General features: G+C 46.8%; 2 protein-coding genes, 1 long non-coding RNA gene and 1 pseudogene across 8 annotated transcripts; 2 read left to right on the top strand and 2 right to left on the bottom strand.

Moving 5' to 3' along the window:
• Positions 1-22,160: 22,160 nt before the first annotated feature.
• Positions 22,161-31,359, bottom strand: LOC103347588 (ral-GDS-related protein). Of its 2 annotated transcripts, none has more exons than XM_051839462.2 (13): positions 30,889-31,359; positions 30,451-30,513; positions 28,944-29,137; positions 27,549-27,742; positions 27,142-27,410; positions 26,301-26,513; positions 25,865-25,968; positions 25,103-25,172; positions 23,781-23,855; positions 23,297-23,371; positions 23,122-23,154; positions 22,665-22,786; positions 22,161-22,447 (listed from the first exon to the last, which is right to left on the bottom strand). In XM_051839462.2, the coding sequence occupies exons 1-13, from the start codon at positions 31,024-31,026 to the stop codon at positions 22,384-22,386; spliced, it is 1,614 nt and encodes a 537-aa protein (XP_051695422.2). In that variant the 5' UTR covers positions 31,027-31,359; the 3' UTR covers positions 22,161-22,383. The 2 variants fall into 2 exon arrangements, with proteins under 2 accessions (XP_051695422.2, XP_069931846.1); XM_070075745.1 differs by having other exon boundaries at positions 23,122-23,151.
• On the top strand, positions 27,876-30,561 carry LOC138850041 (uncharacterized). Its single transcript, XR_011389405.1, has 3 exons — positions 27,876-28,057; positions 28,964-29,014; positions 30,399-30,561. It is a non-coding gene; the product is annotated as an uncharacterized lncRNA (long non-coding RNA).
• Positions 31,360-33,358: 1,999 nt separating the features above from the next.
• On the bottom strand, positions 33,359-64,524 carry LOC100342421 (olfactory receptor 2M2). 5 transcript variants are annotated; one of them, XM_070075746.1, is made up of 3 exons: positions 64,095-64,524; positions 39,521-39,731; positions 33,359-35,008 (listed from the first exon to the last, which is right to left on the bottom strand). In XM_070075746.1, exon 3 carries the CDS (start codon positions 34,984-34,986, stop codon positions 34,039-34,041), a length of 948 nt encoding a protein of 315 aa, XP_069931847.1. In that variant the 5' UTR covers positions 34,987-35,008; positions 39,521-39,731; positions 64,095-64,524; the 3' UTR covers positions 33,359-34,038. The 5 variants fall into 5 exon arrangements, 3 of the variants coding, with proteins under 3 accessions (XP_069931847.1, XP_069931848.1, XP_017194971.3); XM_070075747.1 differs by lacking the exon at positions 64,095-64,524 and adding an exon at positions 39,907-40,019; XM_017339482.3 differs by lacking the exon at positions 64,095-64,524 and adding an exon at positions 39,797-39,882.
• LOC108176005 (olfactory receptor 2T27-like) lies at positions 53,605-58,692 on the top strand (annotated as a pseudogene).
• Positions 64,525-71,240: the final 6,716 nt, after the last annotated feature.

Genomic DNA, 71,240 nt, shown 5'->3' with positions numbered 1-71,240 from the left:
AAGGGTTCAGTTCAACAGGAAGATGTAACTATTATAAATATATATGCACCTAATTACAGGGCACCGGTCTATTTAAAAGATTTGTTAAGGGACTTAAAGGGAGACTTGGACTCCAATACAATAGTACTGGGGGACTTCAATACTCCACTCTCAGAAATAGACAGATCAACAGGACGGAAGATCAACAAGGATACAGTAGATTTAAACGACACTATAGCCCAAATGGATCTAACAGATATATACAGAATTTTCAATCCTACAGCTAAAGATTTTACATTCTTCTCAGCAGTACATGGAACCTACTCTAGGATTGACCACATACTAGGCCATAAAGCAAGTCTCAGCAAATTCAAAAGAATTGGAATCATACAATGCAGCTTCTCAGACCATAGAGGAATGAAGTTGGAAATTAGCAATTCAGGAATCCCTAGAGCATATGCAAATGCATGGAGATTGAACAACATGCTCCTGAATGAACACTGGGTCATAGATAAAATCTAAAGAGAAATCAGAAACTTTCTGGAAGTAAATGAAGACAACAACACAACATATCAAAACTTATGGGATACAGCAAAAGCAGTATTGAGAGGCAAGTTTATAACAATAGGTGCCTACATCAAGAAATTGGAAAGGCACCAAATAAATGAGCTTTCAACTCATCTCAAGGATCTAGAAAAACTGCAGCAAACCAGACCCAAATCTAGTAGGAGAAGAGAAATAATTAAAATCAGAGAAGAAATCAACAGGATTGAATCAAGAAAACATTACAAAAAATCAGCCAAACGAGGAGCTGGTTTTTTGAAAAAATAAACAAAATTGACACCACATTGGCCCAACTAACTAAAAAAAGAAGAGAAAAGACCCAAATCAATAAAATCAGAGATGAAAAAGGAAATGTAACAACAGACACCACAGAAACAAAAAGAATCATCAGAAATTACTACAAGGACTTGTATGCCAGCAAACAGGGAAACCTATCAGAAATGGATAGATCCCTGGACAAATGCAACCTACCTAAATTGAACCAGGAAGACATCGAAAACCTAAACAGACCCATAACTGAGACAGAAATTGAAACAGTAATAAAGGCCCTTCCAAGAAAGAAAAGCCCAGGACCAGATGGATTCACTGCTGAATTCTACCAGACATTTAAAGAAGAACTAACTCCAATTCTTCTCAAACTATTCAGTACAATTGAAAAAGAGGGAATCCTGCCAAATTCTTTCTATGAAGCCAGCATCACCTTAATTCCTAAACCTGAAAAAGATGCAGCATTGAAAGAGAATTAGACCAATATCCCTGATGAACATAGATGCAAAAATCCTCAATAAAATTCTTGCCAATAGAATGCAACAACACACAATTATTCTTAGGTGTTTAAATTTAACTGAAAAGTGATCGCTGTTAAATATAAGAATGGGAATAAGAGAGGGAGGAGATGTACAATTTGGGACATGCTCAAGCTGACTTGCCCCAAATGGTAGAGTTAGAAACATACCAGGAGACTCCAATCACTCCCATCAAGGTGGCATGTACCAATGCCATCTCACTAGTCCAAGTGATCAATCTCAGTTCACAATTGATCATAATGAAAGGACTAAGAGTCAAAGGGAGCACATAAACAAGTCTAGTACCTGCTAACACTAACCGATAGAATAAATAAAGGGGAGAGTGATCCAACATGGGAAGTGAGATACTCAGCAGACTCATAGAATGGCAGATGTCCTAAATAGCACTCTGGCCTCAGAATCAGCCCTAAAGGCATTCGGATCTGGCTGAAAAGCCCATGAGAGTATTTCAGGCATGGAAAGCCAAGACACTCTGGAAAAAAAAAACTAAATGAAAGATCTGTGTGAGTGAGATCCCAGTGAAAAGAACAGGTCTTCAAAGAAGGAGGTACCTTTCTCTGAAGGGAGGAGAGAACCTCCACTTTGACTATGACCCTGTCTAAACAAGATAAGAGTCGGAGAACTCAAAAGGCTTCCGTAGCCTTGGAAACTCATGACTGGAGCATAGGGAGATTACTGATGCCATAAACAGGAGTGTCAATTTGTAAAGTCAACAACAGGAGTCACTGTGCACTTACTCCTCATGTAGGATCTCTGTCCTTAATGTGCTGTACATTGAGATTTAATGCTATAACGAGTACTCAAACAGTTTATTTCACTTTGTGTTTCTATGGGGGTGCAAACTGTTGAAATCTTTACTTAATGTATACTAAACTGATCTTCTGTAAAAAAAAAAAAAAAAGAAATTATCAATTCCCAACTTGACTCTCACTGGGATTAAACATGACACTAGGTCTGATCTGATTTCATCATCATTTAAAAAATCATCTATTATTTTTCACTTTATGTTTCTGTGTGCGAGAAAACTGTTGAAATCTTTACTTAATGTATACTAAACTAATCTTCTGTATATTAAGAGAATCGAAAATGAACCTTGATGTGAATGGAAGGGGAGAGGGAGTGGGAGAGGGGAGGGTTGCGGGTGGGAGGGACGGTATGGGTGGGAAGCCATTGTAATCCATAAGCCTTACTTTGGAAATTTATATTCATTAAATAAAAGTTAAAAAAAAGAAAGAGAATTAGACCAATATCCCTGATGAACATAGATGCAAAAATCCTCAATAAAATTCTCGCCAATAGAATACAACAATGCATCAGAAACATCATCCACCCAGACCAAGTGGGATTTATCCCTGGTATGCAGGGATGGTTCAATGTTCACAAATGAATCAATGTGATATACCACATTAACAGACTGCAGAAGAAAAACCATATGATTATCTCAAAAGATGCAGAGAAAGCATTTGATAAAATACAACACCCGTTCATGATGAAAACTCTGAGCAAATTGGGTTTGGAAGGAACATTCCTCAATACAATCAAAGCAATTTATGAAAAACCCATGGCCTACATTCTATTGAATGGGGAAAAGTTGGAAGCATTTCCACTGAGATCTGGTACCAGACATGGATGCCCACTCTCACCACTGCTATTCAATATAGTTCTGGAAGTTTTAGCCAGAGCTATTAGGCAAGAAAAAGAAATTAAAGGGATACAAATTGGGAAGGAAGAACTCAAACTATCCCTCTTTGCAGACGATATGATTCTTTATTTAGGGGGTCAAGGAACTCTACTAAGAGACTATTGGAACTAATAGAAGAGTTAGGTAAAGTAGCAGGGTATAAAATCAATGCACAAAAATCAACAGCCTTTGTATACACAGGCAACGCCACAGCTGAGAAAGAACTTCTAAGATCAATCCCATTCACAATAGCAACAAAAACAATCAAATACCTTGGAATAAACTTAACCAAGGACATTCAAGATCTCTACGATGAGAATTAAAAAACCTTAAAGAAAGAAATAGAAGAGGATACCAAAAAATGGAAAAATCTTCCATGCTCATGGATTGGAAGAATCAACATCATCAAAATGTCCATTCTCCCAAAAGCAATTCATACATTCAATGCAATACCAATGAAAATACCGAAGGCATTCTTCTCAGATCTGGAAAAAATGATGCTGAAATTCATTGGAGACACAGGAGACCTCGAATAGCTAAAGCAATCTTGTACAACAAAAATAAAGCTGGAGGCATCACAATACCAGATTTCAGGACATACTACAGGGCAGTTGTTATCAAAACAGCATGGTACTGGTACAGAAACAGATGGATAGACCAATGGAACAGAATAGAAACACCAGAAATCAACCCAAACATCTACAGCCAACTTATATTTGATCAAGGATCCAAAACTAATTTTTGAAGCAATGAGAATCTATTCAATAAATGGTGCTGGGAAAACTGGATTTCCACGTGCAGAAGCATGAAGCAAGACCCCTACCTTTCACCTTACACAAAAATCCACTCAACATGGATTAAAGACTTAAATCTATGACCTGACACCATCAAATTATTAGAGAACATTGGAGAAACCCTTCAAGATATTGGCACAGGCAAAGAATTTCTGGAAAAGACCCGGGAGGCACAGGCAGTCAAAGCCAAAATCAACTATTGGGATTGCATCAAATTGAGAAGTTTCTGTACTGCAAAAGAAACAGTCAGGAGAGTGAAAAGACAACCGACAGAATGGGAAAAAATATTTGCAAACTATGCAACAGATAAAGGGTTAATAACCAGAATCTACAAAGAGATCAAGAAACTCCACAAAAACAAAACCAACAACCCACTTAAGAGATGGGCCAAGGACCTCAGTAGACATTTTTCAAAAGATGAAATCCAAATAGCCAACAGACACATGAAAAAATGTTCAGGATCACTAGCCATCAGGGAAATGCAAATCAAAACCACAATGAGGTTTCACCTCACCCCAGTTAGAATGGCTTACATAGAGAAATCAACTAACAATAGATGCTGGCCATGATGTGGGATAAAAGGCTTAGTAATCCAATGTTGGTGGGAATGTAAGCTGGTAAATCCACTATGGAAGTCAGTCTGGAGATTCCTCGGAAACCAGAATATAACCCTATCATACAAGCCAGCCATCCCACTCCTTGGAATTTACCCAAAGGAAATTAAATTGGGAAACAAAAAAGCGGTCTGCACATTAATGTTTATTGCAGCTCAATTCACAATAACTAAGACCTGAAACCAACCCAAATGCTCATCAACAGTAGACTGGATAAAGAAATTATGAGACATGTACTCTATAGAATACTATACAGCAGTCAAAAACTTTGAAATCCGGTCATTTACAACAAGATGGAGGAATCTGGAAAACATTATGCTGAGTGTATTAAGCCAGTCCCAAAGGGACAAATATCATATGTCCTCCCTGCTGCAACTTCTCTCTCTCTCTCTCTCTCTCTCTCTCTCTCTCTCTCTCTCTCTCTAACACACACACACACACACACAGACACACATACACACACACATACACACACACTGGGTGAGGCTGAAGCTGAAAGCCAGGAACTCAGTTTGGTCTCCCACAGAGGTGGCAGGAACCCACTACAGGAGCCACTCCTGCTGTATCTCAGGGTCTGCCTTAGGACACTGAAGTGAGAAATCTGAGCTGGTATTTGAACCCAACTGTTCTGATGTAAGAGGTGGGCATTTTAATTTCTCTGCCAAATGCCCACCCTGTGACTACAGATTTCAATGATGAATTTCAAGGGGTAGTACCTTATACAATCACTTTGGTTTAAGCAGCATGGCCTTATAGAAGAGATCAAACTCACTGGCCTAATTCAGAGTAAAGATCCACATGTTCTGCCCAAATATTGCAGGAAAACCAATCATGCTCGTCTTATCCAGATAAATGGCAGTGGATCTGTCCACAAACTTTGCCTCCAACACCTCCAAACCCCAACACCAAAACCAGCAGGAAGGACTAACCTGAGCTTCCCAATGGGCTTCATCCTTCTTGGTGTATCTGAATGGCCCCAGGTAGCGTTGGTTCTCTTCTGGATCGTGATCATCCTGTCCTCGGCAACTTCACCAGCATCTTGCTCTGGTGTGTGGAGTTGTGTACCTTGTCTCTACACCCCCATGTACTTCTTTCTTAGCAATCTTTCCTTCTTGGCTCTCCACTTCATCTGTGCACCACCATCATGCACTGTCCATTCTATCGGAAGCTGGCATTCATGGCCTGGCTTCTGGCCTGATGGAGTCTTTGATCTGATCATTATCACCTTCCAGCTGCCCTTCTGTGCTCACCACCTCCTGCATGGATTTCTGTGTGGGGCTCCTGTCCTCATACTCCTGGTCTGTGGAGACTCCTTCAACAATGAGTGGCAGATGACAATCGCTGCTGTTGTCTTCCCCATGGTGACTGTGGGGTTGATCTTGGTTTCTTATGTCCATATGGCTGAAGCAGAGGGGAAAATGAAGTCAGAGGAGGGCATAAAGAAAGTCATTGCCACCTGTTCCTCCCACCTCCGTGTGGTCCTCATGTTCTATGGGACAATGGCAATGGTGTACACAGACCCTAAGACCAACTTTGCTTTCAAACATGGCAAGTTCTTCCCCTTCTTCTACACTGTGGTCACACCTGTGCTGAGCCCTCTCATCTATACCCTGAGGAACAGAGAGGTGCAGGATGCTCTTCAATGGAAAGGGGATCTGGGTAATGAAGAGTAGATAATTGAGCATTTGAACCAGGAAGCACATTCTCATACTCTCTATAAGAGAGCCTAAAAATATGACTAAGAATGTTGTATTAATTCAAAAACAGTAAGCTATATTATATTGTTACCACAATGATTTTAGATGTCGTCCTGTTAAAAATGCATGCATCACTGTTTGATTCATGATAAATATTCGAATTTTATTTGATGAGAGGAACACTGTTTTTATTTGGAGAGGAACATGATTTTCAGGATTGACTTTTGAAGAATATATATTTTTATTCTTCAAGCAATGTAACTATCATAAGATGAATTTTCTAAAATCAGAAAACAGATCTGGATTGTTTTATTCAAGTCTCAGTAAGGGAAATTGCCCTCGGTTTCTTCTGGTTTATGCTACACATACAATCTCTAATTGTTTTTCTTTTGCTAGCTATTTAGTTTTTTAAAAAAATTGATGAACAGTGATTACACATATTTATGGTATACATGGGGCATTCCAGACATGTAAACATGTGTGATCAAATCAGCATAGTCCACAGGTCCCCCTTTTTGCCATTACTTTGTATTAGGAGACTTGGGGCTCTTCTGTTTGCTCATAAAATGTTTAATGGGTCATTTTAACTACAGTCTCCCCACTGTGCTGTGCAACACTAGGAACTTAATCCTTCCATCTGACTGACTTGGTACCTGATAAGCTAGCTCCCTCTCTCTCCTCCAGCCCCTACCTCTAGGAGCCACCATTTTGTATTCAGATTTTGATATCTTAGCTTCTACATTTGAGGGAGAATGCGTGGTATATGTTGTGTTTGTCTTACTGTGTCTGGCTTACTTCACTCAACATAAGGACTTCCAATTCCATCCATTTTGCTGCAGTGACAGGATTGACTGAAAATATTCCTCTGTGTGCATTTACCACATTGTCTTTATCTGTTCCTCTGATGGCGAACACCTTGGTTGACTCCATATCTTAACTATTGTGAACACTGCTGCAGTAGAAACGGTGGGGTGGGTGTCTCTTTGACACAATGATTCCACATCTTGGATATACCCAGAGGTGGGAATGCTGTATCACACAGCATTTCCATTTTAGTTTTTTTGAGGGATCTCCATACTGCTTTTCATAGTTGCTGTATTAAGTTGCATTCCCACCAACACTGAATAGGAGCTCCTCTTTATATACATCCTTGTCAGAATGTGCTACATTTTTTGTCTTTTTGATGCTAGCTGTTTGAGATATCTCCCTGAGGTATTGATTTACGTTTCTCTCGACGCTTGTGATGTTGAGCATTTTTCACATACTTGTTGGCCATTTGTATTTCTTCTTGTGAGAACTTTCTATTCAGGTCCTTTGTCCATTTTTTAACTGGATTGGTTGATTTTGTTGTTGATGTTTTTTGAGGTCCTTATGGCCTTCTTAGTTTGATATAAAAATGCCAACTTAGGCACAAAGAAGAGACTCTATCTGCACTCGTTGTGTTATATTTTTCACTTCTCTGCAATTTCCAGAAGATCAAGCCACCAAAGAAGGGTGCCTTAAGAAGCCTTTGAATCCAAAGGGAGTGTGCACACTCATTTCTTCCATAGATTCCTAATGTAATTAACATTTAAATTACTCTCTAAGTGTTGAAAAATGTGATATTCAAATATACTTTTTCCACACAGAAGCTAAAGTAAGTTTTAAATTTAATATAAAGTCAGAAAAGTAAACTAAATGTCTCACGGGTTCTCTGTATTATTTTCTTGTTTATGTAACTGTAGAATCAGAACACTGCCTAGATCCAAGTGAGATTTTATAAATGGGTTTCAGTTATTAAAGCATGCTTCTAGAAACTAAGCATAAAAGTTTAGTTGCAAATGTCCATTGAGGTTTAATGAAATTCTAGTAGGCTCCTGTTCTATTACCAATGAATAAATAGTATGATACACTTTTAAGAAATTATGAGGGACTTCAAAAAGATCATGGAAAATGGAATTAAATGATGCTTATTTTGATACAAAAACTTTTGAAATACATGCAAATGAGGAGTTTTCTTCAAAAAGTTCATGATAAATGTGCATTATGGAAGAGGTCTGCATGGATTTCAAAAATTTTTGCACCAAAATAAACTTATGTTTTCATTTTTCCTCCCATTACCTTTTTTTTTTTTTTTTTTTTGGACAGGCAGCGTTAGACAGTGAGAGAGAGAGAGAGAGAGAGAGAGAGAGAGAAAGGTCTTCCTTTTTCCGTTGGTTCACTCTGCAAGTGGCCGCTATGGCTGGCATCTTGCGGCTGGTGCACTGTGCCGATCCGAAGACAGGAGCCAGGTGCTTCCTCCTGGTCTCTCATGCAGGTGCAGGGCCCAAGGACCTGGGCCATCCTCCACTGCCTTCCCGGGCCACAGCAGAGAGCTGGACTGGAAGAGAGGCAAACCAGGACAGAATCCAGCACCCTGACCGGGACTAGAACCTGGGGTGCCGGCACCGCAGATGGAGGATTAGCCTAGTGAGCCGTGGTACCGCACCCCCCCCCATAAACTTTTTCAAGTTCCTTCATACATCCATCCTTTGATTTGTCACAGAGTGGTGGTTGCCAGATGTCAGTATCAAGAATTGGTTAAGGCAGTGTTAAGGAAGCGACACTGATGGCAAAATTCTTGGAAAGCAAGTGGCTCAGTGCTAGAGGCTAAATTAGCTGAGGATGCTGAGAGACCTGTGTACAGCTTGGATGGGTGTATTAATCAGGGCACACGGGAAGGTGACTGGGTCACCACCGCAGGTCAGCAGTACTTTAACATCCCAGGTAGGTTTATTTCTTAGACGTCCAAAGTCAGTGTGGATGCCCTGGTGGGGGGAGCATCCTGGACTTGTGAAGGTGTTGCTCCAGGCTGCTTTCTCCTTAGTGTGTCTCCATTTCCACAGAGGACAACAGGGAGGGGAACCATGGGTTGCACACATCACTTCCTCTCATGTTTCCTGGGTCAAAGCAGAGCAGGTGACTATTTTTAACATCTGGTGGTGGAGGACTCAGAGTTGCCCACATATTCAAGATATTTCAGTCACAAATTAGTTTTGAAAAGCATTTATAATCTTCAGGTCTTTTATGTATGCTACACTGTTTACACAAGACAATTCATGGCATGTTTTTGTCGCGTATTTTTCTGTTTTCTCTCTCTGTAGCCTGAGATACATGTAATTGTTCGTATTTTCTGCTTTATACTTCAGCAACAAACTCTTTTTTATGATTCATTTCATCTTCTATAAACATCGTTTTGAATTACTAATATTTTCTGGCTGGTTTTAGTTGTATAAGAGCACATGCAATTAATTTCAGCCTGCTAAAGAATATTTTCTTAATTATTGCTGACTTTAGTTTTATTGTATCTTCCGTGACTAGCACAGGAATGTGAACCCAGCAGCTAAATATGCATTTGTGGAGTGAATTAATAAACGACTATTGGAACTTCAGCTTCTATAACCAATAAATCAATTGCTTTGTTATGTTACTAGGGATCAACATAAAACAGGCAAACTAAAGCAATTAGCTGGTAGCTCAGTTGACTTTGTGAAGCATGGGGGAAGAATTTTCACTCTCAGGCCTACGCCGCGTGTGGGGACTGCAGTTCATTACCTACAAGGACTGAGGCCTCCGGGACCTGCAGAGAGCTCAGGGCCCTCTGTGCTCCTTTGTTCTTTCCCTCTGGGGAAACAGAACAGTCACATGATTTCTGCCCATCTGCTGAGGTGGACACCACACCTAATATTTAACTGAGGGGGATCTCAGAGTCAGGGAGCTGAGATTAGATCCCAACACAAGGAAGATCTGCAGGGTGCTCCTGGCTAAGAGGGCTTGACATTTCCAGCAGTGCCACTGAACTGATTTCCAGCCCAGGTGAGCCACTGTCACTGCTATGGTGGGGGGGTTAGGAAATGAGAAAGGAACAGTCAGACGAGTGGAATCTCAGGATGTACAACCTGTCTCTGGGCTTGAAGGAGACTTGTGCCAAGTGCCCAGCACTGCATCTAACAGGCTGTGTTCTAAGATGCAGAAATCGCTCCCTCTCCAGACTCAGGCATCCTGCAATGTGCACTTACTGCAGAATTTGTGCTGTGAAGTACACTTAGACACTCACATGTTAGGATACAACTGATATTATGATGAATTTGTTGCAGAAATCTATGCAGACAATTTCATTTTTATATCCCAGCAGTAAATTTCAAAAATACAGCATGTTGCACAAAAGGTCTCCTGACATTTATTCCTCTCATCCAACTGTGCATTTGCTAGTTAGGCTTAGCCTTTCCCCAACATATGGATATTTTAAAACATCACGATGTACAATGATAACGTTGTGTATTGTTATCTTTAAATTTCAAAAATACACAAAATTCCTCTTACTGAAGGCATACAAAGTTAGGTAGTATATTGCTAAAGTTAGGTAGCATATTGTAGAGTTTAATTATTTTCACAAGTTTGAATGTTTTGTTCTCAGAATAGTGGTCAGCTTAATGAAACTATGACCCAATGAGAATTTGCATCTGTGTATTAATGTATTACTTAAATACTGCTAAATTTCATTATCAAAGAGAGAGAGAGATAGAGACAGAGAGAAAGTCAGAGAGAGAGAGAGAGAGAGATACACAGAAAATGGAGAGAGGCAGAGACAAGAGAATGAGAGAGATGTGTTTCCCCACAATCAATTAATCATTATTTGGCCACAGCCACAAGAATAGAAATGTATGGATCCTGCCATAATTGTAGCCAAACTCCAGGATGACACAGCAACCCAATGGCCATGGGATGTGGAAAGCAAGAAATACAAATTTATCATAAATCTATGATGGTGGGATTAGACCTATCTTTATTATTACATTATTGTGTTTCATATATGTCTTCAATGATCTATAACACAAAATATATTAATATAATGAAAATTATAGATATTTATAAATATAAGGCAAGGGCAGGCATTTAGCTCAGCGATTAAGATGTTGGGTGAGACACCCATACGCCATTTTGTGGCACCTGGGTTCAATGCTTCCCACCAGCTACTGACTTCAGCTTTCTACCAATGCAGATCCTGGGAGGCAGCAAGAGACAAATCAAGTAGCGTGGTCCCCACACCCATGTGGGAGATCTGGATTGAATTCCCAACTCCTGTCTGACCTGACCATTCTCAGTCATTGTGGGCATTTGGAAGATTGCACGAATGAATGGGAAGACACACACACACACTCTGTCTCTCATAAATAAAAATATAAAACTCAACACAACTGAACCCATGATATCATTTCCAAGAGAAAATCCAGATGGACAAGTTTTGTACACATGACACTGTTTCTTGCAGAGGTGATCCCCACCAGGCAAAGGTGGATTCAGGTAAGAAAATGCGGTGAAGACCCGGTACAGTCTGACAGGACAGAGTGGACATTCTGTCATTAATTCTGGGTGCTTTGTAGAGCTCAGATCAGAGATAGAGGTAGAACAGAGATAGAGGTAGAACAGAGATGCTGCCCCTGTCCATGACTTGGCTCTCACTTTCTCCCTGCCATGCAGAACTTCTGGGAGCTAACAGAGTCCTTTGGCTCAAGATTTCCTCTTCTATGACATGAAATAATCCTACTCTGGTTCTTGTTAATAAAACAATGCTTTTCTCATATGTAGTAAATCTCATCTGAAAAAGGTGAATCCCTTGTGGCATGTGGCCTCCGTCCACTTGCTCTCTGAGCTTTATAAAGCTTTGTACTTCTCTTCCCTATGTGAGGTGCATGGAGGCCATGGCTAACCCCCTATAAAGTTGCTGTCCTGTAGCAGTCCCTTGTAGTGTTCCTCAAATTCTTGCCTGGATTGCCCACTTTTAAAATCTGATGTTCAAATCTGTAACTCAGTTTCCAGTCATTTAATTTTCTGTGTGCTCACTTCCATTCATATTCTTGGTGGATCTGCAAGCCAGAAACGTAATATGCTAGGATCGTGTTTCTTAACTCAATTTAACGCTACAACTGCCTTCCATCCTTTCTACTTGCCCAGGAAACAAAGCTTTAAAATCATCACACAGATCATCATTCGTCATCGTGACTCATTTCTATTTTTATTTATTTCTTGGTTGAAATTTATGTATTATGCCTAGCTGATAGATGAGGACATCAAGGATTAGATAACAATGCTGGGGTTTTACTTTCCAAGATGTCCGTGTCCAAGCTGACTGTTTTCTGCTGAAAGGTAACAGGAGCCATTATACTTTATCCCTTTAATGAGGACCTTAATCCTCTCAACGAGATTTCTTAACTTGGCATGTTGACCCTGTTTACTTAGATAAGAAAAGTGGCTCAGCATGTTAGAGTGGTTTACTTATTAGTTAATTACATTACTTTATCTAGGGTGAAGAAACATTGTGCCCATCCTAGATTTGCTTTTTTTTTTTTTTTTTTGGATTCATTTATTTATTTTTTAAAGATGTATTTATTTGAAAGGCAGTGACAAAGAGTCAGAGAGAGGAAGAGAGAGAGAGGTCTTCCACCACACTGGTTCACTCCCTAAGTGACCGCATAGGCCCAAGCTCTGCTGATCAAAACCGGGAGCCAGGAGCTTCTTTCCAGTCTCTCACATGGGTTCAGGGGTGAATGGACTTGGGCCATCTTCTACTGCTTTCCCAGGTCATAGCAGAGAGCTGGATAGGAAGTGGAGCAGTTGGGACTATATTGGCACCCTTATGGGATACCTGCCCTAAAGGTGGTGACTTAACCCATTACACCACAGCGCCAGCCCCTATATATTTATTTTCAAAGTCAGAGTTACGGAGAGGAGGAAAGAGAGATTGGGAGAGGCAGGTGAGGAGGGAGAAAGAGAGAGAGAGAGAGGGAGAGGCAAAGAAAGAGAGAGGGAGAGGGATAGAAAGAATATTTTTCATTCAGTGCCTTACTCCCCAGTCTCAATCCAGTGCTAGGGCAGTTCTAACCCAGAAGCTTCATCTGGGTCTCCCACATAGCTGGCATGGGCCCAGGGCCCAGATGCTTCTTCTGTCTTCTACTGATTTTCCCAGGCCATTAGCAGGGAGCTGAATTAGAAGTGGAGCAGCCAAGACACGAACCAGCATCCATATGGGAAGCTGGCGCCGAAGCAGGGGCTTTACCCTCTATGCCACAACACCAGTCACCCAATCTAGTTTTTCACCATTGAAAAACCAGTGTGTCTCCTGTGCACAGTGCTTCCTCAGACTCCAGGGTTTGCTAATGACTTCAGGTTCTCCTTCAGGGTTTACACTGAAAACAATAGGACTTTGATCCTGAGATTACCTGAATTTCATTTTTCCCCACTAACATCACCAAATAATAAAAATATGCCTTGTTGAAGGATTATGTTGTAGATAAGTGAAAGCTAAGGTTTGGATCTAGCATTTCCTATTGCAAGACTTTTGGAGAGCTGCTGTGACTATCACTGCAGAGGTGTGCTGCGAGGAACATGAACCATGTGAGGGAGCTCTGTGAACGCGTCCACTGGGGATGTTGTGATTACAGATCTCAGAGGCAAATTCCAAGGGAGCTGTCTTAAAAATATTGTTTTGACATAAAAACGCAGCCTTAGAAACAGAGATTGTATCTTATGGAACTAAGGTGAAGGGACACATTCCCGAAAGGCCTAGAAAACTAACAATGCTTACTTTCTCTAAACAAATTTAAGCCAAATCTTTCTACAAAATCCATTCATAATATCTCACCTTGCATCCAACCCCAATGCAAAAGCAAGAGGAATGACTAACAAAAGTTTCCCAGTAGGCTTCATCCTTCTTGGGTTCTCTGAATGGCCCCAGGAAGAGTCGGTTCTCTTCTGGATTGTGATCATGCTGTACCTCATGATGATCCTGGGCAACTCCACCATCATCTTGCTCTCGTGCATGGACCCTCGTCTCTACACCCCTATGTACTTCTTTCTTAGCAATCTTTTAGTTGCTCATATTAAAGAGACAGAACTGTTTGAGTGCTCTGACAATGAATTCAAGCTAGATATTTAAAATAATGTAAACAACCTCAAGAAAGTACAGAGGTATTATTCAGAGTTGGAGCAGATCAATTTAACAGAGATTGAAATAATAAAAATATGAAGTAGAAATACCAGGCTGAGAAATACAATAAATTAAAATGAAAATTACACAGACAAGCAGCAGCAGCAAAGGTGAAATTTGTAGCTATCTTTGGACTTGCTCTAATCCATAATCTTGAGGTAATGTCCTAATTGTGTTCTCTTCAGTTTCTCTCATCAACATTTTACAGTTCTCACTGCAGAGACTTTTCATCTTATTGCTCAAGTTTGTTTCCAGGCATTTTACTTTATATTTTTTTAGTCATTGTCTATGTAATAGTTTTCACCATTGGTGTATAGAAATGTTACTGATTTTTATGTGCTGATTTTATGTCCTGTTACAGTTAATTCTTCCTTAAATTTTTGGTAGAATCCTCATGTGAATCCATCTACTCGTGAGTTTTTCCTTACTGAGGAGTTTTTGATTAATGAATCAATGTACTAACTGGTTTTAATACATTCAGAATTTTCTTTTTCCTGGCTTGGTCTTGCTGGAATGTATGTGTCTAGGAATTTCTCTGTTTTCTTCTAGGTTATTTAACTTATTGGCTTATAATTATCCATGATAACCTCTTATCATTTTTTGATTTTTGTACTATCAGCTCTAATATTTCTGATTTTGTTACTTTTTTCTTAGTCTAAATTTTTTTTCCTTTTTCTTAAAGATTTATTTATTTATTTGAAAGTCAGAATTACACAGCGAGAGGAGAGGCAGAGAGACAGAGGTCTTCCATCTGCTGGTTCACTCCCTCGTTGGCCGCAACGTCCGGAGCTGGGCCTATCTGAAGCCCAGAGCCAGGAGCTTCTTCCAGGTCTCCCATGCCGGTGAAGGGGCCCAAGGACTTGGGCCATCTTCTACTGATTTCCCAGGCCATAGCGGAGAGTTGGATTGGAAGTGGAGCAGCCAGGTCTTGAACCAGCACCCATATGGGATGCCAGCACTTCAGGCCAGGGTGTTAACTAGTTGTGCCACAGTGCCTGCCCCTAAATAAAAGTTTTTCCATTTTGTTGGCTTTTGAAATTTTTTTATTTGTTAATTTGAGAGGTAGAGAGGTTGAGAAACAGACAGGTGGAGCTCCTGTCCACTGGTTCCTCCTCAAATGCTGGGGCTGGAGCCAGGGGCTGGAGCTGCATGCAGGTGTCCATTGAATTCCGAGTTACTGAAGCCATCACCACTGTTTCCCAGCATCTGAATTAGCAGGAAGGTAGAGTCTGAAGCCAGAGCTGGGGATGAAATCCAGGCATTCCACTGTGGGATGCAGGCATCTGGATCATTTAGGTTAAACGCTTGCTCCCTGTTGACACTTTTTACATTAACACTTGGGTCTTTTCAGATATATGTGTATTTTCTATTCTCTGTTTCATTTCTTTCTGCTCTATTCTTTATTATTTCCTTCACTCTACCTGTTTTTAGTTATTTTTCTCTATTCTAGTGCCTTGAGACATAAAATTAGCTTATTGATTTAAAATATTTAATGTAGGCATTTATCACCATAAACATCGTTAGTACTGATCTCGTTCCATTCCAAAAGTTTGGGTGTGTTGTGTTTTCATTTTCACTTGTCTCTCTACTTATTTCCTAGTTTACCCCACGAATTATCCCTTTGCAAAATATTCTTGCAACAGTCTGTCGTTCAAGTCCCACATATTTCTGACATTTCCAGCTCTGTTATCACTGATTATTAGGGCCATTCCGTTATGCTCAGAAGATATCCTGGTACGATTTCAGTCTTCCCAACTTGTGAAGCCTTGTTCTGTAGGCTCACATGTGATCTGTTCTGGAGAATGTTCCATGTGTGCTCTGAGAAAAAGCCCATCCTGCTGGTGGCTGGCATGTTCTGTCATATATCTGTCAGGTGCGATCAGTCTGTGGTGTTGTTCAAATACTGTTTCCTTATTGATCTTCTGTCTGTTCTCTCCGTTACTGACTGTGAGGGACTGAAATCTTCTATTATTATTATGCCAGTGTCTATTTCTCCCTTGAGTTCTGTCAGCGTGTGCTTCATATTTGTGGGTTCTCTGATGAGATGTATATATAATTATCATATCTTCCTAATGGGATGATCCTTACTCCTTATTAACGTTCTTTTTTCTCATATGATAACTGTTTACACATTCTATTTTGTGTCCTGGAGACCTTGTGGTGACTTGTAGTCTCTTGTGGTTAGCTTTTGCATTGGGCACATTTTAGCATCCTTCACTTGCAGCTTCAATGTGTTCCCAGGCATAAAGTGAGACACTTGCATACCATGCACACTTGGTACTTGCTTTTTTAATGTCCACTTAGCCACTCTCTGCTATTTTGTTCATGAGTTTAATCCACTTGTATTTAAATAGTTTTTAACAGGGAAGTGCTGTCTTCTGTCATTTTATCGATTGCCTCCTATCTGCCTTACAGCATTTTACCTGTCCTTGCCATTCTAGCTGCCATCCTCTGCAGTTTGCCAGTATTTCTGCAGTGACAACACTTTGATTCCTTACTCATTTTCTTTTGTGTATCTTCTACAGGTGTCTTCTGTCTGGTCACGATGGGGTTATGTAAAATATCGCACACCTTTAAAACATATTTTAGGGGCCAGCGCTGTGGTGCAGTAGGTTAAACCCCACCCCACAGCACAGGCATCCTATATGAGTGCCCGTTCGAGTCTCAGCTGCTCCACTTCCAATCCAGCTCTCTGCTATGGCCTGGGAAAGCAGTGGAAGATGGCCCAAGTTCTCGGACCCCTGTACCCACATGGAAGACCAGGAAGAAGATCCTGGCTCCTGGCTTCGGATCAACTCAGCTCCACCTTTGAGGCCATTTAGGGAGTGAACCAGCAGATGAAAGACTCTCTGTCTCTCTCTCTCTCTCTCTCTCTCTGTAACTCTTTCAAATAAATAAATCTTTAAAAAATATTTTAGACAATAAACTTAATTTCAACAATATTCTGAAATTTTAGTCTTCTACATATCCCCCCACTTTATATGATCAGTGTCACAAATTGCATCTTTTTATAGTTTGTACTAATGAGTATACTTTTATAGTTCTAATCACTTTATGAGTCTATCTTAAAATTCCATGCAAGATTTAAAGGTGATTTATGTATCACTGCAGTATGAGAGGTGCTGTATTGTCTCTACACTTTACTAGACAGCTTTCTATTTTTTTTTTTTTCATGTTTTTGTGTTGTGTAATGTCCTTTTGTTTCCATGAGAGGGCACTCTAACAATTCTTGTAAGGCCAATCTACAGACAAACACCCTCAGCTTTTCTGTATATGAGAAAAGTCGTCGTCTCTGCTGCAGGGACACTTTTGCCAGACACACGTTGGTTTGGAAGTTTATTTCTCTCAGCCATGTAAACATCTCCTTCCATATTCTTCTTGTCTGTAAAGTTGCAGCTGAGAAATCTGAAAATGTTACAGAAGTTCATTCGAATGTGATGAGACACTTTTCTCTGCTTTAAGGTCCTCACTTTGTCCTTTTTTTTTTTTTTTTTTTTTTGACTGTTCAATCACAATGTTTCTCTATGGAATTCTCTTTAAATTTATCCTCAAGTTAGTCCATTGAGCATCTTGAATGCGGATGTCCACATCCAGGAAGTTTCCAGCCGTTGTCTCTTCAGATGAGGTCTTTGCACTGTTCTCCCTTCTGTGTTATAGTCTCCCACACTTCTCTGTTGTTCCAATAGTGCTGCCCCGTAAGTTCCTTCAGCTTCTTCCACTACCCTTTATTCTTTCTCCTTGTCTGACTCAGTAATTTCAATGACCGCTCATTGAGTTGGCTGATTATTTTTCTTCTATTTGTTCGATTCTACTATTGAACCTCTTCTGTGAATTTTTCAACTTACTGTATTTTTCAGATCCACAATTTTGCTTATTGATTTTTCATGGTTTCTTTCTGTGCTCATGCTTCAACATTATTCATTTTTTAATTTTACTTTAGTTTTCTCTTTGTGTTCTCTTATAGCTCTTTAGAGTTAGATTCTAGATTTACTTTCTTTGGTCGATCTATATTTCTTTTTTTCATATGCTTTTTAGTTTTTGTTGGGAGTTAGGCATTTAAATATTCCTTCTTTATAGACTGGACACTGACAGGGCAGCACTGTCAGCCCAAGAAGAAATTAAGGACTCCAGTGTTTTTAGACATTTTCTCTGGGTTTGTACAAGAAATTTCCCAATTACACAGATTTTCCCATCTCTCTTAGGAGCGTCTATAGTTGCTACAGCAATCCAGCTTGTCTTTATTCCTAGTAGCCCTTGGGCATCCAAAATATTCCGTCAGCAACTTGAGTGCAGAAGCACAGGAGCCAATTCCTTGGGTAGCCCACAGAAACGCCAGAATGTTGGATGACTGTTCCAGTCACCTATTTTCCGCAGGGGAGAGGCCCCATGCTGGGCATTTTCTCACAATTGCACTGGTTTAGGGGAGAGCCACTGTGGGAAAAAATAAATGACTTGGGGCTGTTGTTGGCTTCACGTTTGTTTGAGCTATGCAGCTTCTTAAATGGTTTCCAAAGCTCTCATACTTTCTGGATGTTCTGTTGTTGTGAGATAGGTGTTTCTGAAGGGAATAGTATTGCTGATAGCAATCATCTTTATGGATTTGTCTCCAATATAAGCAGTTACATACGCTGAAGTTCCTAAGTTTGGTCCTTCACTGGGATGACACTGTCTGCTAAATGGCCTGGAATCTCCATTCTCACTGAATGACAATCAAGAAATAGAGGTATGGAAGCATAAAAATGTACCTGGCTTTGATCTAGGGACCCCATTACCTGGATTTTTATATCATGTCTATAATTAACTAAAATGAAAACCATACAGGAGCAAACATCTTTATTTATGTGAGACTTAATAATGCAATATTCTAATGAAATATTTGGCAATTGATAGATGTGTAAATATAACACAGGTAAACGCACTCAGTAATGTTGCATTGTTGCAACTTGATACGTGAATGAAATATGAGGCTATGTACCTTGTAGTATGAAATGAAAATTGACCATTTCTATGAACTTTTAGAACAATATAGTAAAGCCCCCATTGTGAATTCATAGATATCTAAGATCCTTTCACTTCTCTGAACTTGTGAAACTGTTTTACCAATGTGGTGTGGTCCACAGTTCCTTCCTGAGATGCCTGACTGGTCTGTCAGATGTGCTGTCTTCATTACAGTTGGCTAGCACACCCAGCAGCTGAGCTCCAGTAACATTGTCATTGCACAAAGCTGAAGCTCTGGATCCATACACAGCTCCCTTTTCCATACCACTCCAGCCCTTGGCAACCACCATCCTCCTCTGTTTGCCTGATTGTGGCTCCTACAGGTATCACAGAGGTGGCCCACACTATACTTATCCTCTGGTTACTGACTTGACTCAGCATTGAAGTCCTCAGGATTCCTGCATGCTGTTTCATGGGATAGCATTGCCTTCTTTAAAGGCTGTGTAACATTCCTTCCTATGTGTACCCCCCACGTTTTCTCTATTCACTTGTCTATCTATGGTGTTTGCATTAGCCCCACCTTTTGGCCACTGTGAACAATGCTGCAACAAACCCTGGTATACAAAAAAAATTGCTGTTACCATAATTAGATTGAACATTCAATTCATTTTCCAATAAAGATGCTGGCTTATTTTGCATATAAAAATAGTTTTCCTTTATCTTACTCAAAGAAATCTAAAAGTGTATAAATGCAGATCCTAGGAGATAATCTGCTTTTCCAAAGTCACACAGTTAACGTTAGCTAAAGGCAGCAATGAGGCACTGTGATCACGGAGAAATCTCATAGATGGCTTCAATATACATCATGGAAAATCCTATTTATCAGAAGCAAACAGATCATAAATGGGACATATAAACAGGAATTTGGTGGTGCTCCAAACTTCGACCCATCTTTAAGAAATATCTTTCCATTTCATGATGTATGTTTTAAAATGGTTTACCTACATGTACACCTGTATACATACTTGCACAATCTTAACATTTAGATCCAGTCATTTTTTGTCTGAAATCTATGGTTTTGAAATTCCACAGACTGGGCCGGCACCGTGGCTCAATAGGCTAATCCTCCACCTTGCGGCACCGGCACACCAGGTTCTAGTCCCGGTCAGGGCACCGGATTCTGTCCCGGTTGCCCCTCTTCCAGGCCAGCTCTCTGCTATGGCCTGGGAGTGCAGTGGAAGATGGACCAAGTCTTTGGGCCCTGCACCCACATGGGAGACCAGGGGAAGCACCTGGCTCCTGGCTTCGGATCAGCGCGATGTGCCGGTCACAGCACACCGGCCGTAGCGGCCATTGGAGGGTGAACCAACAGCAAAAAGGACGACCTGTCTCTCTGTCTCTCTCTCTCTCACTATCCACTCTGCCTGTCAAAAAAAAAAGCAAAGAAATTCCACAGACTGAACCCCAGAACATTTTACAGGGACCTTTGCAGTCAGGACCTTTGCATGAATAATGGTTCCATGGTTTCCCGCTGCTCCGTGGTGGACATGGGTCCCTTACTCGAGAACTGGAGCTGCAGGCCATCCAAACAGGCAGATGTCCTGTACTTCAGCCAGGCCTGTCGGGACCGCTTTGAGGGCTGTCTTCTGCTGTGTTTGATTACATAGGTCCAGGCCACCCAGTTTTGAACCCCTCAACATAAGTAATCTGGCAGCATGATTCTGAATAAACCTAAAGTACCAGACAGCTGAGACAGTTAAACCCCAACAGTGTGGGTCCTCCATGGTGCATGGAACATGATTTCTACTCTATTCTGACGCTAGACCAACCTGCCAAAGAGGGGTCTGTCTGCTCCCTGTCTGGAACACCTCCCCAGCCTTTCTCCATAATCTGTGGCAGCAAAGATGCATCCACATTAAGTGAGTTCCTCCTAAAGACATGATCTGAGAGGGGCGTTGGGGTTGTACTGCAGTGTGCCTACTGCAGGAGAAAGTGTCATGAAATGTCCATCTCCCGTGTCTGCTAACCACTTCAATCTGAGGATTCACCCAAAACGCAGCATCCAATCCTCAGAGATTGGCATGATGCAACTGAAAACTCTAGTTGTGTGGAAAGACACTGGAATTAACAAAACCAAACTTTAAAAGCCCACAATATTAATAGTTGAAATAATTCTGCTTTTCTCTTTCTATATTTTATTTTCAAGAGATATACAACTTAAGAGTATAACATATAATTAATTAACTATAAAAACAATGCAGATTATTTTCAAATACTGGAGCATAAAAATATAAAAGCAGTAACACTTAGAATATTGTCACCTCAGGATAACACATCCTGTATCCCTGATCTACCTCAATCATGAACATACACATGTGTACACATACACACACACACATGTGCATGTGCACACAAGCCTTAGAAGCCAAGAAGGAGCCACACATGTCTGCTCTTATCTAACTATGGAGACCTTTATTCCTTCTCTTCTCTGAAAAAGGTTCAAATCCCCGGTAAAACACAGAAGGTAGATACTTCTCATTAAAAATATCAGCAACAGGTATAATTTATACGCATCACACACATTTATATGTAATCATTTTTAGGTCACTCTTTATTTCACCAAGAAAAATTGACTATTTTTTATTTTAACTTTTATTTAATGAATATAAATTTCCAAAGGAAAAATTGGCTATTATGATATCACTTCCTACTAAAACTCAAGGAGGCTATCGTCTGGCAATGGATATCTGGGCTGCGTGCTTGGAAAATTCTCTGGATATTTGGTGACAAAGCACTGAGTGGAAACAGTGCAAAGAAAAGACCACATCTGATCCACAGAGGGCTCCACAAGTAACATCCTAAACACAGGACAGAAAGTGCAAGAGGAGTGAGGCAGTGTTTTTACACCAGGCACCAAATGATCTGCCAGCTCCTCTTAGAAGAATCTCAGGGAACCTCAACCAGCAAGGTGCAGCTCCTGGAGCTGCAACTAGGAGGGGCCCATGTCCGCGGCACATTTGCACGGGTGGAACACCGCTCACAACCTCAGATATGGGGAAGCAATGACGAGGAAACATAAAACTCATGGTGCAACATATTTATATTAACTTTAATAAAATTCTAATAGGGAGTTACTAACAGTGACTATAGTTAAATAGGAAAAGGAGAAAACATAAGAGGGGCAATTAAACTGATACAACGCAGGCCTCAGCTTCACAGCAGGGAGGCCACTATCCCAGGCACCAGGCTCACAATGAGCTCAGATCTGCTCCTGAGGTTCCAATACCAGGGCATCACAATGGCGTTCATGGCCTTGAGGCCACTGCAGGCCTCTTCGCTGAGGGCTCCAGCTGGCAGGAGAGGGCGTAGCTAACGGAGAGAGCACAGCCTTGAGTCCACCAAGAGCCTCAGCTCAGGCCTCCCTCCCAGGGCCTGTCCAGGAGCTGCAGTCCTGGGGCCAGCAGTGCCCATGGGACAGGGCCTGCTGCCCACCAGGGGGCCTGGGCGATGCTCCCTGTAGCTGCACAACAGGGAGAGCCCTCCCACCCCCACCCTAGGCTTCACCTAATTCCTGCCCATCACTCACCTCTCGTTCTCCGTGAGAAACTCCACAGACCGGAACCACACGACAAACTCCTCATCACGCTTAAAATAATACTTGCTCGCTGCCACCTGTAGCAGTTGGATTTCTTGCAGGACTGTAATTTCCTGGGGACGGAGGGACACACAGGACACTGTCAGGGCCTGGGCTGGGAACGCTGTGGGGACCTGGTAGGGGAGGGGCCGCGGGGTTCTGGGTGTTTCCTCTTAAGAGGCCTCCTCCACTCTACCCCATGCAGGCCCCACCCTGGCCTCCGAAGGGGGTGCAAACAGCCCCTCCCCAGGGGCTTCTCCTTAATTCCAGTCCTCTACCTGCACCCACCCTAGGGATGGGTCTCCCCCTCATGTGCACCTAGCCCTCCTAATAGAGCAAAGCTGCAGGGACCAGGACCACCTGTGACCCCCATTCCCCTCCTGCCCTGAGTGAGGACACAGCTGCTCACCTTATTCAGTTTCTGGAAGCTGATGTCAGCCTGCTGGAAGGCAGACAGAGTCCATCAGAACCGCCCCCAGCTGGGCCCAGCCCTGACCCTCCCCTTCATGAGGTCCTCGAGCCAGGCTCTCCCATCCCCGAGCCTCAGGGACCCGGCCCTCCCCACCTGCCCCAGGATCACTCACATGCACAGAGTCCCCCATCGCAGTGTGCAGCATCACCAGGTCTGTCAGGTAGGTGCCAAGAAAGGGGACGACTCCCTGTGCCACAGGGGGTGGTGATGAGCACCTGCTCTCAGCTGCCCCCCGAGCCCTGGCCCTAGAGACCCCTCCACCCCAGCTCCTGAATCATGGCTCATGTCTCCCACTGGGAGCCATCAGGACCTTGGCAGCCTCCCCCATTCTCCATCCTCCCAGCTACTCCCAGGACAGCAGGCACCCCTAGGACTCCTGCTGGGATGTCCAAGGGCACACAGGCCGTGTGGCCCCCAGTGCCACCTCAGCCCCAAGTGCACTGAGAGCCCAGCTGCCCCAGGCCCTGGCTCTGGTCTCTCCGGTGGAGGCCACTGAGGCAGTGTGGGGACTGCAGGGAGGGCTGGAGGTGGAGGCCCTGCTCCTGTGGCTCGGGCCCTGGTGTGACGGAGGAGTCCCCTCGCCCAGGCACACACACCTTCTGTTGTTTCCGCAGCCTCATCTGTGCTCTCTGCGGATTCTTCTCCCGGGAAGCAAGCTTGAAGGCTCCCTTCTGCCAGGATCAAGGTCAGGGTCACAGGGCCTGTCCTTCCCACCCCTGCCCACACCTGGGCCCTCTGCTGGGGCCCTGCATGTCTGACCCCCTCCCCCAAGTGCACTCTGTGCTCCCACCCTCACTGGGGGCACCTTGAGCAAGGGGCCTCCCTGGGTCTGCTCCTTGGCTGGCGAGGGTGCTGGGCACCCCCCCATAGCTGTCCTGACTCAGTATCCTATGCCTGCCCTCCTCCTCCTCACTGTCCCCTGGGAGGAAGGCCAGGCCCTGCACCGCGCATCACCCTTCCTTGTGCCTCACCGACCCCCATGAGCCCTGCACAACAGGCTCATCAGCCCCATCCTCTACTTGAGAAATCAGAGGCCATGGGCAGTGACCAGCCCAGGGCCACACAGGAGAGCCTGCCCTGCCCCCAGCTGACCGGCATCCCACTGCTTCACCCCAACTCCAGCTGCACCCCTGGCCAGGAGTCCATCAGGGCTCTCTGTGTCCTGATCCCTGGCCAGGCACAGCCATAGAGAGAGAGGGCCAGGTGGTCTCAGGAGGCCTGGCTGACAGGTGCTGGCCACCCAGCCCCACTGGGTGCTCCCCACACCCCCAGCAGGGTTGACGATGAACCACAGCTTCTGCTGCACATCTCCCCTTCCACTCAGTGAGTGGCCCCCAGGAATCATCTCTAGTGACAGGCAGGGCCTGCACAGGATCTGGGTGGCCACACTTTGCTGCCTCGATCAGGTGGATGGCGTTAAGATGTGGTCAGGACAGAGCCAGCAGGCATGTGTGAGGAGGCCCCAGGAACTTCTCCTCATCCACCTGGAGATGATGTCATTGCCCTGCACAGGGTGAGAATCCCAGCACCTCAGGTGATGGGCAGTAGGTCAGGGCAGGACGGGCATCACAGCCACAGGTGTCTGTCTCTCATGTGCCCACTGCACCTGATGCTCGGCAGCCGTCTACCATGGGCCCTGGGACACCCATGTTGTTCGGTTCCCCCCTCCCCAGTGCAGGCAGGCAGCCTTCCCCATGCAGGTCCTGGGCAGGCAGATCCCAGGCAAGGCCTGGCTCCCTGAGGAACCGAGGTCACCTGGTGGAAGGAGGGAAGCCCTTCCTGCCACTCTGCCACACAGCCCAGGTGGGGTCAGGGGCACAGAGCCTGTCCTGCCAGCCAACACCACCCCTGCACAAGGCCCTCACCCCACACCTCACCCTACCCCCCAAACACTTGCCCCACATCCCAGCCCCCCTACCTTGGTGAGCCGATCCCTGCTCAAGCCATTGTCCTTCTCACACAGGTGCTCAAATTTTTTGCAGCATTTCCTGTGGAGATGGGAAACCAGGAGGAGCTACTCAGTGTGATGGGAGGGTGGTGAGTGCAGCTCCCTTTACTGGAGAGCAAGGAGGATGCACACGGCCCAGGTGAGTTTCCCACTGAGTTCCCTAAGCCCTGGTGCCCAGGGGACAGGCAGGGAGCTCAAGTGGTTCTCCTGGGCCCCTCCCCTCCACTGAGCAACACTGTTCTGCCTCAAGTTCACCTGCACAGGGAGCTCTGGTGCTGCCCAGGAGCAGGTGCAGGTGGGCAAGTTAAGAACCTGGATTTGGGCCGGTGCTGTGGTGCAGAGGGTTAGGCTGATGGCTGTGATGCCAGCATCCCATGTGATCACAGGGGTGCCCAGATGGAGAAGGCCACTGGCTTGGGCCTGGCCCAGCCACTGTGGCCACTGGGGGAGTGAGCCAGCACTAGAAGGTTTCTCTGTCAATCCCTTTTTCTCCATAACTCTGACTTTTACACAATACATAAATCTTAAAAAGGAACCAGCGCCTGACACTAAGTAAATGTCTGTGAGACAGATATCCTGGCCTTGGACCGAGGGAGGCAGTTGCCCTCCCCAACTGGTCCATGTCTGGTCCCCAAGTCCCTGGCCACTGGCCCTTCTCAGCTTCATGGGGGTTAGTGCTGAGTTCTGGGGTCCCAGACAACCCTGGAGCTCCTGGACAAGACAGGCACCCACCTGGAGACTTCTCCCCACGTCTCTTTCAGACGGTAAAGAGAGGTGGACCGCAGAGCAGACAGGATGGCGTGGACCGAGGAAAAGTTCCTGAGGGTCTGGCACTCCTGGAGAGCAGAGCGGATGAGGGAGAAGTCACCTGATCCCCCTGGGCTGACGTCCCCCTCCTGCATCAGATGCCCACGGAGCCACAGGAAGGCACGAGGGCACTTCGACCACCCTCACAGGGAGAGGATTGGGTTCAACCCACACGGAGGTTCAGGTGGGAGGTGAGCATGCACCCCTGGGGGAAGTGAGTCAGGTCAGGCCCCTCCCTGCCAGGAAGGGCCCAGGGTCTGTGCAGGGTCTTCAGCCACAGGGTGTACTCCCGAGGGCTGATAAAGCAAAGTGGCCATTCCCAGAGCGCAGTGAGCGAGGGCCCTGATTGCCCGCAGCTGACCTTGGCCACCTTGATCCAGTGCTCCACCACACGGGCCCTGTCCGTGGCCTTCATTTTGGGGTCCTTCAAACATGTGGTTACTACACAATTTGTCACGCAGTTGAACTGCTGGACGGTGGCACGGACAGTGGAGGCCAGTTCCTTGCCTCTCTTGTTGCGCTCGGTCCAGACGGAGCCCAGGCAGTGGAAGGGCACGACCTTCTGGAACAGCTCCTGGGGAGGAGAGTGTCCCATGGGCACAGCCACCCCCACTCAGAGTGCATGGGTGCTGTGCATGGGGCTCACAGCGGTGGGAGCAGCAGCCCACTGAGGGTGCCCAGAGCCCCACGGCCCAGAGCCCATTCTTGGAGAGAAGACACAGAGGTGTTTTCTCCCAGGCATCCTGGCCAACTCCCCATCCCTCAGCTCATCGCCATCAGCCCTGTGCTCTTTGTGCCCATCCCAGCGCACCTCCCTGTGGCAGCTACACCAAGGGGCTCTGTTTGCGTATCTGCTCTGGGACCCCGTCCAACTCTGAAGCCTAATACTCCTGAGACAGGTAAGGCATTCTGGGCAGACCGGCAGGGATGGGGGGCCAGGCTGCACCTCAGTGAGTGCCCTCCACCACCACCGGGCCACACCGTGCCCAGCTTTCTGTCTGTCACTCTGTGTACCTGGCATGAGTGTGTCCCACATCTGCTGTCCACAGGGGACAGGTGGGTTAGGACATGAGAAACGAGCCTGGGTCACACTGGGGCTGAGACATGAAGCCTGTGCTGACTCTAGCCAGGGCTTGTGTGGGACGGCAGGTGCCACGGGGACGCCGTGGTCCTGGCCCTGCCCAGCAGAGCCGGCTGCTCACCGCATCCAGAAGCGTGAGCTGTTCTGCCATCGTCCTGGGGGAGAAGGCGGTGATGTCAACCATCTCCTCCCCAAGCAGCCTCTCTGCAGTCCCAGCCCAGCCAGAGGAGGCCTGTGGAGCTGGCCCTGGTGCTGATTGTGCGCTTGGGGGCAGGCCCCATGGGGAAGCTGGCCCTGACTCTGGAGCAGGTCCTGGCTGAGCCAGTGGTGCTGCAGCTGGCTCCAGAGCCAGTACGCAGAAGGGTGCTGGCCCTGCACGCAGAGCAGGAGCTGGAAGAAGAGAAAGGGTCGCCAACGTGAATCACCTTCCAGTGGCCTCTGCAAACACCGAGAGGTCGTACTGCATGGAAGGGGATTCCAGCCCCAAACACCGCCCCTGAAAGACCTGCAGACTGTGCTGCCCCTCACCGTCTGCTTTGGCCTCAGGGTGCTGGACGTGTCCGGGCAGGGCATACAGAAAGTACACCTGGGTCCCCAGATCTCCTCCAGGAAGGCTGACAGGCTTGCAGCCCACCTTCATCTTCAGCAGTGGAAGGCTGGTGCGGCCATGGAGCTCTGCCTCGTACAGGTCTCTGCAGCGTCCCAGGAAGGAAGCCATGTTGCTGGGGACACAAGCGAGGGCAGCAGGGTCAGAGGCTGGCCTTGGCCATCACACTGCACTGCCTGGGGCCCCTCTGTGACTCTGGGACCCTGGGCATGCCTCAGCCTATCCAGAGCATGACCCCACCCCCCAAGCCCTCCTGGGCTGCCCTGGCCATGGGAGACCTGGTCAACAGGGCTGGTGCACACCCTGTGGTGACAGCCTCCCAGTGACCTTTCCTGAGGGGAGGGCCTCCGGTTCTCAGCACGGAGGCTCCAGGCAGACTTGGGAGCAGGTTTCTCAGGATCTCTGCAGGTCTGGGCCTCCTGGGGCAGGGGTGAGTAGTGTGGGTGGAGCTGGGAAGCACCTGTGCTGGGCATGGACCCCTGGCTGTTCTGTGCCCCAGCCTCCCCTCTCCTTTGCAGGTCTGGGACCCCATTCCCAGCTCTGTTCTCCTTTCCTTTGTGGGGAGTCCCCATGCCTCGGTACTCTCAGAGGAGTCACAGGAAGTGGGAGATCCACACCCTGTCTGTCCCTCCCCAGCCACAGCCCACATTTCACTCCCACAGTTTGCAGGGACAGAAGGCCTCTGACTGGACCCACAGTCCTTGACGTCCTAGTGGGGCCTGGGCTCTGACGTCCTGGCAAGACCATGGGGGGACGCATGCTCTTCCCTCTGACCCTGTGCACAGGACCCAGGCAGGCCTTCAGCTGGGAGAGTCTGGGTCCTCCCAGGTCAAGAGGCCCCGGGAATGCTGTCTGCTTTGCTCGCTGAGCTGTGACGCGTGTCTGCAAAGTGACTGCCCAGTGTTTAACATTCACGTGCTGTGGGATGAACCACACACGGACCCTTGCCAGAGAGCTCAGGGGCCTGGGCCTCACACCCAGTGCCCGGGCCCTGCTGTGTCTGAATCAGGGCCTGGGGCTGGGAGGCCTCCTTTACAGATGGGAAGGCAGGGCTGCTCTCTGTGAGGTTTTCCAAACCTTGAGGGCCGTGGGCTATTGAGTCCCGAGGGTGCAGAGACCAGAAGAAGAGGGATGAGCGCAGCACCAGAAGCCCTGGCCACAGAGCAGGCACCAGGCCTCTGCCATGTCTGCAGTCACATGGTCCCTGTCAACCCCTGAGGCTCACGCCCACACCACCCCACTTCTCAGAGGAGCACAGAGAGCCACGGCTAGGGGGCAGCAGAGGCCCCGTGTGTCTGGAGGGCACAGACACTCACCTATGGAATATCTGGTCCAGGAAATACGGAACAGTACTGAAGTCGTCATATGAGCACAGCAGAGTGGACAGGTAAGCAATGGTTCTTCCTGGGGAGGCCAGGACCAGGGACTCCTCCAGCTTTGCCCCGGTGCATGGCTGCAGGCTCTGCAGGGGGCAGACCTCTGCCAGGTGCAGTGTGGACACACCTCCAAACTAGGGGGGACCAGCAGGGACAGGAGTCAGGGACCCCCAACCACTGGAGTCTGGGCTGGGAGAAGACCCCCTCATAGAGGGCATCCAGCTGCACCAGGTGACCCCTCACATCCCTGGGGGGTGGGGAATGAAAGGCCCAGAGTGACTTTGTTGGCCACATAGAGAGCAGTGTGGGAGAGTGGGGAGGGCAGAGTATTCCCCCAGGGAGGCCAGCAGCTGGGAGCAGCAGTGCAGAGATGGCAGCTGGCGGTGTCCCGGCCACAGCCCTTCTGCACGGTGATGTGACCGTGGCTGCTCCAGGGGCACACCTTAGCCCCTCTCCCCAGCAAGTGCGGTCTGGGCCTCTGTCTCAGCAGGGCATTAGCTCCTGTGAGAGCGACGGTGACGCTCTGACTCTGCGTCCCTGAGTGTGGTTGCATGTGCCATGTGCTCCTGAGGAGGTGATGGACGTTAGGCCAGGCCATGGTGTGGGCCCCAGCTCTGCCATGCTGATAAGGAGAGGGGACAAGGACACAGAGAAGCACGGGAGAACACAAGAACATGGGAACAGAGATGGACATGTACAAGCAGGAGACACAGGCACATCCAGCCCCCAGCGCTGTGTGCAAACTCCTGTGTGAGAGCCGCCCTCGTGTGGGCCCTGGGCTTGACTGCCCAGCAGACCAGGCTTCCAGGGGCGCTCTCTGAGGCCGTGACCTGCAGCAGGGCAGCCGGGGACGAGCACTGGAATCCCAGCTGAGCCGCAGGACAAATGTCCTTTCTCATGGAACAGGATGGAGACGGGTGGGGGCTCCAGGGCTGAGACCAAGAGACACACTGCCAACACATGATTGCAGTAGTCTCTCTCTCTCTCTCTCTCTATCTCTCTCTCTCTCTCTTGAGTGTAAGACTCACCCCTGTGTGTGGGGTTTGGGTTCTCCGTCGTGGGTTGTGGGGAGGTCTGGAAGCACAGCGGAGCTGACCTCTGCCCGGGATTCCCGGGCTGGGTGGGAAAACAGTGCTGTCACACGTGGATGCTCTAGACTTCGTATCCAGGGAACCAGTAGTAACCTGTCCCCTGAAAATCCCACCAGGACCAGACATGGGGTTGCCATAACCCAGCTGTCAGTGGGCAGCATAGGGGCGAGATCTCTTAGGAACGAGACTGGGGTCAGTCACTCAGGAGTGAAACACCAGAACGGGGCCCAGAGGTGCCTATATCCAGGCTCTGGTCCTCGGCCCAGCCTGCTCATCTTGAGTCCCTGCCTGTGTATCTCCCTAGACTCCTCCCTCAGCCCAGCCCAGCACTGTCCACGGCTGTTGGCCTGACGCACCTGTCCGTTGCCTGAGAAGATGAGTTCCTCATGGGAATCATTGCTGATCTCCAGCGTGGAGCCCTGCAAACAGAGTGCCCGGAGCCAGGCCAGAAGGCATCAGTGTCCCACAGGAGACACTCTGTGAGTATTTCCACTCCCCAGGTCACATACATAGGGACATCTGTGTATACCCCCAGCCAGGAGGACTCCAGGGGACACAGGAGAACTCAGGTGTAACCCCTGAGTACACAAAAGGGCCCCCAACACCCACTTTCCCATCTGCCATCCCTGGAATGGGTACGGACGACACCACAGCCATCCTCCAATGCCTGAATCCTGGTGCTGTGCAGGAAGGGCCCCTCCTGTTTCCTTCTTGGGAACGGGAGGACAGCCCACGAGGGTCACCAGAGACTCCGGCCCTGGACGGGACTTTCCGGGGCTGCTAAACCCTGTTACCTGTGGCTGCCTCCTCCCCCGTGGCCACAGGCGTCCATAGTGAGAGCTCAGCCAGCGTGTTACACGCTGGAAGAGACCTTCATTCTGGGCTTTGGCTCTGCGAGAGCCTCGCCTTGAAGGGCAGCAGCAAGGGAACATAGTTCTCCCTGCAACGTTTCCTATCAAGTGAGCTGGCAATGGCTACCACTAGAATGTGGGTGCCTGGTTACCAGAGTTCCATGTTCTGTTGTGGCCCGTCACCAAGGAAGTGAGGTCACTTCCTCCAGGTCCAGGACATGGACCCTTCCAGCAGGAAGAGCTCCCAAGGCCCTCTGGGCTGCTGATTGTTCCTCTCCTGCCCTGATGCCATCCCCTTGACTGTGCACAATTCTGCAAACACAGCCCCATCCCTCAGTGCCTGGGAGACCTGGATGGGGTCAGGATCCCAGGTTGAAGGGCACTCAGTTGGAGTCTAAACCTCCTTTTCCTATCATTTCCCAAAGACAGTAGCCTGCTTCTTAGGAAGGCCCCTAAAATCCAAGCTAAAGTCAGTGAGGAAAGCCAAGGGCAGTGTCTACAACAGACTCGAAGTTCCATCCCTGAGTCGGGGGGGCGGGGCCCATCGGCCAAGGAGATTTAGAGGATGGCCTGAAGCATGTTTCCTGGTTTGCAGTTTGAGTGTCTCTGGTTTGGACATCGGGCATTTCAGAGAACTCCACGAGGAGACCTGAGATAGTGCACGTGAAAGACATCCTCCAAAACTGATGGAAAATCAGCCGTCATCAGCAGGCCACCTCACAGACAGATAATACAAGCTTCCTTCTCCAGGTCCCTAAAACATTTGGAAATTTTGTATTCCTTCCTCATTCACCCTGAAGTCTGGAGAATCATAGAAGTCATGGACCAGGCCAGGGGTTACTTTTGTCCAAGGGGTTTTCTCTGCTTCATAGGCTAAACTCTTTTCCCTAGACCAACTTCATCATGCTGGGTTCCATGCCCCGTCTCTAATACGATATTCTAGTCAAAGTCTTGGTAACAAAACTAATGTTTTCATTCTCACCCACAGCAGCCCTGCTATTGTACTCAGGACTAGGTACCCTCATTACAGGAGGAAGGCTCCCTCCACTGTGTATCACTGCTGTGCAAGTAACTGCTTGTCTGAGAACCACTGGGGACGTCTCCACCCAGGGCCAGAAGGGAAAACAGCATCGCCCTGTTGGGACTGCTGTAACTGCCACCACAGGCACACTTTTGTCTGACAAGTCAGTGCTTCCAAAGTGACAATACCTGAACCACCCATGACACTGAATGAGTCCCACCTCAAGGGACACTGAGAAACTTCTACCCAGGAGGAAGTGAGAAGTTTGGGCATTTGGCTTCGCTTATCACTGGTGTCAAGGAGAAACAGTTGAATTCCACTATGTTGAAACAACTATTTAGAAACTGATTAAAATTTCTTCAGCTTTTCTTGTGGATAAATTAATATGATAGGCTGGAAGAAAGATTGTGGCTGACTAAGGTGCCCCAGCAAACACCTCCACGAGGACTACAGTTTGAACAGCTATCCACAGAGCAAGTTGCCGTCACACAACTATGGAAGCTAGGATAGAGACCACACAGTGCCTGGTTTAGTAGAATAGTTGGGAAAGTTGCATTGAAGAAAGCAGGAAGAAAGAGGTGCCATGTTACCCCTGCCCTGGCCCCAAGTAGCACAGTATGGACAGTCAGCTCTTGGTTGGGGGAGGGAGAGAGGAGACAGAATCCCTGTGTCAGGCCCACCGTCACCATCACCAACTTCAGACTCGGGTGGAGTCCAGCAGCCCACACCTGCAGACTGAGTGTTTGGACCTCCACAGCCAGGCCAACTCCACCACCCTTTCCCCAACCGCCAGCTGGAACTGCAGCAAGACCCTGGTTGTTGCAGAGTAGGGCAGGATCACTTCTCAGCCTTTTGGCTAAGATCAGGTGCACAGTAGGGCAGCAGAGGGAGTGCAGGACCCTGCAGTAGAGCTCAGAGCTAGAGCCCACCCCCCTGAGACCAGTACCAGGTATAGGTAAAGGCATCTACACACAGGCCAGTCCTCATTGACTAAGCCTCTGACTTGCCAGGCCTTGTGTGGAGGCCTACACTCCAGGGGGAGGGACTCCTTACAGCACGTGTCATCACCAGTCTTTGGAGGCCTGGCAAGTACCCCAAGGGCCCATCCACTGTGGGACCCAGGTGTAGTCCAGCTGGGTGCCAGTCTGGATAGTGAAGCAGAAGCCTTTATCAACCTCTTACAGTCTTTCATAAATAGCACAACTTGCATCGGCTGGCAAAGCCCAACACGGAAGGTTCTAATGGTTCCCATCTCTGCGCAAGTGCTTGTGTATGGAGTCTCGGGACTTGCCCCAGTATGAGGCGGGTAGGGTAAGGTAGGGTAGACCTTATCAGCATGTGTATCAGCATGTATCACTGTTGGCCTCACCTGGGCCTGCTGGGTATCCTCAAGACTGCACAGAGCCCCACATGTGCCCTCCTACCTCCCCTCCTACAGCCTGTGGCCATCAGCAAGGAACCACAGGACTGTGTTGTTATTCAGGCCAGGAAAACCCAGTGTGAGCAGATCCTAATGGCCCCTGTGCCCAGGCCAGTGCCAGAAGACAGAGTCTCTAGAGCAGTTTCAGTGCCAAGTGGAGCACCGAGGCTCCTGCTGACCACTCTGATACCTCATGCAGCATCACTAGTGGGGTAGGAGCAGCATCAGGCCATGAGTCCACCTCAGCAGCACAAAGACCACAGCAGAGAGGGTGGCTTTAGGTCCTAGCCTGGCTTCCCTAGTTTCAGTGGGCTCTGGGCTCAGGACAGAGATCCTACATGGGGAGTAAGTGCGCAGTGACTCCTGTTTTTGACTTAACAATTGACACTCTTGTGTATGGTGTCAGTGATCACCCTAGGCTCTTGTCATGGGTTACCAAGGCTATGGAAGCCTTTTGAGTTTGCCAACTCTGATCAAAAATTTTTAAATACAAATGTCCATTAAAAACTTTTTAACATTGTTGATTGAATTAAACCATGTGATTTTTCTCACAGGGAATGGAGCAGAGCTCCTCACGCCAGAAAATAGGATTGTGGATGCTCCTAGAGTTTTGCCTATTGGTCCTCCATGTAGTTGTTTATCTTATTGGCACTTATGTCTTCTGTTCAGAGATCAAATGTTTCCCCACAACTCTCTGAAAAGCCCCTACCACATCCTTGTTCCTCAGGCTGTAGATAAGGGGGTTTAGCATGGGTGTGAGGACAGTGCAGAATACAGATACAGCCTGCTCCTGCTCAGGGGTGTGGGATGAACCCGGTGTCATAGACATGAAAACACACGGTCCTAAGTAAAGACTCACCACTAGAAGATTGGAGGAGCATGTAGCCAAGGCCTTGTTCCTACCTTGGGGGGATTTCATACGAAGGACACTGAGGAAGACGAGGGTGTAAGAAGACATAATGAGTCCAAAGGGGATAACTAGAAATGCAATGCCCATCACAAAGACCACCAGTTCATAGGTGGAAGTGTCTGCGCATGAGATCTTCATGATCCCTGGCATCTCACAGTAGAAATGGTGGATCTCTCTGGAGCCACACGTTGGCAGACTCATGGTGTAAGAAGTATGAGCTGTGAAAGCTAGAATTCCCCCTATCCAGGACACCACAGCCATTTGTAAACAGACTGCATGGTTCATAAATACTGCATATCTCAGGGGGTTACAGACAGCTACGTAACTGTCATAGGCCATGAAAGTCAACAAGATGCACTCAGCACCCCCAAGAGCAAAGAAGAAAAATAACTGGGTTCCACAAGCAAGACGTGTGATGTTCTTCCTTCCAGAGAAAAAGTTTATTGCCATCTTTGGAACAGTGGTGCTAATGAGGGCCTGGTCTACAACAGAAAGCTGGCTGAGGAGAAAGTACATTGGGGTATGGAGCTTCAGGTCCATCCATATCAGGAGGGGCAGGATGAGGTTCCCAGCGAATGAAGCCAGGTAAATCAAGATGATAATGTGGATGAGGACACTGACATATTTCATTTGGGGGAAGAGTCCCAAGAGAATAAAATCTGCCATTAACGTCTCATTTCCGTTCTCCATTGCGTTGACTTGTCTGATTGAGCTAACAAAAAGAAGATGAGAGAAAAGTCAAGTGGAATTGTATAAAAATTTTCCAAACATTTCTATCAGTCAGCTGTCACTAAATTAATCTGATGTAACAACAACCCCTTGAATCTGAGTGACTTTTGAAAATAGACACTAATTTTATTGCTCCCACATCTGCAGGTCAAATGGAACATTTTGTTTTAGGCTGCAACACAAGTACATGTGTAATTCAGACATCTTTCACTCTGGGATCAGTAGGTACCTGGGGCTTGTTCTTTACTTTTTTTAAAGATTTATTTATTTATTTGAAAGAGTTACACAGAGATAGGAGAGGCAGAGATAGAGGTTCTCCATCCGCTGGTTCACTCCCCAACTGGCTGCAATGGCTGGAGCTGTGTAGATCCAAAGCCAGGGTCTCCCACATGGGTGCAGGGGCACAAGGATTTGGGCCATCTTCCACTGCTTTCCCAGGCCACAGCAGAGAGCTGGATTGGAAGAGAAGCAGCCGGGATTAGAACCAGCACCCATGTGGGATGCTGACGCTTCAGGCCAAGGCGTTAACCTGCTGCACCACAGAGCTGGTCCCTGTTCTTTACTTTTAAAGAAATTATTAATATGTATTTGAGAGGGAGGGAGGAAGGGAGAGAGATAGAGACTGAGAGACAGAGACAGAGAGAGAAAGTCATTTGCTGATTCACTTCCCAAATGCCTGCAATGGCCAGGGCTGGTACCAGGCTGGAGTCAGGAGCTATGAACTCAATCCATGTCTCCCACATGCATGGCAGGGACCAACTACATGGGCCATCAGCACTGCCTCCCATGGTCTGCACTCGCCCGAAGGTAGAATCAAAGGAGCTGGAACTAGGAATTGAATCCAGTTACTCAATATGAGACTCGAGAGCTTTAACAAGCATCTTAATCACTAGGCCAAAAGCCCACCTCTGGGACTTGCTATCCTTAGGGAGGCCAGAAGAAACACAAAAAGGAGCAAGTAGAGTCATGTGATTCCTGTGATTATCTGAGCTCAGCGTGACCTGTCACTGTCATCCACATTCCAACACGGTAGGGAAGTAAACTCTATTCACAGTGAAGCATGAGACTGGGCAAATAAGGAGGGATTGAAGACAGCCAACAGGATCCTATTCACCAATCTTCTCAATGCTTATATATTTCATTCTGAATTTTCAGATATTTCATGGTTTAAATCATCAGTCCTCTACTTAATATGGTCTGTTAAGCCCCAACAATGGAGATTCATGGGTTTCTTGTGACTACAAATAAAACTACAGCCAATTGTTTGAGATCACAAGTAGCCATTGGATATGCCCCTGGCTAGAACTGCACTAGGTAAATTCATGAATTCTTTTCACATATGGACTTTTCCCTATGGGCTGATTTAAGTCTACGCATGCAGGAACCATAGATGAATGTGCAATAAAGTACAATAAAATAAATCCATGATCCCTGTCCTATGATGGAAACTCGAGAGCATGACACATCAGCCCATGATTTTACTGAGTAGCCAATGTTGTGCATTTCTTTGGAAATAGTCATAAAAAATGATAAATCATATGAGAAAAAATCATGAACAACCACTGAATCAGTTTCTATGAACTGCAAATGAGAAATTAGACTGTGCCTGTATTCCAGTTGGAGAATATCTATTGCCCCCAGCCTCCAAAATCACAGAAATAGAAATAAAAGTCTCCTGTGCCAAGCAATTTTGAGCAACAGGGACAGAAATAAGCCTGGCTTATCATTCTCATGATGACCACATCACTAATTATTTAGATGAGAGGAGGCCTTAAGAAAACACATAAACCCATAACAAACCTGGAGGGTCATGAAACACACCTGAGGGACAGAGAAGCCTTGCTCATGTCTTCCATCTGGGAGAATGGCACTTGTAAGTTCCATTATCACTTAGACTGTGAGTGGTTCCTCTCTGAGAAACCTGGGGCATTGGAAGCTTCAGCTCATTTGCACCAATGTCATTTCAGGGATATTTTCTTCCAGATAAGGGTGAATAATGCTCCACAGTAATCACTTCAGCTACAGTGCCTTTCCAGATATTGTTAATTTCAGTGAGAAAATGGATAATCTCCAACAGCAGGCACTCAACTAAGCTGCTAAGGGCCAGATACGACAGTGCTCCTATGCTCATACGTTACATCTATCCAGCTCATCTTAATGTGTACCCTGACTCCGTGTGAAGATGCCCTGCATGCTTCCTTTCCCTCACTCTCCCACTGCTCCTCCAGCCTCACAACTTTTGGTTTTCTTTATTCTGCCAATCCATAAAAACACATGAGTTTGGAACTCATGAGCCACATTATAGTGGAATATCCAGAAGAAAAAATAAAACATCTAGTGGATGCATCTGGGTACTATGAACCCTTGGGTCATCAGAACCACATGAATGAGCACCAAGATTTTCCCACAGTCCTGTGTGTGATCATGGGGCTCCCTAGAGCTGATGCTCACATGAGGGGAGATGCAGCACTTCACTGCATCAGCCACAGAGCCATGGAATAGGGGGTGCAGGGGGCTGGTCTCGGTGTCCTCCCTGGTGTCTACTCAGTGCCTGCAGGATGCCTCCCCAGCACAGCCTCAAGCTCTCTGCTCCTTGGCTTCAGGACCCACAGGAGGCCGTCATCGCCCTAGAGAGGGAATGGAGGGGTAACTCCCTCAAAGATTGCATCTGTTTTCAGATGTTGATGTGGGAAGGCCATAGACATCCTTTATGGAGGATGCTTTCAAAATTGCAAAGGAAACTAATTTTGGTCTTAAAAACTCACCGGTTTTAGAATCACAGATTTTTTTGGTGGATGAGCATTTGCAGTGACTAAATGAGGTACTGGACTCAGTATCAACACAGTCTGCACCTGGACTCTCACACAGCCTCACTGCCCCTGTAATAGGTACCCATGACCATCTATCTTTTTTCCCATCCCTTGCTTGGGAGAAATTTCATTGTCTTATTCTTGTGTTTAATCTCAGCACTAAGACTGAGTGTCCAGCACTCGACTATGCAGCACAGAAAGGGAAACAGAAAGGGGGGGCAAGAGTTAGTGAAGGAGCAACAAGGAGCCCCCCACCCCTGGGACCCAGGTCCTGCAGGGAATCCCAAGGGTGCCATCTCATTTGCTCACTAGGGTACGTGATAAGTGAGGTGCTACATTTGCCTTTGTACTCATCAAACCTAGAGGGTAAACTGTGGGGTAAGAATATCCCTGGTTCTCTCAGAGCATCCCCATTGGGGGCCTCCCAGCTTGGTGGGTGACCTGGTGAGCCTGCCCAGGGTGGACACCTGACCAGGTCTGCTTCATCTTCCCAGGAGACTGATCTCCATCAGACTTGGATAGTATAGCTTCAGTTCTTCCAGTTCTCTTTAACCAGGTGATTTCAGCATTACACCATTTTTCACTAAAACCTAAACATCAGAGAATAACTAATTTGTACATTTAAGGTATATTTTGGGGGACTGGTGTAGTAGTAGCACAGAAGGTTAAGATGTCACTTACAATGCCGGCATCCCATATCAAAGAGCTGATTCAAGTCCTGGCTGTTCCACTTCAAATTCGGTTCCCTGCTAATGTGCCTGGGAAGGCAGCTGAAGATGGCCTAAGTACTTGGGCTCCTGCTACCCATGTGGGACACCCAGATAGAGTTCCAGGTTTTTGGCTTCAGTCTGGCAGAGCCTCAACTGTTGTGGCCATTTAGGGAATGAACTAGCAGATGGAAGATCTCTCCACCTCTATGTCACTCTGCCTTTGAAATAAATAAATCTTTTCTAAAAGATATATTTCTGGCCAGCGCCGCGGCTCACTAGGCTGATCCTCCGCCTTGCGGCGCCAGCACACCGGGTTCTAGTCCCAGTCAGGGTGCCCGATTCTGTCCCGGTTGCCCCCTTCCAGGCCAGCTCTCTGCTGTGGCCAGGGAGTGCAGTGGAGGATGGCCCAAGTCCTTGGGCCCTGCACCCCATGGGAGACCAGGAGAAGCACCTGGCTCCTGGCTTCTGATCAGCGTGATGCGCCGGCCGCAGCGGCCATTGGAGGGTGAACCAACAGCAAAGGAAGACCTTTCTCTCTGTCTCTCTCTCTCACTGTCCACTCTGCCTGTCAAAAAAAAAAAAAGATATATTTCTGAACAAAAAATCTGTAAGATAGGTCATACTTGAAACAGCAATGGGTAACACATACATGCTAAGTAGAGGTCACAGTTTTAAGTACCTTGCACTTAGTAATTACCCTCATGGGCAGTTTGCTATGTCATATTTTACAGATAAGGGACCCCAGCAGAGAGGTTTGCTCACTTAGCCAAGATGAAATGGGTAAAAAGTACAGAACCTGGATTTGAACCTAGACAGGCTGATTCAGAGTCCGTGTGCCATCTCTTACCTGTGGGTGATGACTGAGCATCTTATCCCCTCCCATCCAGACTTCTCCTCTGCCCTCCAGCTCCCACACCCCTTCACACACACAAACCTACTGACACCCACACTCAGAATCCTGCTCCCATCTCTCACCTTGATGAGAACCAAGTCAGGAACCAAGCATCTCAGATGGTGGGCAGGTGGAGAACAGTGTCACCCGGTGGCCTGTCCTCTGTCAACACCAGTGCCTGTCTCCCAGTCCAAGCCTTACCCAGGTAACTCTTCTCTGCCCTGCTTCCATGCAGAGCCAGCAATCCCTTCTGGCTCTCAGTGTCTGGGATCCCCCACGTGTAGGTTTCAGGTCCTGTGGAAATGAAAGTCTCATAAATTGCTGAAAGATTCTAATTTACACACTTTGAAAGAACTGACCTGGAAGTGAGCTTCCCTTCACTCCTGGCAAGAACCAGATGACTGATCCCAACTAAACCTCAAGTTTATGAAGCTGTTCCAGCCGGTCACTATCAACCTTGGAAACTGACCTCCCCAAAGGGAATCAGGCACATTCTTCACAGAAAATCACCCCAGACGCCTGAGTTGATATTTACAAAGAAAACACTGTGGGACTGATGCATCCCTTGCAGGGGGGCTATGGCAATGCAGGAAATGAGAAACAAATGTGAGCATGTGCATCAGTAAAGGAACTGCCTGATGAAATGAAACACTGCTGTTATGTAATCACTTCTGGGGGCTCCAATCACCTTTGCCCATTAGGAATTCTACCCCCAGGCATTAATTAACTTTTCTCTGAGAGTTGCTTGAATTTCTTCCAGATTCCAGAGGAACTGCCTAACCAAGTGGGAGGGACTTGGAGGGTACAGATCAGATATGTGGGTGCTGCATCCAAGGCCACAGAGGTCAGGAATGCTCAGGCAGGGCACAGGGTGCTTCTGAGCTGCGAGACCCTGGCACAGCCTCTGATGTCTCCCTTTAAGGAGAGACACAAGGCCCCTACCCACGCACTCCACTGATGTCTTCCCAGAGAAAACATACGGACATAGAGTGTGCAGTAGGGGGTGAGAGAGCCAGTGTAGGTGACTGCAGCAGGTGAGACTTGCAGCGTTGTGAGGTCTCCTTGCCCGGCCTCTCTCACCACTAGGGTGGTGGACTCCAGGACAGCAGCTGAGTCCTCAGAGGCAGAGGGAACCTCACTCCCAGGAACTGTGTTTGTGTTCTTTGATCTGTCTGGAGACTCCCTGAGGACCCAGTCCTGGAACTCCCTCAGCAAGGGCAGCTTTGGTGGAGGGCATTTGTCAACAACATTCAAAGGCAAATGCACCACCTGCTGTCATCAGAAACAAGGACCTGTCAGCTGGGGCAAACAGCAGACAGGGCAGGCAGAGGGAGTGAGAGGCTTTCAGGAATAAGGATGTGAAACAATCCAAGGCACCCTGAGCAATCAAGCAGAAGTGCTCATATATATTTTTTTAATTTTTATTTAGTAGATATAAATTTCCAAAGTACAGTTTATGGATTACAATGGATTTCCGCCCCCATAACTTTCCTCCCCCCGCAACCCTCCCATCTCCCACTCCCTCTCCCATTCCATTCACATCAAGATTCATTTTCAATTATCTTTATATACAGAAAATCAATTTAGTATATATTAAGTAAAGATTTCATCAGTTTGCCACCACACAGAACACAAAGTGCAAAATACTGTTTGAGCACTAGTTACAGCACTAATTCACATTGAACTACACATAAGGACAGAGATCCTACATGAGGAGTAAGTGCACAGTGACTCCTGTTGTTGACTTAACAAATTGACACTCTTGTTTAAGGTGTCAGCAATCTCCCCAGGCTCTAGTCATGAGTTGCCAAGGCCAAGGAAGCCCCCTGAGATCGCCAACTTTGATCTTATTTCAAGAAGGCCACAGTCAAAGTGGAAGTTCACTCCTCCCTTCAGAGAAAGGTACCTCCTTCTTTGATGGCCCGTTCTTTCTACTGGGATCTCACTCGCAGAGATCTTTCATTTAGGTGTTTTGTTTGTTTGTTTGTTTGTTTGTTTGTTTTTGCCAGAGTGTCTTGGCTTTCCATCCCTAAAATACTCTCATGGGCTCTTCAGCCAGATCCGAATACCTTAAGGGCTGATTCTGAGGCCAGAGTGTGGTTTTGGACATCTGACATTCTATGAGTCTGCTGTGTATCCCACTTCCCATGTTGGATCGTTCTCTCCCTTTTTTTATTTTATCAGTTAGTATTAGCAGACACTAGTCTTGTTTATGTGATCCCTTTATCTCTTAGACTTATCATTGTGATCTATTGTGACCTGAAATTGATCACTTCGACTAGTGAGATGGCATTGGTATATGCAAACTTGATGGGATTGTATTGGAAACCCCTGGCACATTTCTAACTCCACCACTTGGGGCAAGTCCAATTGAGCATGTCCCAAATTGTACATCTCCTCCCTCTCTTACTTATTTATTTGAAAAGCAGAGTTACAGAGAGACAGAGGCAGACTCAAGACAGAAAAAGAGAAGGTCTTCCATCCACTGACTCACTCCCCAGATAGCCGCAACAGCCAGAGCTGCTCCAATCCAAAGCCAGGAGCCAGGAGCTTCTTCCAGGTCTCCCACATGGGTGCAGGAGCCCAGGACTTGGGTCATCTTCCGCTGCTTTCTCAGACCACAGCAGAGAGCTGGATTGGAAATGGAGCAGGTGGGACTCCAACCAGCGACCATTTGGGCATACTGTAGGAGGCAGCTTCACTCATTACTCCACAGCGCCGCCCCCTGTGTTCATATTATTAAAATGTCTAAACTACCTAAAGTGATTTACAAATTCAGTGAAATTTCTTCAAAATAAAACTCCAATACCATTTTTCATAGAAATAGGAAAAACAATCCTAAAAAATCATGTGGAATCGCAAAATATCCCAAACAGTCAAGGCAACCATGGGCAAAACTGGAGGCATCATATTAGCTGATTTCAACCCATATTAAAAAACCATTGTAATTAAAACAGATTCATCAACCAATGGAAGAGAATAAGGACCCAGAAATAAACCTACACACATATGAATCATCGTCCACAAAGATGGCAAGAACACATACTGTGGGCCGGCGCCACGGCTCACTAGGCTAATCCTCCACCTAGCGGCGCCGGCACACCAGGTTCTAGTCCCGGTCGGGGCGCCGGATTCTGTCCCGGTTGCCCCTCTTCCAGGCCAGCTCTCTGCTGTGGCCCGGGAGTGCAGTGGAGGATGGCCCAAGTGCTTGGGCCCTGCACCCCATGGGAGACCAGGAAAAGCACCTGGCTCCTGGTTCCTGCCATCGGATCAGCGCGGTGCGCTGGCCACAGCGCGCCGGCCGCGGTGGCCATTGGAGAGTGAACCAATGGCAAAAAGGAAGACCTTTCTCTCTGTCTCTCTCTCTCACTGTCCACTCTGCCTGTCAAAAAAAAAAAAAAAAAAAAACACATACTGTGGAAATGACAATCTCTTCAGTGAATTGTTTGGAGAAAACCAAATATGCAAATGTAGAAAAATTGCTAACTATATATAACACTCATCATACACATTCATATATATATATTTTCATATATATATATATATTTAAATCAGCCCCAATGGATTAAAGACTTAAATCTAAGACCAAAAACTACAAAACTACCAAAGGAAAACACATGGAAAAATCTATATTCCACTGTTTGGATGATGATTTTTTTAGGTTTGACCCCTAAGGGGCAGGTACTAAAAACAAGAAAAGACCAGTGAGATCACATCTAACTAACAAACTTTGATGATAAAGGAAAAAATACAGTGAAGAATGACTTGTGGATTGGGAGAAAACATTTGTAAGCCATAACCTGATAAGGTATTAATATTCAAAATATATAAGGAACTCAAGTCAATAGCAAGAAAATAAACCTGATTCAAAAAAAAATGGCTACAAAAATGCTCATTGGGAAATGCGAATTAAGACCATAATGAGATATCACTTCACACAAGTTAGAATGCCTATTAACCAAAAAAAAAAAAAAAAAAACTAACATGCGTTGGTAACGGTGAGGAGCAAAAGGAACCGTTTCACCCTGTTGGGAGAAATGTGAGTTACTAGAGCCATAATACAAAATGGTACCATTTCCTCAAAAACACCAAAAATAGGAATTACCATATGACCAGGAAATCCTACTATCAGGTATTTATCCAAAAAATCTGAAGTCAGAATGTCAGACAAGTCTGCAATTCCATGTTAACCAAAGCACTGTTCACAATAGCCAAGTTATGGAATATATCAATATTGTATTATATAATAAGTGAATGGATAAAAATGTATAATATACAGAATAAAATACTATTCAGCCTTTTTAAAGATTTATTTTGAAAGTCAGAGTTACAGAGAGAGAAAGGAAGACACAGAGAAAGGAATCTTCTATTCACTGGTTCATTCCCCAGATGGCTGCCAGGCCAAAGCCAGAAATCTAGAGCTTCTTCCAGGTTTCCCATGTGGGTGGCAGGAGCCCAAACACTTGGTTCATCTCCCATTGATTTACCAGGCCACCAGCAGGGCACTGGATCAGAAGCTGAGCAGCCAGGACATGAACCAGCACCCATACAGGACACCGACACCGCAGCTGGCGGTTTTACTGGCTCTGCCACAACACTGGCCCCTATTCAGCTTTTAAAAAAAAAGAAATTTTGTCATTTAAAACTACATTGTTAGAATCAGAGAACATTATGCCAAATGATATAAGCCAGACACAGATAATATGACAAATACTGCAAGTTCTCACTTAAATGTGGAATCTAAATGGTTGCTACCAGAGGCAAGAAGAATAATAGGGTTTTTCCTTTAGATATGTTGACTGTGTGGTGAACACAGTAAATAATAATGTATTGTACAAAATCACTGGAAATAAATTTCAAATGTTCTCATCACAACATGTGATCAGTATTTCAGGTGATGTATAAGCTTATTTGCTTGATTTAATTATTCTGTTTCTTTTTTTTTTTTTTTTTTTTTTTTACAGGCAGAGTTAGGGAGAGAGACAGAAAGGTCTTCCTTCCATTGGTTCACCCCACAAATGGCCACTATGGCCAGCGCACTCTGTGGATCCGAAGCCAGAAGCCAGGTGCTTCCTCCTGGTCTCCCAGGTGGGTTCAGGACCCAAGCACTTGGGCCATCCTCCACTGCCTTCCCAGGCCACAGCAGAGAGCTGAATAGAAGAGGAGCAACCAAGACAGAACTCACACCCCAACTGGGACTAGAACCCAGAGTGCCAGTGCCGCAGGCAGAGGATTAGCCTAGTGACTCGCAGCGCCGGCCTGATTTAATTATTCTACATTGTACTCATAAATTACATTATCAAGGCCTTGGTGCTATGGCATAGCAGGTAAAGCCGCCACTTACAGTGCTGGCATCCCATATGGATGCCAGTTCGAATCCAACCTGCTCCATTTCCAATCCAGCTCTCTGCTGTGGCCTGGGAAAGCAGTGGAAGATGACCCAAGTCCTGGGCCCCTGCACCCATGTGGGAGACCTGGAAGAAGCTCCTGGCTCCTGGCTTTGGTTTGGGGCAGCTCTGGCCGTTGCAGCCATCTGGAGAGTGAATCAGCAGATGGGAGACCCCTTCCCTCTTTCTCTGCCTCTGTCTCTCTGTAACTCTGCCTTTCAAATAAATAAATTTTAAAAATATATGAACACTTCTGCCTGATTTCTCAGGGTGCCATGGAGAGTTTCACATCCTTATTCCTGAAAGCCTCTCCCTCCCTCAGCCTGCCCTGTCTGTTGTTTGCCCCAGCTGACAGGTCCTTGTTTCTGATGACAGCAGGTGGTGCATTTGCCTTTGAATGTTGTTGACAAATGCCCTCCACCAAAGCTGCCTCTCCTTCTCTCTCTGTGTAACTCTGACTTTCAAATAAATAAATAAATCTTTCATTTAAAAAATAAATTACAGCATCATTATGTACCCTATAAATAGTCATGACTGTAATTTGCCAACTTATAATTTCAATTTTTTCTATAAAGTTACAAAACAAGAAATTTATATGTGACCAATGCAAAAAACATTTTTGAAGGGTTGTTAAAAGACTCAATAGAGAGAAAAGTGACACAAAGATGCACATGTTCTCTAGGCAGCCATGAGACACACCCCTCTACTGGAGGAGGAATGAGACTCTCCCAAAGCAAAATGGTGCAACTGTGGGGGTCAAAGTATAGCATAATTGTGTGTTTTTCTTTAAAAAGATTCCCTACATGGAAGTGTGAGCATGTAGTAAGTTCTCTAATTGTACAAATACCCAGGAGAGCCTTGGAATTCCGCACCGTGGTCCCCAGGTCCCTGATGATGGTGGGTCCCAGAGGCCATCCAACAGTGTGGTTATCAGCTGTAGCTGATTACCTGAATTTCACCATCTGCACAGGGACCCTTCCTGTTGCTCAAGCCTCCCACAAGTTGTGGCTCTGGCAAGGTGACCAGGAAAGAAGTGCCAAGGTCAGGCAATACTAAGGTCACCCCGTGACTTCTCCAAAGAGCACAGACTGAGAACAGCTTCACAATCTACAGGTCCACATGGCCAGGCAATTGGTCCATCTCCTTCCTCCATCCATCAGAGACAACACAGAGAGACAGCATCCTGAGCTCTCAGTAGACACCACCTGCACCACCCAGAGGAAGGTGCTTCACCTTCTGGGGTTCAGTGCTCCCCACCATAACTCAAAGTCTGGAGAATGATGTCAGACAGATAAAAGTGATTATCTCTGCTGTATCCAGTGCAGGGGAGTATGGAAACCAGCTTCAAGATCCCAACAATTCCTTAGGGATGAGCTGTAGCATATTTTTAAGAAGTACTACAGTGATAATAGAAATAAGAAGTAAAAGGAATACCATCCCAAAATTCAAATTTTCTTCCATTTCTTTTCTACATGAATAAAAGCATCATTTTTACTGGTTTAATCATTATGTAGCTTTTTTCTTTTTTAAGATTCATTCATTCATTGAAAAGCAGTTACAGAGAGGCAGAGAGAGAGAAAAGGCCTTGATCTGCCGATTCACTCCCTAAAGGGCCACAACAATTGGAGCTGGGCCGATCCAAAGCCAGGAGCCAGGAGCTTCCCTTGGGTCTCTCACATGGGTTCAGGGGCCCAAGCACGTCAGCCATCCTCCTCTGCCCTCCCAGGCACCAGCAGGGAGCTGGATCAGAAGTACAGTGTCTGAGACTCAAACCAGCTCCCATATGGGATACGGGCACCAGTGGCAGCCCTACCAGAAGCTACACCACAGAACCAACCCCAGTCATTATGTAGCTTTATATACTGCTTTGGCATTTTATCACTGACAGAAGATATCCTCCATGAAGCTACATACTTCACGTATGCCTACATAATTCTCAGGGGATTAATAATGCTCCATGGAGTGGACTTAACAAAATGCATTTATATGTTTCTCTGTAACTGGACTTTTTTTTCTAATTTCTTACTGATAAAATGTCAGCTACATGAAAATATATGGGAGTATACACCTTACTCTCTTTATTAATAATTACTTTAACTTTTTCCTTTTTTAAATTTTATTTAAGGTAAACAAATTTCATGAATTTCATATATGCAGATTTAGGAACATAGCGATACTCCCACCCTACCCTCCTGCCCGCCCATGCTCCCATCCTTCTTCCTCCTCCCTCTCCTATTCCCACTCCTAATTTTCACAAAGAGCTATTTCATTTCACTTCATACGCATAAGGTTAACCCTACACTAAGTAAAAAGTTCAACAAATATTCTGAAGAAAAAAACACTGTTCCTCAACAGTAGAGACAAGGGCTGTAAACAACCATCAGATCTCAAAATGTCAATTTCACTCCAATACATTACATTTTAGCTACTCTATTAGTTACCACAGATCAGGGAAAACATATGGTATCTGTCTTTTTTGGGACTGGCTTATTTCACTAAGTATAATGGTTTCCAGGTGCATCCATTTTGTTGCAAAAGACAGGATTTCATTTTCTATTTTACAGCTGAGTAGTATTCCATAGTGCATGTGTGTGTGTGTGTGTGTGTGTGTGTGTATACACACCATAATTTCTACATCCAGTCATCAGTTGATGGACATCTGGGTTGATTCTGTATCTTACAATTGCTTTCACTTAAATACCCAGAAATAATTAATTTACTTTACACAGTTACAAAGATTGATGTGCACACAAAATTTTGGTATGCACAAGTAGTTTGATCTTCTAAAAAAAAACACGTTTGGGAGGGTTTCTTCTGTAGGCTTCTTTGAAAGACCCTGACTTTTGACCCATTCAGCTCTCTGACAATCTACCCAACTGATAGGCTGATGGGTCTGACCCCTCCAGCACTTACACTAACCAGCCAACATGGGAAGGCAGTAACTGCTGTTGGAAACACCCAACTCTTCCCCAGTGGTTTGAGTAAATGGTTTCACTGATGGAGGCAGTGATAGACAAGTTGTTTTCTGATTTGTTTTGGGAAATATTTCTCCACCAATAATTAGGACATTCTAGAGTTGCATATTTGAAATCACATCCTTAAAATCTGAGGCTTTAGGGAATGGCATTCTTTGGTTTAACTCTTGACTCTGCTCTCACTAATCATGTAGCTCAGAAAATAGATTAAACTTCCTGGCCTCTCTATGGCCCACACAGGTAATAATCTAGATTTCATGAGGCTAGCGTGAGACTACAAGACTCCTGCCTCAATGATTGACACAAGTGAGTGTACAACAAATAGCAGCTATGATTAGTATTATTTACTGGAGAGACAGGCAGACAGACAAACCTCCCTAAAGGACTGTAGTTAGAGAAAATAATACAAAACAATAACATTGATAACAAACACAGAGCATCAAGCACAAAGCAGCAACAAGGTTCTCCCTGACTTTAGCAGGAAACCACCTTACACATACATTCAGGTGCCCTGTTCAGTGGGACTGAATGTGATCCCCGCACCAATCTCCTGGGCACAGGGCATATATGAAGCCCAGTCACATGCATCTCCCCAAGAGTCAGTTCTTTGAATTTGGGATTAGGCAGTGATGGTAGAGGTGGCTGACAGCTGCAGACAGAAGAACCAGTGAGGGTGGCAAGGAAGGAATTTGAGGGAATAGAAAAAAAGTGGACCAAGGAGAACACAGATGTCACAGCCTTGCCTTTAAACATAGAGTGAGGTCCAGGCATTTGGCACAGTGGTTAAGACACCACTTGGGACACAGCATCCCATATCAGAGTACCTGGTCTCAAGTCCCAGTTCTGCTTCCAATTCCAGTTTCCTGCTAATGTGCACCCTAGGAGGCAACAGATGATGTCTCAAATACTTGGAAATTTGCTACCCATGAGAGAAACCCAGATGGAGTTTCCCACTCCTAGCTTTGCCAGGCCCAGCCCCATCTATTGTGGGCATTTGGGGCATGATCAGTGGATGAAGATCAATCGATCTCTTTCTCCCCCCCCCAAATAAAATGAAAAATAATGCAACTAAAAAAATGAATATAAAGTACTTCAGCCATGAACCTAAATTTGACACCTGGGTAAGATGAGAGCTTTTTAAAAAGAAACTCATATTATTCCTTTTCCCTCTCTAAATCCCTGGTGGCTCCTTGGAAAAAGATGTAGCAGATGTTGACTAGGTTTCTGATAGGACAGTACATTAGGGTCAGGAGACCACAGAAAGCAGCCCTGGCCAAGTCCATGTTTGGACAAGAATAAAGACACTTTCTCCCTGGGCTTTGCTTGTGTACTTCCTGGGATGATTTAGGCACCTGGAACCCAGGTTTCAATGAGAATCTCTCAACAATGATGTTTAAAGAGAAACATGGTGGTTGTTACTGGATCCCATATTTTCCAAAGGAGGATGGCCCATACGCAGCTTCAGGCTCTAGGAATCAGAAGTTCAACACTGCCATCAGAACACAATGATCAATAAATACAAGTTGAGTGAGTAAAAGCATCAACAAATAAAAATTCTGCAGCAACAGAACAAGCTTAAATGTGGTTTAAAAAAATGAATACACTTGGCAGATATGGCAAAGAATCATCACCCAGTTCATCTTGGTATTCATGGCTTAGGAGTAGGGAGGGTTTGCCTGTCTGATGCATGGCTGCTTTGAGAATGACAGAGCAATTGAGAATGAGGCACTGGGTACGGGCCACATTTTGTCATCTCTTTTGTACTCTTCAAACACAGGGTACCATTTATTGTTCATAAAATAACCATGCATCTGATTTTGAGAAAGAGGCCAAGGTCATATTTTTTCACTGAACTAATGTGTTGACTTGATCTAAAATGTCAATTTACTAGGTCTGTGTATACATGCCACCAAAGTCATGTTGTGGGCATCCATGCATGCTGACATAGCTGGCATTCCCAAGTGTAAGTCTGGCACAGGTGTAACACACACTGGCCACTCAGCAGACCATGAGGCCATGGAGTTTGTGGTGACCCAGATCTGGGCTCATTCTCAGATCCACCATTTGCTGAAATCATGATCTTGACCATTAAGCTCGTTAACTGTCAAAATTTTTGTGTCTTCATATACAAAGTAATGAACAATTACTTCTTGCATAATATTACTTACACATCTAACACAAAATGGAAAATAAATACTAGCTTGCTTCCCACTCTAACTCACTTTCAATTAAGAAATAAAACAACAGGACAAAAATGAAACTAGAACTGAAACCGGTTTTAGTAGATGCCATGAAAGAAGGGGAGAGGACAGGAGACAGGCCCTTCCTATCTAATTGGCAGGTGGGGCCAGTGCCTCGGCTCAATAGACTAATCCTCCACCTAGCGGCGCCGGCACACCAGGTTCTAGTCCCGGTCGGGGCGCCGGATTCTGTCCCGGTTGCCCCTCTTCCAGGCCAGCTCTCTGCTATGGCCCGGGAGTGCAGTGGAGGATGGCCCAAGTGCTTGGGCCCTGCACCCCATGAGAGACCAGAAGAAGCACCTGGCTCCTGCCTTCGGATCAGGGCGGTGCGCCGGCCGCAGCGCGCCGGCCACGGGGGCCATTGGAGGGTGAACCAACAGCAAAAGGAAGACCTTTTTCTCTGTCTCTCTCTCTCACTGTCCACTCTGTCAAAAAATAAATAAAATAAAATAAAAATAAATAATTGGCAGGTGGCATGCAGTTTCCCCCAGACACCAAGATGCCATGTGTACTGATGTAGCTGTTAACATGCACCAAGCCCATCCCAAAGAACCTGGCATATATAATGGCTTGGAACAATAGCCTGGGGGCCCTGGCACCCCAAAGGATGGCACACAGCTGGGGCACTGTTTCCAGTGGAGCCCCAGCTTCTCCAGAAACCACAGACTTTGCCTCAGATCTTGATACTGGTTCCTATCTAGAAGTCACTAAAATCTATGCTGTGCCTCCTTTGTGAAGTCACCTAACTACCTGCACAGGAAACCCTAGGAAACACTTGAGAACCTGGGAGAGAGAATGAGTGGCTTTCAGTTTTGAAAAACTCATCCAGAAGAACAGCAGGGCCCCAGGTGTCTGCCCAGGTGAGGACCCCCCACCCACATTTGTAAAGATTCCCAAAGGATGAACAGCCATCACCTTCCTCCATGTCCTACATTAGAGACAGTACTCTGTGCCAGAGCCCCTTCTCCCTGTAAGCGCATCCCCCTCATGCTCATTAACCACGGGGCCTCTGCTCCAGAACTAAGCTGGGGGTCTGGAGACAAGGACTGGGCTGTGGTCCACTTCTTCTTGGTGCTGTGTGTGCAGTTCCTTTAGATGTTTCCTTTTAGGTTTTACCTGAGCAGCATCTGGAATTATGTAGCATGGAACTAAAGGAAGCTAACTGGCATTATAAAATAATTATTTGAACTAGACTGCCACTTAGTGGCCAGTCCCTCACCAATTTTGCAGATGTCAGATTTCGGGGAAGTTGGAATGGGGTCAAAACAAGTACTGGCATGGGATCAGAAGGAGCTAGAACCCATGCCTCTGCAACCTCTGAATCCTGGCTTTCTGTTCATCTGTAAAAGTCACACCGGGCACAGTCCCAGCACACAGTAGGCTGGCTAGTGGATATATTAGAGCCGTCTGTGTGTCCAGAGACTGCAGAGCTGAGAAATCCCAATGCCAGCTTAAATTATGGAACAAAAAGATGCCTACCTCCCCTCTCCCAGCCCTGTTTCACAGATGACAACATGACTTACAGGTCAGTCATCCTTGTTGTCAACCTGTCACTGAGTTCTGATTTTGGCCATGGTTATAGACACTAAGCAAGTCAGCAGAACTGTGGAAATTCCACCCACAAACCAGGTGTTTGCCTGTGTCGGGGAACGGGACAGCCTGGCCAGCTGTGCCCCTCCAGACATGTACAAGCACAAGAAGTTTAGTGCTGGGCTTTTTCCACCCTGCCCGTTGCTAATTGCAAGATCCTGTTTTGACTTTAAGCATCCTGTTATTGCATGTTTCCCACACTTACTCTTGCTGAGTTGGTAACATGTTTTCCGTGAATCATATATAAATAGGTGGATGGTGGGCGGGAGTTATGAATGAACGCTGGTAAAAGGCGGAGTTGTGAATGAACGCCGGTAACAGGTGGGAGCTGTGAATGAACGCGAGTAATAAGCGGGAGTGGTGAATGAAGGAGTTGTGAATGAATGCCGGTAACAGGGCGGGATATATAAGAGGGTTGGAGGAGGCGAAGACGGCGGGCGTTCGCAACATGTAATGCGAGTCTGCTGAAAAATAAAGTGGAAGCTGAAAAGCCGATAAACGCGTCTGGTGTCTCCGAGGTCTCGCCGGCGTTAACCTATCCGGAAGGTGTACGCCTGCATGCCTGGCCAATCACAAGTGACAACAAGGCAGCCACTGCTATCCTAGACTGTGTTTCCATGCATAGTGCCATGTGTGCAACCAAGTGGAAAGGACGACCAATCTTCTCACAGTCCCAGATATTCTTCAGGGAGTTGGCTGCTTGTGCCAAGTTGCTCAGCTGGTTTAGGGAACACCTCACCATGTCTGAATGCATCCTCAAACCCCAAGCTCAGGTTGTTTTGTTGATATGAATGATGTGAGTTTTTGTGCCTTCCAAAGAATCTCCTTTGACTCCAGTCTTTCCTTTTCAGCTAGAATTAGTGAAGGTTTCCTTCAATGAACCCCATGCAGCCTTACTCAGCTGCCACAACATGCATTTCTCACCTGACTGTTGCACAGGACACAACAGAAATACCCTTGGTGAACACCAGCTTGGGGGAGACAAAATTCACTCAAGGAAACAAGAGCAGGTCAAGAGCTGGCTTTCTCAGCTATGGTACTGTGCATCTTTGGGCTGGTTAAATTTGCTCTGTGCCTATTCCGTGCATTGCAGGGTGTTAACAACTTCCTGCCCTCTTCTCATTCAGTGCCATTATCAACCCCCATGACCTCACTGTGACAACCAAAATTGTCTTCTGACCCTCCCAAGTGTTCCCTGGGGCAAACCCATCCTAAGAACCTCTGGGCTACAGTCCTGGTCCCTACAACTGCTCTCAATCATTTCACCTGGAGGGCTTGTGCTCTCCACCTTCTGAGCCCCACCCAGAGTTCCAGAATTGAGCCCAAGGTAGAGCCTAAGGAGGCACTTGATCCAGGGACCACCCTTTGCCTAAGGAGCCTAGGAGGTGCATCTGGTTGGCACCGCTGTTGTTCCTGTGTTCCTGTGTCATTGAGACCCCTAAGTTAGCTGTTCCCAGATTAGCTGCATGTTACAATCACCTGGAAATCTTTCAACTCTTCCAAACAGTGAGGAGTAGGCTTTGCTATTATTATTATTATTTTGAGCTCCCCAGATCATTTGAATGGACAGGTCTGGAGACCTCTGCTCTAGACACCTTTACCTCGTCTGTGATGTGAAGATTTGGGACTAAGGGACATGAGCTCCCAGCACATGCATCCTCTAGGACTCAACACCAGGGCTAATCGTGAGCACTCCTCAGGATCAGGTACTCCTACTGTCCTCACATAGGGAAAGGGGGCAAACACAATTACAAATAGGAACACTAAACAGACTGCAGCTCCCCTAAAAGCGGTACCATGAGAAGAGGCAGCCCTAGGAGGAAAGTGGGAAGATTCTGGAGGTGCTCTGTGTAGGAGACAAATGTCACAGTTTCCATGTGAACTTCCCCAGGGACCTCACCAGGCTTCTGAGCCCCAGCCAGGAGAACAAGGACACAGAAGAAAGAAAAACACCAACAAGAGACAGAGATTCCTGATGGAGGCTGTGGATCAGGTCAATGTGAGGTGAGTACACAGTGGGAGGTACAAGAGATGGGCAGTCACTCAACTCCTGCCCTGTGCCCTGTGCTTGCAGCCCCAAAACTGACCACCATGGGAAGTCACGGAAAGGCAATTCCATAGCTTCTCTTCTGTCGAACTCCCAGCAGTTAGAGTCTCTGGCCATCTAGTAGGTGACTTTTTTTTTTAGGTTATCACTGCCTTTCCCATAGAGATATATCCTCAGTTGAAAAATTAAGTTTGTGCTTTATGAAAATCAGCCAAACTGTAGGGACATAAAATATAATTGAATCATAACAGGAGAGCCAGAGAGTAAAAAGGAAAGTCTGGTGCTGGATATAACTCCCCACCCAGAATCGATCATTTGTGTCCAGGACTTCTTCCTTTTCCTTCATTCTAAAGCACTTCAGTGACGACTACTGGCATTTCTGATGTGGGCATGCTGAAAGACACTGGGGTAGAAACACATATTCTCTTCCTCTGAAAGACAGTGAGAAAGAAAGCAAATCCACCTAAATATGATTCAGACACCCCATGCACACATATGTACACACAAAATGTACATGTAAACTCATACATACATACCTGCACAGGCACACATCCTACATTCATTGCAATCCTGAGAAACTGCCATGAGAAGAAAACTCAACAGTGCCAAGACAACTGAGGAAACATTTCTGAGAGCAGGCACCAAGGCACCGCCCTGCAGAGCGGGTGTTGGGTGCAGATGGCCAAGGCAGAGGGCAGCGACAGAGATGGCGATGTTCCTTCTGGTAAGCGTGTTTCTTTTGCCTGCTCACCACACACACTTATAGTCAGTCCTCCAGCATTGGCTGAGGCCACTGTGCACCACATTGTATGCAGAAGGTCACAGAAAGCAGGAAACAGTCCCTTGCTGCAAGAAATCTGCAGTCTACATGGAGAGATTCCATGTGCAGCAGAGGTTCGAACCCACCCAATCACAACAAACACTCCCCTCTTCTAAAAGATCTCTAAGAGGGAGAGGCTAGGGGACTTTTGCATGGAGGTATACGTGTGGATTGTGTGATTATTGTGCAACACACATTTGCTTAAATGAGGAAAGGAAGAGTTCTGATGTTTATTGTACACCTGTTACAGGAAAGGCACAGCATCACCATTCTCAACCAATACTTATAATAACCCTGAAAAATGGACACGAGGATCTCTTTTATAGGGCCAAGCAGAAGCTGGGGTTATCATAGTGGTAACAGTACTGATATTACTAGCAGTTCTTCCCAAATGGCACATGGCTCCCCCCAAGCACTCCACATGTATTAACCATTTGGTGCATCCAACACTCCTAACAATTTTCAAGATAAAGAACCTGAGGCTGAGGGGCCTGTCCAACCAAATAGTTTGGAAATGGTGGAGCTGGGGCTTCTACCCCAGCAGCCAGGCTCCAGAGAGTAGGTGCTGAATCTTAGTGCTTTAAGTTGGGTAAAGCCAGCAAAGAACATTCGGCGAAATAAAGGTCAAAATATTACAGACATCAAACAGGTGGCTCAGAGGAGAGGGGGAGAAGGAAATGAAATGATGGGAAAGGTGACAAACAGGATGTAGAGGTTCCCCACCAAGGGTGACTTCGGCCTGATGGGGACATTGGGTGATGTCTGAAAACCATTTTGGTTGTCATAGCCAGAGGGTTTCTATTAGCATCTAGAAAGTAAGGCCGTCGGATGCTGCTGAATACCTTGCAAGGTGCAGGACTGTGCATGAAACCACCCACTGCAAAATGCCAATTGTGCCAGAACAGTCAGAGGACTTTGGATCTTGCCTAGAAAGTCAGTGTTTGTTGATCCAAAAATAATTGAATGGAAGAGTTTTCTGCACAAGGCCCACACTCCTCAACAATAAAATCGTGGTGGGGGAAGGTGTTGGACACAAAATCCACTGGTTCTGAGTCATCTGAGACACCAAGCAAGACATGCGCCTACAAGGAGCCCAAACCAGAATGATGCAAGGACATTCTTTTTGGGAAAATATTTTAAAATGAACCTGGGATTTTGCCTTCATTCAGATATGGTGAGGGCAGCAACTCAGAAGACAATGCCACAGAGAGATGGTTTGTCAGTCAGGGCCCCTAAGAGGAAGCAGCATGGCATGCCACACAGGCTGCATGGGAAAGCAGGAGGGGCAGTCAGGAGGCAGAAGAGTGGAGACGTGGCAGGCAAAAGCCTGTTCTGTGGTTTTCACAGTAAGGAAGGGAGGAGTGAGGACAGTGTGACGACGTTGGCAGGTTCTGGGCTATATGGGGTGACTGAGGGCAGGGGTAGTGTCTCAGATGGCAGGAACCTAATAAAGCAAGGCCTAGAAATGATAAACGTTCAAGGAATGGAAAATACTAGCTACCTTTATTCAAACGTTGCACACTGATACATGTATAGATTTATACTATGCTCCTTTAACATGTAAAAATATCATGGTCATTTCTGGAAAGTTTTTTTAAGTTAAAACACAGGGGGAAAGGAGGCAGGAAGGTGCAGTTGGTATGGGATCCATCAGATTGCACATGCAAGGCACACTTTCAGAGGGCAAGTTTCTGCACCTGAGCACAGAAGTGCAAGGCTGAGACTCCAGAGAACCAAGGCAACAAGAGGAAAGTGCACAGCACAAGTCTTCCAGCTGGAAAAATTCACCTGCTGGCCAGACCAATGGTTCCAACTATTTTTCTAAGATGTATTGTATTCATTATAAAGGCAAAGTGAAGTGACAGAGAGAGAGAAAGACAGAGAACGAGATGTTCTATATGCTGGTTCACTCCCTAAATGGCCACAATAACTGGGACTGGGTTAAGCAGAAGCTAAGAGCCCAGGATTCTATCCTGTCTCCTACATACGAGTCAGGGACCCAAGTAATTGGGTCACCTTCCATTGCTTTCCCAGGCACATCAGCATGGAGCTGGATCAGAAATGGAGCAGCCAACACTCAAAGCAATGCTCAGATGTGGGATGTCAGCATTGCAGCATCAACTTAATCTGCTGTGCCACAGCACCAGTCTCCAGATTCCATCTATTTGTGAGAGAAATCTACCACCTAGACCCTCACAGAAGTAAGACTTTTCAACAAAATAATCTGCATGTCTGTGGGTGTAGTTTTCCAATTAGGCATAAGAACAAGGGTTTTAATTTTTATTTGTGCATTCACTTGCTTATTTAAGTACCAGAAATATCACTGCATATTTTACAAAACTCAGAGCACTATAATATGCTGTTATTTCTCTAGCTTTTGGAAGTGGAAATTTAGGTCACTGGTTTTCACTGTCTCCTCTTTCTAGCCCACACATGAAGTTATAAATTTCCCTCTGAGCACTGCTCTGCTGCAATCATGTTTTCATGTAATTTTTCATTACAAAATAATGTCGACCCCACAGAAATGCACAAGAGCATCTCAGAGGACTTCTGCTGCTCTTGTCAGGCTCTCCAGCCATTGACCTTCTGCATCTTCATCCATCGCCCCTCCCTGTCTCTGAGTGACTGTTTTTCTGCCCTTTGTGAGCCGGTTCACTTTCCTCCCCACAGTGAGGATTGGCAGGAAGTGGGCAGACAGCCCTGGAACTACTCCTCTGCCTCTGGCTTTGTCCTGACCAGCCTTTTTAACAACAGTCAGATGCACCTGTTCCTCTTCGGCATGGTAGTGTTGATCTACCTCCTCACCATGGCCGGCAACACCTCCATGGTCCTCCTGATCTGGGCCGATGCCCGGCTCCACACGCCCATGTACTTCCTTCTCAGCCAGCTGTCCTTCCTGGACATCTTCTTTACTTCAGTCACTGTCCCCAAGATGACAGTTGGACGAGCATCTCGTTTGAGGGCTGTGGGGCACAAATGTTTTTCTTCATGTTCCTGGGAGCTGTGGAGTGCCTCCTGCTGGCCCTCATGGCCTATGACTGCTACGTGGCCATTTGCAACCCTCTGCGCTACCCAGTGCTCATGAGCTGCTGGGTCTGTCTGCTCATGGTTGTGGCCTCCTGGCTTGGAGGGTCCCTCAATGCCTCTATCCAGACCTCTATGACCCTGCAATTTCCCTACTGCGGCTCACGGAAAATTGCCCACTTCTTTTGTGAAGTGCCCTCGTTGCTGATGTTGGCCTGTGCAGACACTGAGGCTTAAAAGGAGGTGCTCTTTGTGACTGGGGTGGTAGTGCTCCTGGTACCCATTCCATTCATCACCAGCTCCTATGCCCTCATCCTGGCAGCTGTGCTCTGGATGCACTCTATAGAGGGGCATCAGAAGGCCCTGGCCACCTGCTCCTCCCACTTAACAGTTGTCAACCTCTTCTATGGGCCCCTTGTCTACACCTACATGTTGCCCACATGCTACCACTCACCTGGCCAGGATGATGTAGTGTCTGTCTTCTATACTGTTCTCATGCCCATGCTTAACCCTGTCATCTACAGCCTCAGGAACAAGGAAGTGATGGGGGCAATGAAGAAGGTACTAGCAAAGGGTAGGCTTAAAACCAGGGAACAGGGAGGGCTGCCACTGTGCTGAAGGGCACCAGCGGCCATTTGCTAGGTCTGTATCCCACAGGTGCAACAGTGCAAGCCCTGACTTCTCTACTTTCAAACCAGCTCCCTACTAACGCACCTGGGGAGGCCCCTGCCCCCATCAGGAGACCCCATGGAGCTTCAAGCCCTGGCTTTGACCATGAACCAGTGGATAGAAGATCTCTCGCTTCTTCTTCCCTCTCCCCCTCTCCCTCCCTGCCACTCTCCTCTTTGCCTTTCAAATAAAAAAATTAAATTAAATTAAAAATTAAAAAACCAGGAGAGAGGCTGGAAACAAACACTTCAGTCCTAAGTTCAGTCACATGCACGGGTACAGAGACAGAAGATCCTCCGTGACTCCAGAATCCTGTTCTAGGATTTCCGACCTGAACAAGAAGCCAAGCCCCAAGTCCACGTGCAGAGAAGTAAAAGCGGTAGCCCTGCCTCCCTTCAGTCACCATCCTGCTCCTTCCTCAGAGTTATCCCAAAGACCTGAATCCACCCTTACTCCTCTCCATCAAGAAACTCCAGTTGAGTTCAGCTTCAGCCCTCCCTTGAGCACTGCAGTGTAGCTCATAATTTTGGTACAATGGATGCACAACAGCTTCCCTTCTCAACACAGTAAAATCCAAAGGGCCCTAAAAGCCCTTTATCCCTGATCACTTCCCCAATCTTCTTTCCTAGCACCCTCTCCTTCTTCACTCTCCTCCAGTCATGCCATGAATGAGCTACTGTTGCTCAACATTCCTAAACACATTGCAATTTCAGGGTCCTTCAACACAGAGACACTAGGCCTGGGGGCTTTCTCCTTCACTTCATTTAGGAACCACTCAAGTGTGACCATACTGATTACCCTGTCCAAGACAGCATTCCAACCCCATCCAGTTTCCTCCAATCCCATTTATAGATTTATCATTTATTTTCTCCATTATAATACTCTGTTCAGGAGGGCCAAGGCTTTGCTTTGTAAATGCTGTATTCTGGGCTCTGAGAAGCATGGCTGGGACATGAAATCTAACTAATAAACATTTGTTGAATGAAGAGATGATTTCAAAGAATATTTTCTTAAATAATCCTAACAGTATCAGTTATGTTTTTAGCTTACCCTTTTTGAAAATCTTCTCTCGTTGGCAGTGACACCATGTTCCTGGTTTTAATCTTACCACTGGTCTACTTTTTCCTACTAAGTGATGAAGGTCTTCCCATTTCTCTGCTAGACACTTCTCTTCTCAGCCCACATTCTCTCTGGTCTATCCCATTCAAGTCCATGGCTTCAGTTCACTTCTGACACCAAAGTCAGCCATGCAGAGAGACCAGCCAGATGTCTCCTCCAAACTTTTCATCATGTGCCCAACACTACATCAGTGTGCCTACTGGATCTCTCAAAAGTATTTCAAATCCATCATGCCAGGAATCAAAGTCCTAACCTCACCTTCAAACTCAAGCCTAGAGCTGGTAACCAAGTCAATGTCCTACAAAGTCAACAGGTCTCCATCACCTCCCATAGCTGAACCCTCGCCAAGTCGTATCCATGCAAATACCTTTCTTTCCACAGGGTACACTCCTCCAGAACACTACCAGGCCAGCACCACCTGCGGTGCCAGCACCCTGGGTTCTAGTCCCAGTCGGGGCACCAGATTCTTTCCCAGTTGCCCCTCTTCCAGCCCAACTCTGTGCTGTGGCCTGGGAGTGCAGTGGAGGATGGCCCAAGTCCTTGGGCCCTGCACCCGCATGGGAGACCAGGAGAAGCACCTGGCTCCTGGCCTCGGATCAGCGTGGTGTGCCGGCCACAACATGCTGGCCGTAGCGGCCATTGGGGGGTGAACCAACAGAAAAGGAAGACCTTTCTCTCTGTCTCTCTCTATATATCCACTCTGCCTGTCAAAAAAAAAAAAAAAAAAAACCACTGCCACTAACACCATGATCCAAATATTCCTTATCTAAAAGATGCAAGAATTTCTAAATAGTCATTCCTTACACTGGGATGATGTGGTAATTTCCAAACAGATCTTCCTGCCTCTTTTCTTTCCTCACCCCCACATACACATACACAGCTTATTTTCCAAGAAGTAACCAAAAGGATCTCTAAATACAAATCTAAATGCATGTACCAACCCTACTCCTTAACCTTCACTAAATCCCTTTAGCATAGCTCTTACCATATATCGCCAGCTAATAATATTCTGACCTCACCTCAGAATCAGCACTTTAGTCATTCTGGTCTGGCTGAAAAGCCCACGAGAGCATTTTAGGCATGGAAAGCCAAGACACTATGGCAAAAACTGTCCTACATGAAGGACCTCGCTGAGTGAGACCCCAGAGGAAAGAAATGGTCATCAAAGAAGGAGGTACTTTTCTCTAAAGGGAGGAGAGAACTTCCACTTTGCTTATGGCCTTGTCTAAACACTAACAGTTTGTGGATTCAAAAGACTTCCATAGCCTAGGCAGCTCATGTCAAGAGCCTCGGGTGATCACTGACATCATACATAGGAGTGGTAATTGCTAAATTAACAATAGGAGTCACTGTGCACTAACTTCCCATGCAGGATCTGTGTCCTCAAAGAGTTTTATTTGAGAATTAACAGTAAAACTTGTTCTCAAAGCTTTATTTCATTTCAGTGTATTAAGTGGAAGATATTCTTTGTCTCATAAGTTTTAGTTATGCCTAAGTGTCCAACTCCATTGCTTGTTTCCCTAGGTGCTTCCTTAATGGTAAAACTTGTTCTCAAGGACTTACTTTCTTTTAATGTATTAAGTGGAGGAAACGCTGATGTCTCATAAGTTATAGTTATGTCTGTGCTTATAAAAGATGTTATCATTCTTGGTGCTTCTTTAAAATTAATTAAGTTTCTAAAAAAAAAGTGGAATTAACTTCAAGATGCAGTGACTTTGAACAGCTCTTGTCTCCACTGTTGCGGAGCATTTTTTCTTTTTTCCTTTTTTTGGTGAAAATTGTTGAACCCTTTTCTTAGCATAGAGTTGGTCTTCTATGTGTAAAGTCAATTGAAAATAAATCTTAGTGGAGAATGGGACTGGGAATGGGAAAGGGAAGAAGAGGAGGGGTGGGAATGTGGGTGGATGGGAAGAATCACTATATTCCTAAAGTTGTACTTATGAAATGCATAAAGTTTGTGTTTCTTAAATAAAAAGTTTCTTTGGAAAAATAAATAAATCCCTTTAGCATGGCTCTTCACATATATCATCAGCTAACATATTCTTTAATTACTTCCTGCCCACCTTCCCCTATGACAAAGTAAGCTCCATGAGGGCAAGTAGTTTTGTGCTTGCATTTCACACATAGTAAAAATACATTAGTCATTAAAGAACAACTACATTATTGCATATCATATTTTCCGTTGTCTACAAAGTCCAGCAGAGCTCAGCCTCCTTGTCCTCATCTCACTCCTCCATAGCTCTCTCCCCTGTTCCTTCCTGCTTCCAGGTCATTACCAGAGCTGATCCTCTGTCTGGGATACTGCTCACTCCTCTGTGCTTAAGTACTACACATCCTCCCTTTCTAAGCTCAGGTATTGTCCCCACAAGGCAGCCATATCTGACATCCAAACAAAAGCAGATTCCTTTCCACATGTTCCCAGTTCCTTCCTAGCCCTCAGTCCCTCAATTAAATCTATATTCTCATGGTACAGTAAGCCTCATGAGAGCAGGGAGTCTATGTTTCTCAGTTTACTGTATTCCACAGTGCCTGATATTGCATGGACACACTGCAGTGTCTCAACCAATATCAAAGAAAAGAAAACATGGAGGAGAGGAAGGAATGTTAGGTGGGTATGAAAGAGGAAAAAGAAGGGAGGAAGAATGGATAGTCCCTGAACGCAGCCTCGGACCTCCAAAATAGGCCATGCTTTTACTTCTCCAAGGCTTAAGTGACACAAAGCAGATGCCAAAAAGAGATACCATAATCAATTTCAACAACCTTAAGATATCCCTAACTGTGCGGGCCAGCTGCACCAGTCGAACAGAACCTGAAGGAGGGAGTGGGAATGAAAAGAGGGACAAGGGCGCAGAGAATGGAGCCAAGACAACAAAGCTGATCAAGGGTCGTTCATTCTAGTCTCAGTGATATTTTATACACAACTAGCTACAGCTCAAGGCAACACAGACGTTAACAACACATGCAAGCAACTTATCGGGCTTTCTACAGCACAGTCATAGCATAGTTAATTTTAGCAGAGTGTTCTTTTTTGATCATTCTCCTTCAACATGGGAGTATGTGCCTGTCTCATCCCAGGAATTCCACAAGCCAAGACTGACCTTGACTTGTCTATGACTTGTTTACGGGCTGCCTACATCTCCCCTTTTTTTATTTGAGAATGGCCTCTGTCTTAGGTTGCCCTCAGTCATCTCTGTCCTTACCTGTCATTGGTAACTCTGGCAGCTTGGCCTAGAGCCCTGTCTTAGGTTGGTACAGGATGCTGAGCGTCTTACCCGTCTCTGAGGACCATTCCAGCTTGACATTAGGTGAGAGTAGAAATATACAGCCAAATATTAATTATTTTGATTACGAAAGAGGTTTGGTACAAAGCTTTAAATGATGAATCTCAGTCCATACAGACTGTAGCGAAATCAGCATAAATTGAAGAACACACAGAAAACATCACATACAAAGTAGGAAAAACAGTAGCGGTCCAGCATTGTGGCACAGTGGGTTAACGCCCTAGCCTGAAGCACCGGCATCCCATATGACCACCGGTTCGAGACCCGACTACTCCACTTCCAATCCAGTTCTCTGCCGTGGCCTGGGAATACAGTGGAAGATGGCTCAAGTCCTTGGGCCCCTGTACCCACGTGGGAGACCCAGAAGAAGCTCCTGGATTCTGGCTTTGGATCGGTGCAGCTCCAGCCATTGCAGCCATCTGGGGAGTGAACCAGCAGATGGAAGACACCCCTCCCCCCACCTCTCCTCTCTCTGTGTAACTCTGACTTTCAAATAAATAAATGTCTTTTAAAAAAAAAATAGAAACAAAACAGAAAACTTTAAAAAGAAGAAGAAGAAGAAAAGAAGAAACATGGGGAATCCTAGCTCTCTTACAGATGGGGAATGCCAAGATCTAAAGATGCAGGAAGCTGAACTCCAGAAACCACTGAACTGCAAACTTCAGGCACAGAAGATACTTCTTCCTAAGAAGAAAATGAGGGGATGGGGGGTATATGGGGAAGACTCAGAAAAGGCTAAAAAAAAAAAATCCCTGAACAACTACCAAAACCTTCCCCAAGACTGAAGCATCTACCACCTAACCTTTTAGAAATGTGCCGCCATTTAACTCTACTCTCCTGGACCGCTTTCAGCTGTGCTCACTGTATGTTTCCCCTCCCTGCCATGGGCTCTACTGTGCATTTGAGTAAAGGTGATGGTTAAAGAGACAAACAGAGGCTGTCTGCACACACTCGCTATACAGTCACATTATTATGCTGTCCTAAGTCTTTAGGGAGGTGCCCCCACAGTTCCTCGAACCAAGAAACATCACTGTATCAGCCTACAGCTTTGTCCTCAGTGGTCTTGAGTTGACCGGGCAAACAGAGGGTTTCTCAAGGTGGGCCTTCTTCACACTGGGCCAGGTAATTCTTTCTTGCGGTTGGGAAGGGGCTGTCTTATGCGCTGCAGGATGTTTAGAGCACTGCTGGTTCTACTTGCTAGGTGTGTTATACAGTTCTAAAAGTTTTTCATTTTGCAAAACTGAAACTGCACCCATCGAATTCAACTCCTCTTCGTCTCCTCCCCTTCCAGCCCCTGGCAGCTGCCATCCTAGTTTTTTGAACGTTCGACTTCTTTAGCTCCCTCCGCAAGTCTAATCCTGCAGCGTCGGTGTTCGTCACTGACTGACGGCATCAGCATCACGTCCTCACGTTCGGCCATGGCGGAGGCTGTGACGAGAGCTCCCTCCGCTTACGGGCCGATTACACTGCTCTATAAATATATCGCACGCTCCGCTCCCACTTACCTTTCCACAGATACTCAGGGTGCTTCCACAAAGGAGCACGGTTTCCACAACTGCCGGAGAAGCGAGGCCTCACAGCAGCCATGGGAACAGGAAGGCTTCCTACACTCCTGCACTCCCGTCCACGGGGGTCCTGCCGGCTTCGACGCCCGCGGGCGACACGCGTCTGTCCCAGGCACCGCGCGGCTGCGGACCAGCTGAGCAGGCCGGCCGGGTGGGCCTGACGAGCTCCTCCGCGGCCCACAGCCGCGCTGCACGCACTGACCCCTGAGAGGCCAGCACCGGACTTCCCAGGCACCCTCTCCTCAGGCGCTAAGGGCGGGCAGGGAACAGGCCGGCCTCTCGAGGGCGGAGGGGAACGGCGCCCGCGAGCCAGGGCTTCGAAGGCCTGCGAGCCCGCCCAGCTCTCGCAGCTCAGGAAACAGCCCTTCAGGTTCTTCCGTCACGTGGGCCTGCAGCCGCCGGAACTTCATTGGCCCAGGCTCCGAGAGAGCAGGAAGAGCCGGAAGTGACGGCCAATGGGAGCTACTAGCCAGCCGCGAGGCCCGCCCCCACGATTTGCGCGTGCGCAGTGTATCTGGGCAGGTTGGCGGGTTTGGGTTGGCGGAGCCGTGGCAGCAGACGGGGCGGCCGCTCGCTCTGCTGGCTCCGGCGTGGCCTGCACCTCACGCCCTGTGGAAAGGAGCCGGTGGGCGGAGGTTCCCCGGCACAGGTGGGAGCAGTCTTTCGCGAGGAGCACGCGTGGGGACAGCGAAGGGCCGGCGCCTCGCGCCCTCGCACGGCCGCGCTGAGCCGAGCAGCTTCTGTCCACAGAGCGTCGGGACCGCGCGGCCATGCGCCCCGTCGCCATTGCGCCCCGCCTCCTGCTGGCCTGCAGCCTGGCCCTCGGGCCCCTGCTGGCAGGTGAGAGACCGGGGTCTTCCCGCCCCTCGCTCCCACGTGCAGCCGGCATCGGCGTGCGCGGCCCACATTCCCGCCAGCTCCTGGTTCCTGTGAGTGCAGGGGTCGGGAACGGGGGAGGATGGCGGGGTAGCTCTGGTTCTGGAGTTGTTCTGAGAGGGTGGGAACGTTTGCCTGCCCGCGGCAAAAGCCATTCAGTTTTCTGTCTTTTGTTTTCCTAACAGTCTCCTGGGAGATTCAGATGCGTGACCTAGAGGAGAAGGATGTTGATGAATTCAGTTCCAGTGGTTTTAAATGCCCAACTTGTATTGCAGTACAGGGAAGAAAATGTCATGTAGAATTCAAATGGTGTGCAGCAGATCAAATAAACTGTTTTGAATTCTTGGGCATCATAAACACAGGTACTTTTCTAGGAGGCGCTATTTTGTAGACGCTGAGCGTGTGACACTGTCACAACCTTACGGGGCACACAGCAAAGTTGAGGGGAAACCAGCTTTTGTACAAATAGCTTAGAAATGAGGACAGAGCAGTATCCTGACTTTGAAAATATGGCCAATTGCTTTCTCACAGTAATTGACTTATGGCTTTATACATGGATTTATTGATGGGCTCCATAGTTTTGAGGGAGTTAGTTCAACATACTGCTTAGCCTTCATCTTCGGCAAACTTTGAGTAGTTTTTGTTTGTTTTTAAGACATAGGCAATTTGTGTTTTCCTGCCTCTGGATTATTTTCATTTTCAGCGTAAAATGTTTGGAGACAGGGGATGATTGAACTTAAGCTTTCTTCAAAGGAATCAAAGGAGAACGCTTCACTATGCTCACTTAAGAAAACCTGGTACAAAGTTCTAAATTAACTGAAGATATAAATGAGAAGTGAATGAAAACTGGTAGCATGGGATAGCTTGAAGTGCAGTGGGCAAAGTTCCGTGAGGGTTGGGTTGTTTCCACTTCCTTCTGCTCACTCTGGGGGAGCTCTGCCTTCCTCAAGTTCCTCACTGGGAGGTAACTGCTGTGCCCAGCCATGTTATTTGCCTCTTGCATCCTCATGTTTGTACTTTGCACAGTTTGCCCAACACCAAGTCTTTGCTTTAAAACAACAATAGAGGTGAGGTGAAAGCATCAACAGCAGAGTCCCAGCCGTGGGAAAGATGGTGTAGAAAGGAAACACAGTCTGAACTAGGCCTTCTTCGTGGCCATTGGTATTCTTAAATGATAACTCAGACCTAGAATTAGAGAAGATTAGAAAACAGAGGCTGGGTTGCCAACTGATGGCGGGAGCTGGAAATGCATTCATCTACATAAAGCTTAGAAAATACCCCCACTATCTGATTCACTGTGAGGAGCTGTGAGAGGGTGTGAGGATTTTGAGGCCCAGTGTTTGGAGAATACCATTCCAACTCATGTCCCTGCTAGAGATAACCAGGTCACTCTTGCCACTCACACAGGAGTGTGCTTTCATTTATATTTTGATCCATACCAGTCTGGGTAAAGGCAAAGGATAAGGAGGGAAGAAGAGAGTGGAAGTCTCATGTATGGTTTCTTACAGGTATTAGCAACATGACTATTAAAGTGAAGAAGTGCATACGAGCAGAACTATGTGAAGAGAAGATAACTTATTATGTGGGTTTTCCAGTTACTAATGGGACTAGGAATTGCAAATCAGCCATCAAAAATGGGGCCAGAGGCAGACCAGCAGCTCCCATCTTCCTTGTTCTCTTCCTGGGGAAGCTGCTTCACTGAGCTCCTGCAAGGGCCCAGCCACCTGCATTTGTGAATTAAACTTGCATTGTTTGTTTATACTCGTAGATTGTTAATGACTGTTAACTTCTCCATAGGTGTATCTGTTGTGCATGCATTAACTCAGCAAGATCTAGCTGTGTACCCAGCCTCACACAAAGTCAGTCAGGGTGAAAATCAGTCAGTACTGGGCCCTTGCCTTCAGAAACTGAGGACACATGCAGGTAAAATGCTTAGAGAGCAACACATGAAGCACCAACAAGAACAGTAGGATGCTGCTCAAGTAGCCAAGGGTCATTGCTTTGGACACAAGATAGGAGGATATGGATTTGGGGAAAAGTTGAGACTTTGGATGACCTTGAGAAGACCTGCACTACATGGCAGCAGGAGTTGTATGACTTGAGACATGGAGATGGGGAAGTGGGCAGAAGCCAAGGGGCAGTAGCTGAGGTGGATGGCAGTGGGTAGTCCGTGAGTATTGGTAAATACTCCTAGATGGGCCTGACTGGATGTGTCTTTCTGTGAGCCGTGGAAGGTGCTACCCCTGGGAGCACACAGAGGACTTGTGCTGAGCAAAGGCTTGCTCTGTGGTAGAAAGCAGTTCCTTTTGCTCCATGGTCTGAAAGCGGTATTCTCTGGTTATCACCCCCTGGCTGCTCATTAGAATCATCAGAGAGCCTGAAACTAGCATCCTCATCACAGGCCCTCTGCCAGAAATTTGGAATCAGTTGATCTGGGTGTAGGCTGGTCCTACCGCCACCACCCTTTGTTTTTGGCCTTTGCTTGCTTTTATTTTAATTCCTCGCTCCCAGGGTAGTCTAATTTTCAGCCACTATTTTTGAAGATTTATTTATTTATTTGAAAGGCAGAGTTACAGAGAAAGAGGGAGAGATATACACAGAGAGAAAGAGAGATCTTCTATCAGCTGGTTCACGCCCCAAATGGCTGCAACAGTTAGGGCTGGGCCAAGCCAAAGCCAGAAGACAAGAGTTTCTTCCGGGTCTCCCACATGGGTACAGGGGCCCAAGCATTTGGGCCATCTTCCACTGCTTTTCCCAGGCCATTAGCAGGAAGTGGATTGGAAGTAGAGCAGTGGGTACATGAACCAGCACCCATATTGGGATGACAGCATTGCAGGTCATGGTTTTACCCAATACACCACAAGGCCAGCTCCAGAAGATTTTTATTATAATAAATAATATATGTAAGGTGGCAATACAAACATTAAAACACTTTGCTGATATTGTTAAAGTTACACATGGGTTTTCAAAATTTGCAATAGCTGTTTCATTATGTTACTAAATGGATGGGGTAGTCCTTTGACCTAGCAAGCAGGTAAGCCACCAGTTAGTATACCCATATCCTGCATCTGAGTTCCTTGATTCTATACCCAGCTCTGGCTCCTAATTCCAGCTTCCTGCTAACACACATCCCAGAAGGCAGCAGATGGTGGCTCAAGTATGCAGATTCCTGCCAACCTCATGAGAGACCAGCATCAGATTCCTTGCTCCTGGCTCTGGCTTGCCCAACCCTCCATTTAGGGAGTTAACTGATGTATGGGAACTCTGACTCAATAAATATTGAAGAAAAATAATAGGGGCTGGCGCTGTTGTGTAGTGGGTAAAGCCGCTCCTTGCAGTGCCGTCATCCCATTTGGGCACCAGTTCGAGTCCTGGCTGCTCCACTTCCAATCCAGTTCTCTGCTATGGTCTGGGAAAGCAGTAGAACATGGCCCATGTCCTTGGGCCCCTGTACCCATGTGGGAAACCTGGAAGAAGCTCCTGGCTCCTGACTTCAGATTGGCACAGCTCTGGCTGTTGTGGCCATCTGGGGAGTGAACAAGCAGATTGAACACCTCTCTCTCTCTCTCTCTCTGCCTCTGCCTCTCTGTAACTCTACCTTCCAAATAAATAAACATCCTTAAAAACAAAAAAATAATAATGCCAAGTAGACACAAAAATTAAGTAACTTAGTTTGGATGAATTTCATTTTAAAGTCTCATCAGGAGAGAGATGTCCACAAGATGGCAGAATAGAACAACCTTCTTTGCCCTCACATAAAACCAAATGTAGACTGCTATCCACTAATCATAATGACTCCCAGAGGCCCATTCAGAAATGCAAAGGAGGAAAAAATAGAGAATATCTACAAAGAAAAGGCCACTGGTGGGTTCAGCCTGCCTGAGATGCCAGGAGATGGCTAGAAACAAGAAAGGAATATGGGGGCTTTGGCATCACCCATGTGCTGGGGACCGTAGGGTCTCCAGCAGCAGGCACCAGCACCTTTTGCTGCCAGATGACTGCTTGGGCTTGGATATGATGTGAATGAGGGCCCCAGAGTTTCATGGGCCGAAGTTTAATCCACATTGTGAGGCAGCAGGAGGGTGGAAACAGAGGGTGGCCTCTGGAACTTGAGTTGGATTCGCCGAGGTCATCAGGAGTGACTGAATCCTGGTGGCTTTGTAAGAACAGAGAGACCACAGAGGACACACCAGCTGCTGGTCACTTGTGCTCCCCATCTCTCACCAGGTCATGAACCTTGGGACCAAATACAGCCCTTCGTCCTGGGGTCTCAGGATCTCTGAGCCACCATAAACCTCTGCATTAAAACTTACCCAGTCTGTGGTATTCTGCTCTTGGCTATAAAAAAGCAGACTAATATGCTCACCAACAGCCACTCCTGCCAGGGAACCCTAGCGAGGGAGATGCAGCCACCCTCCTGCGCCCAGGAGCAGCTTCAGGAAGGGAGCTGCCCCTTCTCCCGGCCCCAGCATGCGCCGACCCACACACACCAGACTGTAGATCCGCTTAGGTAGCTACACTGGCCCAGTCCATATGGACTGGTAACACCGACACCACAGCATGCCCGAGTCTTTCTACCGGTGCCAGAGCTCCAGCTCCAGCTCCTGACCCACTGTAACTGCACGAGCCCACACAGCGCGCTCTGCTCCGGGGCTGCTCGGCGGGCACCTGTGCCTTCCGCGGTGGCTGTCCATACATGGTACGGCCGCCGGTCCGTTCCATTGCTGCGCACATCCCAGAGCCGAGGTCTGGCCAGCTCCCGTGGCCACCCCACTGTGCACTGAGAGCTCGCGCCCTAGCGATACAGTCGGCCGCAGCCACTCCTGGCCAGCAGCACGTGGCCCGGCCCAGAGCACCCCGAAAGCTCTGGCGTTGGAGCTCCAAGAAGCCACCCTGTGATCCGCGTCGGCGGCCTCCAGGACCCTGAAGTGGCACATCTGTGTTGCTTTAAGCCACAGAGTTTGTGATAATTATCACGTAAATGAAAAACAAATACAAGCTATTAAAAAAATGTTACTGCATTCTAAACGTATGCAGCCAGTAAACTGGGCAGCCTGCTTCTTTCTAGGAAACTGGGTTCAACTCTCCCAGCTGGGCTGGGTCGCTGGCCTCTTGGTGCCTCAGTTGCCCCATCTGTAAAGTGGTCATTGGACTTTTCTGAGCTCACCTGAGTTGATCCTGGTCAAGTGCTTAGAAGAGAGACTGGCACCCACTCAACCTTCCTGGCATGCCAGGAATGGTCAGCGGCCCTCAGTCCAGCACCCTCCTCCCAGGAAAGAGGAGCTGACTCCCAGGGGGACAGACAGAAGACTGCAAGGACCACCACACCACCCAGATCAGCTGCTCTGTGGCTGGAAAACAAAGAGGAGCTGGGCGTGGGACCTGGTACCATCACAGAGCTGCCGTCTCTGCTCTGGAGAAACCAGCAAAAGCGGTCAAACCACATGCTGTTCCCACATCGGGTGTCCCTCAGTCTCGGCGGAAGGGCCTGGCTAAGAGAAGCCCTCTGCCCACTCCCTGGCTTAGAGCCCAGGTGGACTACGTGTGTTCTGGATGCTCCAGCCTGTTCAAGCCAGCAGACGTCCCCTCTCAGGCAGAAGACAAGAACCATGAGTCTGGGGGGTTCCTTGAGGCTGCGTTTCTTGGACGATCGAGCCACCTCTTTGGCTGGTCTCTGCTGCTCTTGCCATGAATTGAGTCAGGACTGGCTGCTCAGCGTAACGAAGCCCTTGGTCTTTCAGTGGTTCACAAAGAGCTTATCTTTATGCTGACAGTGTGGTCCATGTAGGCATTCCTGTTTGGGACAGTGTTTTGAATGGACGCTCTAGTCATCAGCGAAGGGTTGCTCTCTTTTTTTTTTTTTTTTTAGATTTATTTATTTATTTGAGAGAATTATAGACAGAATGAGGGAGACAAGGAGAGAGGTCCCCCATCCACTTCCCAAGTGGCCTCAATAGCCGGAGCTGAGCCGATCTGAAGTCGGGAGCCTCCTCCAGATCCAGTGGATGCAGGGGCCCAAGCACCTGGGCCATCTTCCATTCGAACAGGTGCCCACATGGTATGCCAGCCCTGCAGGTGGAGGCCTAACCCGTGCCACAGCGCCAGCCCCGAGGGCTGATCTTACTGATACCGAGACTCAGTCCCCCTAGGGACAAGGGCCACCTTACACAGTCACCAAGCACAGAGGGCCATGCAGGAAGGACACGGTGA

Source organism: Oryctolagus cuniculus, chromosome 6, assembly GCF_964237555.1.
Source record: "Oryctolagus cuniculus chromosome 6, mOryCun1.1, whole genome shotgun sequence".
In the NCBI taxonomy this organism is placed as follows: Eukaryota; Metazoa; Chordata; class Mammalia; order Lagomorpha; family Leporidae; genus Oryctolagus; species Oryctolagus cuniculus.
Note: the sequence above shows the minus strand (reverse complement) of the source record. Positions and strands in the feature narration are given on the sequence as shown.

What these genes read in the sequence shown, in the direction of transcription:
- LOC103347588 (XM_051839462.2), bottom strand. Translation starts at nt 31,026, where the DNA reads ATGTTCCCTTGCTGCTGCCCTTCAAGGCGAGGCTCTCGCAGAGCCAAA. An exon ending in CTGGACCAGATATTCCATAG is followed by an intron (nt 27,743 to 28,943) that starts GTGAGTGTCTGT and finishes TTGTGTCCCCAG; the next exon opens with CAACATGGCTTCCTTCCTGG. An exon ending in GGCTGCGGAAACAACAGAAG is followed by an intron (nt 23,372 to 23,780) that starts GTGTGTGTGCCT and finishes CCTGTGGCACAG; the next exon opens with GGAGTCGTCCCCTTTCTTGG.
- LOC100342421 (XM_070075746.1), bottom strand. Translation starts at nt 34,986, where the DNA reads ATGGAGAACGGAAATGAGACGTTAATGGCAGATTTTATTCTCTTGGGA.